At 45.4% G+C, this 70,930-nt stretch overlaps 3 long non-coding RNA genes across 5 annotated transcripts; 1 reads left to right on the top strand and 2 right to left on the bottom strand.

Moving 5' to 3' along the window:
- Positions 1–10,997: 10,997 nt before the first annotated feature.
- Positions 10,998–19,603, bottom strand: LOC136304807 (uncharacterized). The gene is made up of 5 exons (XR_010724822.1): positions 19,460–19,603; positions 18,930–19,035; positions 18,254–18,397; positions 17,510–17,619; positions 10,998–11,121 (listed from the first exon to the last, which is right to left on the bottom strand). It is a non-coding gene; the product is annotated as an uncharacterized lncRNA (long non-coding RNA).
- A 1,694-nt stretch (positions 19,604–21,297) lies between these two features.
- Positions 21,298–29,497, bottom strand: LOC136304808 (uncharacterized). The gene is made up of 3 exons (XR_010724823.1): positions 29,356–29,497; positions 22,088–22,310; positions 21,298–21,920 (listed from the first exon to the last, which is right to left on the bottom strand). It is a non-coding gene; the product is annotated as an uncharacterized lncRNA (long non-coding RNA).
- Positions 29,498–30,789: 1,292 nt separating this feature from the next.
- On the top strand, positions 30,790–62,929 carry LOC136304809 (uncharacterized). Of its 3 annotated transcripts, none has more exons than XR_010724826.1 (3): positions 30,790–30,849; positions 55,308–55,415; positions 62,714–62,929. It is a non-coding gene; the product is annotated as an uncharacterized lncRNA (long non-coding RNA). The 3 variants fall into 3 exon arrangements; XR_010724824.1 differs by lacking the exon at positions 62,714–62,929 and adding an exon at positions 56,452–57,346; XR_010724825.1 differs by lacking the exon at positions 62,714–62,929 and adding an exon at positions 56,387–57,346.
- The last annotated feature ends 8,001 nt before the right edge of the window (positions 62,930–70,930 follow it).

Here is a 70,930-nt window from a genome sequence, read left to right as displayed (position 1 = left end):
GAGAAAGAAGGAACAAACCTAACCCCCAACATTATCCACCCCGAATTTTTTTCCTATACCAACATATTACATTGAGTTTTAACTGTTAAAAATACATATATATATGCAAATATGGATACAGCCACATTGTCATGGGTAGTTCACCTTAAAACAAGGTCTCCTTGAGGTATGCATCGGGTCTCTCCATTCTTTTGCATTACCTAGCAGGTGCAGCCTGGTCTCTGAGCGAAGACAACCCCACGGATGGGATTGTCTTTGCTGGAGGCAGGATTAATCCAAACAGTTTTTTTTAGCATACTTCTCATGTGTACTACTGGAACTTTATCTCCGTCTGTTTTTTGCAAGGGCTCACATTGGGCAGGACTTGCTCGGTTGGTGGAACCTCGAGTGTTCACCAACCAGGTGGCTTTTGCTAAATTAATATCTTAATTTTTGAAGGTTCCCCCACCCAGTGCCTTCAAGGTAGTTTTAAGCAGGCCATTGCACCGTTCAACTTTCCCGGCTGCTGGTGCATGATAAGGAATATGGTACACCTATTCAATGCCATGTTCTTTAGCCCAGGTGCTTATAAGACTATTCTCGAAATGAGTCTCATTGTCCGACTCGATTTTCTCAGGGGTGCCATGTCTCCACAGGACTTGTTTTTCTAGGCCTAGGATGGTGTTCCGGGCAGTAGCATGAGGCACAGGGTAGGTCTCTAGCTATCCAGTGGTGGCTTCCACTATGGTTAGCACATAACGCTTGCCCTGGCGGGTTTGGGGAAGGGTGATGTAGTCAATTTGCCGGGCTTCTCCATATTTATATTTGGACTACTGCTCACTATACCATAAGGGCTTCACTCGCTTGGCTTGCTTGATTGCAGCACATGTCTCACAGTCATGGATAACTTGAGAAATACTGTCTATGGTTAAATCCACTCCTCGGTCTCAGGCCTACTTCTAGGTGGCATTTCTGCCCTGATGACCCGAGGCATCATGGGCCCATTGGGCTAGGAACAACTTTTTCGTGTGTTGCCAATCTAAATCTATTTTTGACACTTCTATCTTGGCAGCCTGATCTACCTGCTTGTTGTTTTGGTGTTCTTCATTAGCCCGATTCTTGGGAACATGGGCATTTACATGGCGGACTTTCACAGGCAGCTTCTCTACACGAGTGGCAACGTCTTTTCATTCATCAGCAGCCCAGATTGGTTTTTCTTTACGCTGCCAGTTGGCTTTTTTCCACCTTTCCAGCCAGCCCCACAGAGCATTGGCTACCATCCACGAATCAGTGTAGAGGTAGAGTTTTGGCCACTTCTTTCTTTTAGCAATGTCAAGGGCTAATTGAACAGCTTTGAGTTCAGCAAGCTGACTTGATCCCCCTTCTCTTTCAGTGGCTTCTGCAACCTGTCGTGTGGGGCTCCATACGGCTGCTTTCTACTTACGGTTCATTCTCACGATGCGACAGGAACCGTCAGTGAAAAGAGCGTAGTGTGTTTCTTCTGCTGGCAGTTGGTTGTACGGAGGAGCTTCTTTAGCTCGTGTCACTTGTTCTTGCTCTTCTTTGTTCGTGAGATCGAAGTTTTCTTTTTCTGGCTAGTTTGTAATTATTTCCAAAATCTCAGGGCGATTTGGGTTTCCAATACGGGCACGCTGTGTGATGAGGGCAGTCCATTTGCTCTATGTGGCATCGGTGGCATGGTGCGTGGAGGGAGCCTTTCCTTTAAACATCCACCCCAGCACTGGTAGTTGGGGTGCCAAGAGGAGTTGTGCTTCTGTGCCAATCACTTCTGAGGCGACTTGAACTCTTTTATAGGCGGCCAAGATCTCCTTCTCTGTGGGAGTGTAGTTGGCTTCAGATCCTTTGTAACTTTGACTCCAGAATCCCAGTGGTCGGCCTCGGGTCTCCCCTGGCATTTTCTGCCAAAGGCTTCAGGACAAACTATTGTCCCCGGCTGCAGAATAAAGCACATTCTTCACATTTGGTCCCGTCCTGACTGGGCTAAGGGCTACTGCATGAGCAATTTCTTGCTTGATCTGGGTAAAGGCTTGTTGCTGTTCTGGGCCTCAGTGGAAATCGTTCTTCTTGCGGGTAACTAGGTAGAGAGGGCTCATGATTTGACTGTACTCAGGAATGTGCATTCTCCAAAAACTTATGGCTCCTAGGAAAGCTTGTGTTTCCTTTTTGCTGGTCGGTGGAGACATTGCTGTGATCTTATCAATGACCTCAGTGGGGATCTGCTGCCGTCTATCTCGCTACTTTACTCTCAGGAACTGGATCTCTCTGGCAGGTCTCTTGACTTTGCTCTTCTTGATGGCAAACTCGGCTTTCAGCAAAATTTGGATGATCTTTTCTCTTTTCTCGAACACTTCAGCTGCAGTCTTTCTTTACACAATGATGTCATCGATGTACTGTAGATGTTTTGGAGCCTCACCCTTCTCCAGTGCAGCCTGGATCAGCCTATGGCAGATGGTGGGGCTGTGTTTTCACCCCTGGGGCAGCCGGTTCCAGGTGTACTGCACGCCCCTCCAGGTGAAAGCAAACTGAGGCCTGCATTCTGCAGCCAGAGGAATGGAGAAAAATGCATTTGCAATGTCAATAGTGGCATATCACCTCGCTGCCTTGGACTCCAGCTCGTACTGAAGTTCTAGCATGTCCGGCACAGCAGCGCTCAGCGGTGGAGTTACTTCATTCAATGCACGATAGTCCACAGTCAGTCTCTATTTTTCATCAGACTTGCGCACAGGCCAGATGGGGCTGTTGAAGGGTGAGTGGGTTTTGCTGACCACCCCTTGGCTCTCTAGCTCACGGATCATCTTGTGGATGGGGATTACGGCGTCTTGATTTGTCTGATACTGCCGACGGTGCACTGTCGAGGTGGCAACAGGTACTTGTTGTTCTTCTACCTTCAGGAGTCTTACTTCAGATGGGTTCTCTGATAGTTTCGGCAAGGTGTTCAACTGCTTAATGTTGTCTGTCTCTACAGCAGCTATTCCAAAAGCTCATCTGAGTCCTTTAGGGTCTTTATAATATTTATTCTTGAGGAAGTCTATGCCTAGAATACATGGAGCCTCTGGGCCGGTCACAATCGGAAGTTTTTGCTACTCCTTCTCGGTCAGGCTCACTTCGGCTTCAACTAGAGTCAATTCCTGTGATTCCTTTGTCACCCCGGCAATGGAAATTGGTTCTGCCTCCACATGTCCCGATGGCATTAGAGTACACTGCGACCCAGTATCTATCAAAGCTTCATATTTTTGTGGCTCTGATGTGCCAGGCCATCGAATCTACACAGTCCAAAAAACTTGATTTTTCCGTGCCTTTTCCTGGCTAGAGGCAGGGCCCCTCTAGCACTGGTTATTATTCTTTTCTTGGACATACATGGTAGAGGTTTTTTCGAGGGAATCTGACACAGCATTCCCACCTTCGTAATACCTGGCAGCTTGCTCATAGGAGGCTGAGGCTACCTTCATTCTAGTGGAACTCTTTCTGTTAGTGTTTCTCTCCTTGAGCTCACGTACTCATGCTGCCAGGACAGAAGTAGGTTTCCCATGCGACGCTCTCATGTCTTCCTCATGGTTCCGCAGATAAAACCACAGGTCAGCTCGAGGGGTGTACTCTCTCTCTCTCGCTGGGGGATGTTGGACTCTGATTCTGGGGCCTGTGACTCGCACCGGTGCTACATGGGAACTGTTCCTTCTTATCTCCTCTCTCATTTCTCTCATCTCCTCTTTGAGTTCTTTCACCACCGCAGAGACATGAGCTTGCATTGGGCCACTGATCATACTTTCATAATTTCTGAGCTTGTTGGCAACAGAACCCACTGTCTCTTGGTTATCTTCGGCATTAATTGTTGCGATGAATGTGGCGTATTGAGATGGTCTATGAGTTGCCAGATTCCATAACATGTGCCCTGTGCATTTAACTTTGTCGGGGTCATTATCATGCTGTCTGGTCCTTCCAAAAAGTACTTCCAATACTGCCACTTCTCTCAACTGTTGGATTCTTTCCTCAAGGGTCTTCCATCGCATTCTATTGTTGTGCTCTTGCATTCTGTCTCTGTGGACAAATTTCTTTCTCACACTTATTAGAAGTCGTTCCCAAAGGGGAAGGGGCCTTTGCTCTCTTACAAATACTTGATTTATACTTGAGTCCTGGGTCAAGGGTCTCAAATTTTTTGCTTCAGCACTATCCAGTTGCACACTTGTACCCATAAGGTCGTAGACCCGAAGTAGCCAGGCTGTATAAGCCTCATGTCCTCGTCGTGCAATATCTTTTTGCAGATTACGTAGACTTTCATATGTTAGGGACTCAGTGATGATCTCAGCCTGTGGCTCTTCTGTGGACTGTGAGGACCCTCCTTTTTTATCTTTAATACCAGGATTTGACGATTTCACTTTACACTTCCTTGTTTCCACAGGGGCGACTGCTGCTGGCTGTGGCTGCTCTTGTGGTTCAGCTGGAACTTGGACAGTTGTGACGTCTGTGGGTTCCACTGCTGCACCATCAGTCTCTGCCTTCTCGGGGCAGGGGGAGGGTTTTTCATGAGCTGGGGAAATGTACTCCTTCAGTATCTGGCCCATCTCATGCATTTCTTTTACCAGAACCTCAACCCAATCCGGGTGGGTCCTTTCTGAGGCAGGCTGTGGGGCAGAGTCAGGCTCTGGGGTATTATCCCTATTCTGTGGGGTAGGTATCAGGGTGGTTATCTAGGTCAATCTTCCCTTATCTCTGAATGCTAAATAGAATATGCATATTAGCAGCACCAGCCATTGTATGATATCATTAGCATTCAGAGAGGATTTAAACCTTTCAAAAACTGGTGGGGCAGACCTAAAGAGATGGGTAAAGGGTTGGGAAAAAAAAACCTCCCCCGGTGTCATTTCTTTACAGTGGGTACTATTGTTAAAGTAACTCCAAAAACACACAGTTAGTGTACAATAGCCCTGAATCCATGTGCCTGCCTTCCAGAGGAAATTAAAAATCCATGAGTTTTTCACCTTATTAAGCCATAAAATAAACTGGATGACAGTCACAGTAGCCTTAGTTATAGGGCTCATGTTTAGATAAGGGCCTCTAAATGGAAGGAATACAGCCACAACCACATGCCACCCAAACCAGGCTAAGTTAGACCACATGATGCAGCCTAATGAGGTTTTTATATTTAACGCACACAAAAGAAAGAACTAGGTTAGTTAAGAACTGTTATTTCTCTTCCCTTTTCTTTTCTCAGTGCCCTCAAGCCGCACGTTGGGCGCCAAAATCTGTCTTGGTTTGGGAAGACAAGTATCTGCTAGGTAAAATTACAATCAGAGGCTCTTTGGCAAAGATTTGGGAAATAGGAATAGCAGTTCTTTACTAGTATGTAATACAAAGCAAACAAACACAAAAAAAAAAAAACACTTCCCCCCCCCCCACCAAACAACTACAGCATTAATGACAAACGACAACAGTACTAAGAACTTTGAGGGCTTTGTTTCACAAGACCCAGGGCAGTTTGGTTTCGGTGTCTCTGCAGGATCTTTAGAGCACCAAGCTGAAACAGTGGAAAAGTCCCGGGCTGGTAGCTGGGATGGCAGAGTGTCCCGGCAGGCAGGGGCAGGATGTCCCGGCAGCGCAGGGGGTGCAGGGTCACGCCGTAGCAAGACAAGCAGCGCCGAAGAAAACCGAAGGAGAGGCAGGGCCTGGACCAGCTCCCCGCGGGTGGCCGGGAAAACTCAGGATTCAGGCCGAACTGGTGATAGTAGATTTTCCAGGACTGGATTTTTTTTGGCCACAGTTAAACTCCTCCAGCCAGAAACAGCCGTTCTCCGCTCGGCGTGCCTTGTGGCCGCTGAGATCCTCAAGGAGCGGCAGACACGCGTCTCCCCGAAGGCCGGAAAAAGAAAAGCCCACAGTTGCCTCAAGCTTTGTCTTTTACCTGCGTTGTCTCCCCCTTCCACCTTTGTCCACCTCTTTGTTTCGGTTAAGTACTCTCAAGTATCCAACACTTGGTCTCCTTGGTAACTTGTGGGGAAAAAATTCTTTAGAGAAAGAAGGAACCAACCTAATCCCCAACACCCTACCCAATCTCAACCCCTACATACAATATACAAAACCCCAATAACACATAACAGAAGTCTGTTAAAAAGCTACTTAAATTAATTCTACCTCAAATATAAACAGACCCATCTACAAAGTTATCTTCACTCAAAAACCAAATTACACATAAAAATTAATACCAAAAAAGCTCCCAACAAAACACTATATATCACCAAAGAATGCAATATTGAATAAAAACCACATATAAATACCACTATTTAATAAAATCCCAAGTGGAGGGGGATTCATCCCAATTTAAACCTCTTTTTTCCTCACAACCCCCATGTTTTTTTCTAGGGGCACCAGGGAGGGGGCTGGCAAGATAAAATTGAAAAGGGAAAGGAGACACCCCCCCCCCAACCTACACTGGCTCACCTACTGCTGTTGCCTGGCACAAATATTTGTCCCTTGCACCTCCTTTAAGCAATGCCCCACATCCAAGTGCATCCAGAGCCAATAATCCCACCATCATTCCATGAGACACCCCCAGTAGCCAACCCTAAGCCCCTCTCCTCCAGCAGCTCCATGCCAAAGTAAACTGAGGGAGACCCCCTCGCAAGAAGCCCTCGGCAGGAGCTGCCCCCTCATCACCCTCACAGCTCGCACCTGGGGTTTCTGCCACTCAGAGTGTGAGGGCAGGGGCAGAAGCGGTTTGCCAGTCATCCCCTGGACACTTCAATGTCTGCACCTCACACACTGGGGCACTGGGCTTTCCTTGCTATAGATAAGGACCCCCCACTTTTCCTGCAGGTGCCCAAGGCTGAGACTGGGATTCCAGTTCCAAAATTCCATATGTGTGAGGTTCATAATTCCTAAGGAAATTCCCCAGCAATCATTACCCTTTATTTACAATTTTTGGAGGGGTGGTAGGTGGAACAGGATGGGAGGGTTCAGTTGTTTGGCTGACACTTTGTCTGTTCACACTGCAGAAGTGACATGATCCCTTCTGCTTTCCCCTGCTCCCACCCCCGGACCGGATAAGGGGGTCCTGAGGAGGAGGCCGGGGCGAACCCCGATCAGAGGAGAGGGCCCAGGGGAAGGGGCTGGGACTGAAGGGGATAAAAAGTCATCCCTCTGTCCCACCCCCCTCCCCCCAAGGGGGCTCACCCAGGGACCCCCTCCTCCGGAGGGAGCCCTTCCTAACCCCCTAGCCCAGGACCCCCTCCTAAGGAGGGGCCCTCCCTAACACTCAGCCCCCCCACCGCGGGACCCCCCTTCTCTAAGGAAGGGGCCCCCCTAACCCCTGCCCCAACTCCCCCAGGGGCACCCCAGTGTGATGTGGGGAAAGTCAGATCCCCGGGTGTGTCAGGCCGTGTTTTTAACTGCATGGGGGGACAGCCGCAGAGCAGGCCGGCCCCGTGTGGGGGCTCCAGCGAGGGCGGGGGGTGCCAGGCTCCAGCCCTCTGGGCTTTAGTCTCCCGTGCCCCGAGACCCACGGATGCGGGAGGAAGCAAGAAAGGGGATGACGGGAAGAGAGGAGGGCTAGCAGGGATGAGAAGGGTTGAGCGGGGGTGTTGTCAGGGTGTGTTGGGAAGCAGGAGGGGAAGGGAAAAGAAGGGTGGGGGGGAAGAAGGCGGGTGGATGGGGGAGAGGGGGAATAGAAGTGGGTAGCGGGGTAGGGACAGGAGAGGAAGAAGTGGGGGGGTCAGGTTTGGGGGGGAGAGGAGGGGAGTGCTTTGGGGACAAAGAACAGGAATACAGGGAGAAGAAAGGAAGGTTAGAAGGGGGGACAGGAGGGCAGGCCAGAATGGGAGGGAAAGGCTTTGGGGAGGAGAGGGAAAGGGGGAAAAGGGAGAGAAAGGAGGGGAATACGGGGAAGAGGAATGAGGGGTAGAGGGGGGGGACAGGAGGGGAAGCCGAATCCCGTCCTGTCCCAGGCTGTGAGCCCGGACAGTGGGCTCCTGTCTCCAACGAGCTCAGAGTGAGCAAAGGGCTGGCAAAGCGATTTCCATAGATTAAATCACTTCGTCCCGGCCCCGTGCACCTGATCCGAGCCCGAGACCCGCCCCTGAAGCTGCGTCCCTGGTACCCCCCTGCCCTGCCCCCGGCCGCCTCCAGGGTGTGCCTCACAGAGCCCCGGCCCTGTCCCAAGCCCGGCCCGGACCCCGCCCTGTCCGGGATGCTGCATTCTGCGGAGCTTGGCTCGGTTCGGCTGCACTCGGTGCCGCTCTATGTGTTCGGCGTGGCTCGGCTCGGTCGGCTGAACTCGGTGCCGCTTGCTGCATTCGGCCAATCTCGGCTCGGCTGCCTGGGGGTGGCGTGGGCCGGGCCGAGGCGCCGCACGGGGAAGCGGAGCTGCCTCACGTTAAACACGCAGAGCTCGGTGTTTTCCGGCTGCCGAGTCCCGCAAGCCGGCGCACGGACACGAACAGGGGCACAGGGTCCAGCAGCACCTCACCATGCAGTGACTGCACTCGCGCTAATTAATGGGCATGAGAGCAGGCAGCTGGGCTCGGCTGAGCTCGGTGCCGCTCAGCTCAGTTCGGCTGCACGCTGCCCAGTTCACTTAAACTTGGCTCGGTTCGGCTGAACTTGGCTAGATTTGGTTAAACTTAGCTAAGCTCAGCTAGATTCGGCTCACAGATTTCCTCATGTCAGCTGCTAGTAATTCTACATGACACAAACTGTAGCTTTTAAAGGGCTTGGGGGTTTTTAAAGAAATGAAAATTTAAACTCAAGTCTTGGTACAGAGCCAATGGCTCCTTTAGGACAAGAATATTTAAATGTAGAAGCAATTCCCTTATTTGCATCTCATTTTTATTTACCCCTTCCCTGGAAATTCAATGCATATCACAAGGAACTTGCAGTTCTGGTTTTCCCCTGTACAGTATTTGTGCAAAGGACCCGGGACAGGACGCAGTCATGAGTCAATTGAATAAATCCTGGTTTACCTTTCACAGGTGCTTGTTCTGGCACTGCATATTTGCAGATGTGGGGTGGCATGTTCAACTACCCTCATGGCCACATTCGAGAACAGCTTATCAGATTTTGCACGTATACTCAATAAGCAGAAAATCCTTTGGGGTTTAGTTCCATCTCTCACCTGTTCCAAGTGGAGGGAAGATGGGCTTTTGTTGCACATCACAGCAGCAGTGATGGATGAGGGCTTTTTTTAATTAAAAAAAAAGGGTAATAAAAAAACCCAGGTCTGATATCAATGTCTTTCCAAGCCAATAAAGTTTTTTTAAACCCAAGAAGACCATCATGATTCCCGAGTTCAGTCTTTTATTCATACTGGTTTTGGTATCATGAAATCAGCCAGATTCTTCGAAATAGTAAATTGTCATGACTAAACCTCTGGCTCCTTGTCATTTGCACTTACAGCCCATTGTGGGAAGCTCTGCAGCCTTTTTTTCCCCATCTTATATTGGAGAGAAGATGGATATTAATAACACACACGTCCACAAACAGTCTCTCTGGTTCTACAAAAAGTTAAAAATGTCAGTAATAAAAATGATATAAGTAATATTCTGTCTCAGACTGTTCAAGAAAAGAGAAATTGAAGCTTTAATGTTCCACTGAGAGATACTGAATAAAATCTTTCCCCTAAGTTTGCACACAGTAATAAAATACTGAGGTTTTTTTACCAAACAAGTCAGGTCTGTATGAGAGCAGCTCAGGAGGCTTCCATGGCACACAGTGATGATGGCAGAGCAGAGAACGTTAAAGATGAAGTGTTAGTTCCCTGAATTAATGCCCTGATGTAGCCAAATTTTTTTTGCAGAGAGACATAATAGCTTCTTTTCCTTGTTTCTGAGTTTCCGAGTCATCCTGTAATTCATAACCTGCACGAGTGCAGACCCATCTGACATGAGTAAGTAACATATCCGGCTCCTGGGCTCCAAGCCACGTGTCTCCGTTGTAAACGGAAGTCAGGAATACAAAAACAGCTGTGGAAGAAAGATGAGAGAAAAATCAGAACAGATATTCTTCTCTTTCCACACAGTAATAAAAAACGGCCAAGCTGTTTACCTCCAGGACTACATTTTAAAATAGTTCCCTAACTAGTTTTCCTAGATGGAAAATCTGGAGTGGCTTTGCCCATGCCAAGCCAATGATCGTGCTCACAAGTGGGAACAAACCAGTTTCCTGTTAAATAAAATAGTTTGAAATCTGACCCGTCAGCTGCTATCATTGACCAGCAACAGGAATCAGCATCCATGCCCACACGGACCTGTTTTTTGCAGACTGTTTTCCCTCTTGGAATTACATTTCTTTTATACCTTTTGTTCCAGTTTAGTCCTTGAAAGGGAAGTTTCTTAGAAGGAGTGTGAGTGTTGTAGTGTCAGAAAACCTCATAGAGTAACCATGCTCCGTGCTACCCACCCCTGCCCCCATCCCAAGAAAGACACTGCTTCTGCTGTGGGAAGCCATGATCCTGGGTGGATATGGGTAAACTGGTTTAAAACTGGATTTAAAAAGCCATGGAATTTCCTAGTTCCTCCCACCACTGCCTCGTAACGAGTGATAAGAACAAGACAAGGCACCTGTCTGGTCCGCATCCTCTTCCGTCGCTGGTGACAGGCACAGGGATTTCACAGGCTTGTGGAAGGTGCTGGACAGGGCCTGCTCCTCCAGTAGCTGCAACATGATGGAACTGAGCACTCCGAGCTCCCTGGAGAGCCCAGCTGAGGCGCTGCTGGCCTGGCTGAGCCGGGTGTAAAGCCTGAAGAGGTCGTTCCTCAGTGTCTCATCCCTGAGCATCACGTGCGCAGCCGGCAGGCATGGTGGGACGTGGTTCCGCAGCCACCTCAGGGCTGGGGACACGTCCTGCTCCCTGAGGAGGCTCTGCCTGGCCAGGGACCTCAGCAGCCCCTCGGTGACCACGTGAGTGGACGCACAGGTGACGGCCACTGCCTCGCCCCCAGGTTCACCAGCTCTGAGGGTCTCCCCTCCCTGTGTGGAGGGTGGTGCTGGGAAAACAGGGGCCCAATGGGCTGCATTTCTTCAGCTCAGACACTTCCACGTCTGCAGCAGTGTCACCTTCTTCCTCGTTTTTTTTCTGAGAGTGATGATTTTTCTGATGAGATGAGGCTTGAGATTTGTTCTTGTCTTTAGTATTTTCTGTAAGAAGAAAACCCCACCAAAACAAACATCAGATACTCCAAAGGATTTTCCTGATACAAACTTGTGCAAGTAAGGTGCTCTCCTGTGTTGATTCAGTTTTTACCATGGTAGGCACCAGCCTCGTTAAGCAGCCAGATGGAGTCTGCGCTGTTCCAATGGGCTCCGGGAGCTCCCAGGGACTCCAGTGTGGAGAGTGTGATTGATAACTGGCTAGCTGCAAAAGGTCACGCAGACATGAGAGAGCTTTGCTGAGCACACAGGCACTCTCATGAAAACCAGCAAGGCAGTAAGCTTCGTATGTCCTTGAGCACAGCTGCTATACGATAACAAGACCTTGTAGCTGAAAGATATGAGGGAGAAGCACGGTAAAACTAAAACTTACTCAAACTATGTAACCACAAAGAAATGTAGAAAGAGGCGTAGCTGACTTTTAGTCTGAGCACCAATCCTGAGCTTAACTTTTGCAATATGTATGAGCTGATTATAGAAGATATAAATGTGTGTATGCTACCTGAAATAAACGAGATTTGCTGACCATGATAGCATGAGGCTCTTCTCCTGCGGCTCCGGTTAACCCAACATCTGGCGCCCGAACAGGCTTCTCCCCTACCCTCTCTAGAGCTGCATTGGGGTCGGGTCCCTTTGGACGGCGGATTTACGCCCGGGGTGGTCACATCGGTGCGCCCTGCCGCTACGCGCTGCCGACGCCTGGGGGTTTGCAACGGTACCGGTGAGTATGGAAAGGCAAGCAGCGTATGATCTCTTTACTGCTTTTCTTAGAAAGCGGGGATTTAAGGGGCTTGACTTAGATAAGGAGCTCCCCCCTCTTTTGAGCCATGCTACCTCTTATGGCTCTTTTGCTAACCCCCATACTGTTCATGAATTAGCCGAATGGCGCAGGTATGGGGATAAGCTTTGGGAATTAGTGCTAGATGATGATAAGCCAGCAAAAAAGATGAGCAAGTTGTGGAGAACTGTGCATAATGAATTGCTTATGTGTCAGGCGGAGAAGAAAGCTGTCGATAATGCTCGTGAAATGCACACTAGGAATAGGGCTTATGGGGATGACCCTTCCGCTCCAAACCCTCCGGTCTTTGCAACCGTTGACCTCCCGTCATCTGACTCTGTAGAGCCGGCCAGTACACCCACCGTTCAGCCCTCGCCACAGCCCTCTGCTCCACTAATGCCTTCACCCCCTACCCCCATGAATGCAGAGGCTAGGAATGCCCCTCCCTGTCCTGTTGCCACGGAGCCGTTCCCCGGAGCCTTATCGGACCTCGCGGAGGCTATGGCACGAGAAAGACGGGAGGTATGGGCGGCACTGGCAAATCAGGGCTGGCGGGAGGGAGATACGGATCTGGCCGCGGCAGCTCAGGAGCAGATGTCGTCCCCCCTCGCCCTCCCAGTTATCTTTCACAACAACCCACAGGGAGGGCAACGGGCGGAGGTTACTAATTTAGACTGGAAACTTTTGTCACAACTACGATCTACCGTAGCGAGCTATGGGGTCACAAGCGAACCCGCTAAACAAATGTTAGAATTCCTTTTTAATATGAATCTCCTGTTGCCCGCAGATGTTAGAGGTCTTTCTCGTTTAATTTATACCCCACATCAAAGGTTACTGTTTGAAGCCCGATGGAGGGAAGAGGCGGCTGCAAGTGCCGCACTCCCTCGACCCCAAGGAGACCCCTTACTCGGCATTACCATTGACGAGCTTATGGGTCAAGGACCGCTTCATAGAGTAGAGGCTCAAGCTACCCTAGGTCCTGATAAATTGAGAGAGGCCATGGCAGTAGCTAAAAGAGCTATGGAGAAAATTAGAGCTCCAGGAGGTGTTCCTCTTTATATGGGGATAAAACAGGGGAGGGAGGAGCCTCTTGGCCCCTTTGTGGACAAGATCATTGATGCTTTAAGTAAAGCAGGCATTGCTGAGCACATGCAAGATGCCCTAGTTAAACAATGTATCTTGCAGAATGGGAATGCTAACACTCGTTCCCTCATAGCTTCAGCCCCTGGGAATTGGAATGTTCAAGATTTGTTAGATAAAGCGGCAGCCATGCCTTCCGGCACTCAGGTATTTGTGGTAGAAGCGCTGCAAAAGATAGGTGAGGGGTTACAACAGCAGGCTCAGGCTTTTAGAGAACAAGCAGTATCAGCTCAGACTCAGGTTTTAGCTGCCCTCGCACCCCTCCAAGCGGCGACAGTGCGTCAAAGCCCCAATACCGGTGGGAGGATGAAGTGTTTCCGCTGCGGAAAGCCGGGACACATCCGCCGCGAATGTGGCGCCACGGGCGTATGGTGCGGCAAGTGCCGATCCAATACCCACAACAGCACCGCTTGCCGATCTGGATCGGGAAACTCCAAGACCAGCGCGAAACTGGGCCGCGCCGGGACACAAATAGTTCCAGCCACACCATCGATGGGCAACTCTTGCCAGCAACCTCCGGCAGCCTCGGATTGGACCTAGCAGCAGCAGTAAAAGTTACCCTATATAACAGCAGTCCACATGTGATTTCTACCGGAATTTTTGGACCTATTCTCATTAATGGACAACCCACAGGAGGACTCATTTTAGGTCGATCGTCTGGGTCTGTTTTGGGCCTAATGGTAGAACCTGGAGTTATCGACGCTGATGCTGAAGGAGAGATTTTTGTTATAGCTCATACACTTTTCCCACCGGTGAACATTCCAAAAGGCCAACGGATCACCCAGTTCATACCTCTACCGCAATTAACTATGAGCATACCACCACGATCTGATGAGCCGCGCGGAAAAAAATGCCTTGGCTCCTCAGGAGGTATCACTCTTCCTGTCATAGACTTATCTACAAGACCCAAAAGGATTTGCTGTTTATGTTACCAAGGACAAACGATCATTTTGCATAAGGCATTGTTGGACACAGGGGCGGATACATGTATTATTGATACGGCCAAATACCCAAAGACATGGCCGCTTTTACCAGCTAATACCACAGTTTCTGGCATTGGTAGCATTAAGCTTGCACAACGATCCCCCATTCTTGCTGTAGAGATCGACGGCAAACAAGCTAAAGCAGTGTTTTCGCTGACACCCCTGCCATCGGAGGTCGATTGCATCCTGGGAAGGGATGTTCTGACACAATTGGGATACGTACTTACCGATCGCCCTTTATTGTGATGGCCATTGCTTGGACATTCCCTCTACCATTGACCTGGACCTCTGATGACCCCGTGGTAGTTAAGCAGTGGCCGTTAAAAAGGGAAAATCTTGAGCAGGCACACCGCTTAGTTGCGGAACAACTACAGCTTAAACACCTTCGCCCATCAACTAGCCCATGGAATACGCCTATTTTTGTTATAAAGAAAAAATCAGGAAGTTATCGTCTGCTACAGGACTTGCGAGCAGTCAATCAGCAGATGGAGCCAATGGGAGCTCTACAACCAGGGCTCCCTAATCCAGCTATGCTACCACAGGATTGGCCTATTCTTGTTATAGATTTGAAGGATTGCTTTTTTACGATACCCCTACATCCAACGGATACTAAGAGGTTTGCATTTACCTTGCCTTCCCTTAATAGGGGTGAACCTGATAAGCGCTTTGAATGGACAGTTTTGCCACAAGAAATGCGCAACTCGCCTACCTTGTGTCAGCTATATGTTGACACAGCTCTGCAACCTGTTAGACAAGCGATGCCTAAAACAATTATTTACCATTACATGGATGATATTTTGTTTGCCCGAAGCTCGCCTTTTACAGTCATACAGGTACAATCCATCATTGCCATGTTGAGAAATTATGGCCTTATGGTTTCTGATGAAAAAATTCAAACCCATGCACCATGGAAGTATTTGGGATGGACAATTACACAGAGACAAATACGCCCGCAAAAACTTACCATCCAGGCTCCACCGTCCACTTTGCATGAAGCACAAAAACTATTGGGAGACCTCCAATGGCTTAAGCCTGTAGTTGGCATTCCTAACACCCTTCTAGAAGCGTTGCGCCCCCTCTTAAAAGGCACGGACCCCTGTGCTCCGGTTATACTTTCTGCAGACCAAATCAGTGCCCTTCAAAGTATTTTGTGGTGTGTTGCCAATGGCTTTGTCACCAGGTACGATCCATCCCTTTCTGTTTCACTGACTATTTGGAATAACAAAGATCACCTTCTAGGAGCTATTACGCAGAAAAAGAAAACGGGGGAGAGGCCAGGAAATATGGAGGACTTGGGGGTCCTGGAATGGATTAGCCCTCCCTTACAGCAAAGAAAAACAATTACACAAAAAATTGAAAAACTTGCCTTGTTAATTATGAAAGGCCGATTACGCACAATAGAGCTAAGTGGCAAGGAACCTAGTGTGATACATCTACCTATGGAAAAAGTGTCTCTGGACTGGTTTCTGCTCAACTCCGCAGAATTGGCAGAGGCATTACTACAAGCACCGAGTTTTGTTACAACAGGCCCTCTTAAACCGAAATTATTGCACTGGCTAGGAGAATGGCAATTAATTACTAAACCTTTGAGAGAAGACCAACCTATTCCACACGCAATTACAGCTTTTACTGATGCAGGAAAGCGCTCCCGCCAAGCAGCAGCTACTTGGAACAAGGCAGGCCAGTGGCATCATCATGTGATTCCAGCAAGCCCACAGGACAATCTCCAGACGTTAGAACTATTGGCAGTTATATGGGCTTTTCAAACCTTCCGAGAACCTGTTAATGTAGTTTCTGACTCACTTTATGTAGTGGGAGTTGTCTCCAGAATTATAACGCAAGTCTCAAAGAAGTTAACAACCCCCGACTGAGTGAACTTTTCATGCAACTTCAGCGCACATTACAGGCTGGTTAAAACATTTGATACAAGTAGTGCTTGTGATTTTGCTTGTAATTGTTGTTTTGCTTTTAGTTTTGCCTTGTGTGTTGCAATGTTTGCAGCGTATGGTATTGTCAATGTTTGATAATTTTAAGATAACAATGATAGCAGTAAAAGAAAACGGGGGAAGTGTGGAGAGTGTGATTGATAACTGGCTAGCTGCAAAAGGTCACGCAGACATGAGAGAGCTTTGCTGAGCACACAGGCACTCTCATGAAAACCAGCAAGGCAGTAAGCTTCGTATGTCCTTGAGCACAGCTGCTATACGATAACAAGACCTTGTAGCTGAAAGATATGAGGGAGAAGCACGGTAAAACTAAAACTTACTCAAACTATGTAACCACAAAGAAATGTAGAAAGAGGCGTAGCTGACTTTTAGTCTGAGCACCAATCCTGAGCTTAACTTTTGCAATATGTATGAGCTGATTATAGAAGATATAAATGTGTGTATGCTACCTGAAATAAACGAGATTTGCTGACCATGATAGCATGAGGCTCTTCTCCTGCGGCTCCGGTTAACCCAACACTCCAGGCTGGAACTCTATTCCAAACTGGATCCCCCGGCCTGGAGGTGAGAGAAGCTCCCGAAGGCTTACTTTATTCCCCATGGATTCAAATAGCTAAATCCTCCTTTCAAAGAAATAACACCCAAATTCACTACTCAAGACACAAATTGAGGGTGAAAAAAGCCATTCATCTACCAGAGATAAAGAAATCCTCCTGGCCTTAATAGAATTCAAACTAAACAGAGGATGAAATGCAAACTGACTAAAACAAAGTACTTATCAAATACGTTTGATTAATGTGGCCAAAACATACAGAAATTCATTTACAAGCTGAATAGGAAGAAATTTCCTCTTCACCTGGGATTGATTCTTGTTTTCTCTCATCTAAATTTGTTAGCCCCAGAGTATGGAGTAAGGAAATCATTTTATTTATCACTTTGTTTTCCAGAAACCTGAAAAAAACCCCAAAACTAACCAAACAACAACAAAACAAAAGAGAAAACCACGTTTGGAAGGCAGATCCTCACCAGCAGCTGGTCCATCACCTACAGGCGACCATATCCTAGTGCACTTGCCTGAAACTGTCAGGGCGCTCTGTGCAGAAGAGATTTTTGGTGGATGTAAATGTATGTGAGGGAGAGGCAAGGGGAGGAGGAATGTTCTAGACAGCTCAAAGCCATTACTGTGCCACTTCCTGTGCAGCAGGTCCTGTGACAGGATGTGAATTGAGGGTGTTCGTATTAGTGTCTTTACCTTTTAAATTCCAAAGTGCCATTTTGCTTTCTCAGTTTTTCAAGGAAGTGGTTTTCAATTCATGAAGCCCCTCCACCATCATCCCTCCTACCACAACCTGAAAGCATCTTGATTCTGTTTTCAAAACCACAAGGGACACTTCAGAGTTCAGCAAGTTGTGCCAGTCCAGCCCTTGGTGCGTCTGGCTCCCTGCCTGTCACTTTTCATACTCAGTCATGCAATTACTCTACCGTGGACAGCCAAATTGTTCCCACTTCTCCTGTATTTCTCTGCTTACCTTTTCTCTAAGCTGTGCAGGACCCATGTGAGGTGGCTGTGATCCTGGATCAGCTCATAGGCAGCTCTGCTGGCATGGGCAGCACTTTGGAATATCTCCAGCATACAACTCTGAAACAGAAAATATAACTTGTTCTTTTACCATCAAGATCTAATTATCTAACTTGGAATTAGCAACTGGATCAACTTCAAGGTGAAATGAACACCACCTGCTCTCAGCAACTCCAGGGAAGGAAAGACATTCTCTGTTCAAAGCTACTCTTACAAGAAGTCTCCAGGTAGCGAGAGGATTTTGTCCTTTTGTCCAAGATTTTGATACCTGAAATACTCAGGGTGGATGCTCCCAAACCTGAGAGCTACTGGCACATGAGTTTCCCTCCTGCTGAAGCGCAGTTCAGGTAACAAATGTGCTGCCTGGGGAATGGAGAGCCCCAAAAAAGAAAAGGCCCTGACTGTAGGCACAAAGGCACGGTGCCCACGTGAGGCTCTGTGATGGCAGCAACCTGTTCCAGTTGATAAGGGTTTTACTGGTTTAGACATAAGCAATATGTCTTAGATATATTGCATAGTTTAGACATAAGCAATTTTTTTCCCCCTCCACACATCCAGAAAATCAACAAGGAACAGGTTTTCAAGAAGACGGAGGCAGAGTCAGCTGCTCCTTTTTACTTTGTGCTTGAGATCTCAAAGCCATGCAAACTTCTGTGCTTTGGGGTGTTTCGGTGCTTTCCTTTTAAATTCTTACCTGGGAGCCCTCATCACACAAAGGACTGTTGAAAAAGCAGAGAATGACCTGGAAAATCCTCTGGCAGTCATGAAGCTCACCGCAATGTTTGTCACGCAGCCCTTCCCCAAGACATCCAAGGATCTGCTCACGCTGTGCTTTGTACTGGAAGCCGCAAAGAAAAATACCACCATCAGACATTTAGGCATTTCCAAAAAATAACTGCCCCTAAGAGCATAAAACCTGGTTCCCTGCCAGTGCCAGCTCAGGGCTTACCACAGCTTGTTCTGAACTTCTACAATTCCATTTCCACTGCATGTTTGGGCTGCAGACTGATTGTTCCTGATGGATGTTAGGGATTAAATTTGGAAGGAGTGGAAATTGGGAAGTTGCTCTTCCTAAAACACTTCAGTGGAACTCAACATTACTAATCTAAACTCAGAGATGAATGGAAGCTAGCTGGGGCAGAATATGCTGTTTATTGCGCTCACAGAGCATACACAGCACAACTCACTGTGTGTTAGTATGAAGAAAACAACAAAGCCACCACAGGAATAGCAGTTTAAATTCCAATATGAAACAAAAGAAAGATGCTTCTAAATAACCACCGAGGGGAGAATGAGATTTCAATGTATTTTTATGGCCTTTTTCCATAAATTTCTGAAGAATTACTGGATACCTAAAACGGTACACTTACCTCAGAATCAAAACTGTAGAAAAGCTGGAAAAAACTGGTACTTTCCTCAGGTCCGAGTACTGATGTGACAGAAGAAATCTGTTTACCTTTATGTACATGTGCTCCTCTGTGAAGAGAAGAAGGTGGCATCATTTCTGCCACTCCAACAAACGGACTTGACTCACTGCCTCAGGTCAATGATAAGCTATTCAAACATTGTTTCAAGAATCCCAGGCTTGGAATTCTCAGCAACTGCTCAGCCTGGCTACTTCAAGGTATTTCCCACCCAGGGAACCCAGCGCACCCAGCCTGAAACACCACATTTGCTACAAAGCCGATCAAAAACTTGCACACACAGAGGACACGAGGCTCTAGCGAGCCCTCTTCGGGCAGCGGCAGCTCCCGGGGGGATGTGAACAGCAGACCCCGCTCCCAGCTGGCTCAGCCCGGACTCCCTGCAGCCCTCAGCCAGAGCTGCGGGAAGCTGAAACTGTCCCCGGGAAGCCCTGCCCGGACAACCGGAGCGTCCCCCCCACAACCCCTCTGCTTACCTCGGCCTCGCTCAGCTTTGCAGCAGAGAGCAGCTGCCTCCTGCTGCTGGCTACAGGACGGGGACGGCTCGGGGCAGCTCCGCCGACGGTTCTGCCAGAATGATTTTGTGTTTTCCTCCATTTCTCCGGGGCTGGAGGGCTGCAGGAAGGGGCGTGTGGGGACGGCGGGGAGCGGCGGGAACGTGGGGAACGGGACGGGCGCCCGGCACAAGGGCCACGCCCAGGCCACAGGCAGTGGCAGGACCTCGGCAGAGAGAGGCGTCCCCGCCGCTGCCTGTCAGCGCCGGCCCGGCTCCCGCCCACCCGTGGCGCCGGTGAGCCCACAGCCCGTGGCCGCGCACCTGGAAATGACGCCGAAAATCGCGACCGGGCGGCGCCGTGGTCGGGGCAGGGCACAAGCAAGTCAGGTAGACGCCCCCGGGGTCCTTGCCTTTTTCCCGCCGTCTTTGGAAGGTCAAGCGCGTCGTGCCGAGCCGCCATCTTGGAAGTGACATCACATGATCTCTGCCCTTCTTTGCTGCTGTCTTGGTTGTGGGTGAAGCCATTTACGGTCGTCCCACCATCTTTTTTATGGCATACCTAAGGCCCCCCGGCGCCTTAAAGAGGCACCTGACTAATTCGACTGCCTGAACACAGCCACAGCACTGCCGAGCCCACATCCTGCGTCCGCACACCTGGAAATGCTGTGTAAAGTTGTGCCCAGGCGGCGCCGTGGTCGGGGTCGCGCACAGGCAGTTGCCTGCCATGCACCCGGGGTTTCTGCATTTTTCCCGCCTATTTTCCCGCAAACTTTGGACGGTCGGGCGGCAGCACTGTCCCCAAGCTCACAGCCCGGGGCTGCCACGGACCTCGGGGACGGGCGACAGCTGCAGTGCCCCTCCCTATCCACAGGACGACAGCACTGCCGCACAGCTCGGCCCGGGGATGCCGGGGGGGATCGCTGCAGTACCACTCTCTGTCCACACGGTGACAGCCCTGCCGCACAGTTCGGCCGGGGACACGCATAGGGGACAGGCAGAGAACAGAGGCAAAAAAGCACGTGGCCAAAAATCCTCTCAAATAAATGCCCCAAAAGACCCTCAACCACAACTTCAAACATCCTGCCTCTAACAAAATTCAACCCAAAAAAGCCTTTAGTTTAAGCTTTGTTCCACAAAAAATAAAATTTTTGTATTTATTTTTTTTATATTTTATCATTACCATTTAACTTTTATATTCATATCTACACCTACTATATATATTATAATATATCTCACATGCAATATTGTAATTAGTTATATAATGGATATTTTTTGTATTTTCTATTTCTATTTTTGTTCCTTATATTTTTCTATTTTTGTATTTATTTTTTAAATTTGTGTTTATTTGTTTATATTTTAAATGATATGAATTCATTTACCTAACACATCAGAACCACCATTATTTATAATAAATGAGCCTGGTTTTCTAAAGGGGTAAAGATTTGATTTTTATTTAAATAATATTGGCATACTTTCTCTTTCTGTGCTCTTTCTTGGGGGGGGTGGTTGTAGGGGCTTTTGTTTCAGATTTTTTTTTCTCTTTGTTTTGTTCTGGATTTCTTTATTAGTAAACAAGGAGGTGCAGAGAGTTACAAAAGATAATGTCAACTTTGTTTTATTGCTACCTCTGAAATACACCTTGACACCAAGTTACGGCTCGTAATACTGTGCATGGGTAGAATTAGCCGTGTTAGGGGGTTGAAAGGAAAAAAATGGCACCATGGTGGTGAATAGTGTGAAATAGCTTCTGATTTACCAACATGCATCTGGTAGATTTCCTTGGAAATGTGCTCTAAGACGTACAAAAATTCTAATCAGGATGGAAATTTGGAAAAAATAAATATTCCCTTACTAGAAGCAGAGAGAAAAAACATCAAATAAAAGGAAGGAATAATCTCTAAATCCCAGCTTGCCTGGAAAACAAGCTCAGGAATTTCTAACACTGAAAACTTTTGGAACAGTCATCAAGTTGGTGGAAGTTCATGGAACAATGGTTTAAAATCTGCCTCCTCTGCTCTGAGTTTAAAGGGAAGGGGGAATTGAACAGGTCTAGTTACTCCTATCCAAAAATTATCTGTGTTTTGTGGGAGTAACAACCCAAAGAAACTCCAGTCTTACTTGTATTTGATATCTGAAACTCTGAGCAGAGTTGGGAAGTTTCAGTGGAACAAAAGAGCCACAATTCCTGCAATAAAAAAATTTGACTCAACAAAAGCCAGAAATTTTATTTACAAATCCATGGAAGAGGAGGAGGATGATACCATGAACACACTCCAGCTGAAAGCAAGGATTTATTGGAAAAGGCAGGAAATCAAACTGAGAGTCTCTGGTTATGGTCAGGCAATTATCCAGGAGTCAGAGAGACCAGTGGGAACCTTGGACTGGGATAAGGCCTTCCAATGGCTTCACTTCCTACTGGCTCTCTCCTTCTTGCCAACAACCTGGAAAAGGAAAAACAGCAGGAATAAAGTTACAAACATAGGCAGGCCATCCTTGGTTCAGGCAAACTGAAGTGCAGCTCCCAGGGAGCAAGTCCATGCTGTGCCTCGGGGAGCTCCGGGAATCTGGGATTGCCTGTGGGATTAAAGGGCTGGAAAAGCACACCCACCTGCCAGGTTTAGTGCTGAGACAGAGCAAGGCCTGGGCTCAGGGGCAGCAGTTAGAGCTGGGACTGCAGGAGAACACCCCAAACCCGGGTTAAATATCTGGCATGACACACAGCATGCTCCAGGAGAAACTCAGGTGGGAGAAGCCCCTGGATCATCCATGTTCTTCGCCCTTGGCAGCTTTGCCAGGGCCTCCCTCAGAATTCTGACCTCACCGTGCAGCTCCTACAAAATAGGAGAACTTACGGAAATCATCCAGCAATCCATCGACTTACACTTATTAAGAACCAAAGCTGCAGCAAAATGTGCTCAAACTCTACTGCAAACCAGCAGGTCTGAAGAGACGCAGAAATTTCTTCCAGAGGGGGCATGTTGGTGTTACTGCTTTAATCTCCTGACACTAGAGCATATTTGTACAAAAAATTCATTGAAGCAACTAAATTTAAATGAGATTCTTTTACAGTAAAGCTGGCCAAAAAGGAGTCTCAAAATTAACATATAAGCCACCGAGTTATTTTTTAAAAAAAGGGTGTCTTTGGTGTGTATAATTTTCCAGCGCCTCATGTGTTCAGTCCTTGCCATTTATGTTTACAAAGTTGATGCTTAAGACCTTGTAGAAAGCTCAAAAAAATATCCAGGACAATCCAGGTGTTTTCACAAGTACCCTCACTATGGAGCAGTGCCAGCCCCAAGTGTTTGCTCCCTCAGCCCAGCCCGGAGCAGGGTCGAGCTGCTGCCCAGGACGGTTGCCAAGGGACCCACTTGTTTGAAACTGTAAATGCAAGGGGCCTGCACTGGAGTGCCAATAAATTTGACATAAGCGACTCTCATCTTTAACGGTGACTGATATTCTCAGGGAATCCACATCACCTTAGATGGGGCATTCCGCCATGGATTTCATCCCTCTGCATCTGAAACAAAGCTAGGACAAAAGTCAAAGGGCTGCAGGATAACTGGACAGCTCCAGACACCTGGTGGCAATCTAGGAATACCCTCTACAGCCCTACTACACCCCACATCACAAATTTCAAGTCCCCAGGACTTGTACTATTACCCATACACCCAGACTGAGCAGCAAGGCAGAGCAGCTCCGGGCCAAACACACACCAACACCCGTGAGACAGGACAGGACAAACAAGGGGACACAACAGGGACACAAATCCTCTGGCAAGAAGAATGACCCTGAAGGAGCAGTGAACTAAGAACGAGATGACCGAGGTAAGACTGAAGGCGAGCTGACCAGGCTCAGAGAACCCTGCAGGAAGAAGATGCCAACGGGATGACTTATCCCAGAAGACACAGAGACAGATGCCCAAGAATCCTACGGTCAGAATCCTCTACCTATCTTGGCATTCTTACAAGACCTAATCCACCGGACCGGATAAGGGCGGTGCACAGCTGGTGATACAGCTCAGAACAAGACTTGAAGAGGCATCAGCCTGCATGCTTGCGAAGAGAGACGGATTCCAACGCGTGTGTCCGAGAACACGAAACAAAGACGCCTGGCCGAGGAAGGCAGAGACCAGATATGCTAAGACGGATGCCAGGATTTTTAATAGGCCCCTCGAAGGGCTAAGGGACAAGACATGAAGCACAAGACACCCAAAAGACACAGAGTGCACAACAGACAAGTGACACAACACACACCAGGACTGCTCTGCCCTGCACACCTCAGCACTTTGATCCAAAATGAGACTTTCTCTTCATGTAGCCTAAGGGGTCACATCTGGGACATCCCTGTCTCTAAACCTGACTCAAAAAATCCCTCCCACTGACCCCTGCCCTGGCACCCCGCTTTCATCCCCTCTGTGGGGCTCCAAGCCCTCCACTTCTCTCTCAGATGTCCAGGGAGGCAAATCCACGCCAGTTGCCAAAGAAGGCTGCCTCTCCCTCAGGGAAATTCCTGCTGTTGCCGGGCGGTTGTCTCCTAAGTCAGCTACAATCAAGAAAACCAAATATCAAAGCATAATCTTAGCAGCACGTCAGCCAAAAACCAGCAATTCTGCTACTCACCATCTCCTAAGAAGGCCCGGGTCCTCGGGCAGCACGCCTCAGCTGCGTCCAGAGGCTGACACTCACAGTGCCAAAGCCTTAGAGGCATTACTGGCACTGAGCCCACCCACCACAGCCTCCATTAGGGGTGTGAGCATCCCCGGTTGGGGCAGGACAGGAACGCACGGTGGACATCCCCAGTGAACCTCAACCCTGTGGACTCTGCCCCACCATGGGAACTTCCTGTCTGGCCCTAGCTTAGGGGTACTGCCTGCACCTCTCAGGACTTCTGGCATTGCCTTGCCATTAGGATTGCTGCCTGCACCTCTCTCAGGGAAACAGTGTTGGCAGCAGTGCTGTGAGGGCTGGTATACCTGTACTCTGACTTGTATCCTAGGCTGTACCCCTGATTTTCACTGTGTGTTCTCTAGTTCTTGACTCCTTTACCTCTCAAGCCCTGCCTCAGCCTCTGTATGTGTCACTATAAGCTCCCCCCTTCTGAACCCTACTTCTTTAGAGCCCTACACCTTCAAGGCGGGGACGCTCTACACCGTTAGTGTCCCAAGAGCTGTCCTGTAAGCAGGGCAGGTACATCCACAGTTGTTCCCTGCCTACCCTAAAAAACGTGGCCCTGAGACAGGGCAGAGGCTGACAGAGCCAAACTCTTTGCACAGACAAAGGCACGAAGCCTTACCAACCGCCGCCCCGAGAGGGAAATCAGGAGCACTTCCACCGGCTGCGGAGAGACGGGGAATCCCAGGGTGGGTGGGGCGGGAAAACCCCCGTTATCCCCAGCCCTGCTGGATCCTGCTCCCCACTATCGCTTCCTGCCTGGCCGTGTCTGCACATGTCAGAGCGTCTGGTACGTTCCCGCACTAGGGCTGCTGCCTGCACCTGCTCTCAGGGAAAGCGTGCTGGTAGCAGCGCTGTGAGGGCCAGTATACCTGTACTCTGACTTGTATCCTAGCCTGTACCCCTGATTTTCACTGTGTGCTCTCTAGCCCTCGAGTCCTTTACCTCTCAAGCCCTCCTTCAGCCTCTGTGTGTCACTGTAAACCCCCCCCTGCTGAACCCTACTACCGTACACCTCGCAATCAGCATTGCCCTATAACAGGATGCTCCTGGGAAAGGGATCCCAGGGTGTGCTGGGCCAGGAATCCCCCGCTGCACCCTAACCCTTTGGACTCTAAAAGGAGACCAACAATGTCAAACTCCCTAGAACATGGAGATGGGTCAGAACTGCCCTGCCAAGGCTCTGGTGCTGCTGAGGAGAAACCCTCACCCTTTAATCCTGAGGGGACCATCCCACTAGGGCCCTCTCCTGTAAGGTAACTTTAAATCACCACCCAAGACTGAAAAGGTTTTCTCCCTTCTCCCGACCGCCAGCCCCAACACTTAGCTTTTGGAACACCAGCAGGTGAAATGCATCCTCGACAGAAACGAACATCTCAGCACCGTGGACGTCCAGAGGTTCTCTGCGTCCACCTCAGGGCCGCTGTACCCAAACTTTGGCTCCACACCTCCTCACACTACCTAGGATCACAAAACAGAAAATGCGACTATCCCCCTCCAGAAGAGTAATCCCCGGGGCTCCTCAGCACCGCTGTCGTGGCTCCCCCTCAGATCTTCATCCCGCTCCAGAGGCTGCCGGGAGCGTACCCAGCAAAAGGAAAAGGTACGTGCTGAGCACGGCGCACACCTGTGGGTCACTCTGCCTAAAGGCCGACTCACCAGCTCCCTCTGTTCCTTGGCACGCCTAGGACAGCAGCAGCACCTGCAAAGCAAAAAATCACGCCGAGTTGCTGTGAAACAGCACCTCCCAGCTCTGACTGAAGCACGCCACAAATATACCTTAATGCTGCACCCATCTGGCCTCTGGCATCCGGGGCCAGTACATCTGGTAGGGGGACACCCGAAAATCAAAAAAAAAAAAAAGAACAGTGAATGCTTAGAGTTGCACCAGCAAATAAGACTTGAGCAATAGTAACTACTACTGCCTACCCATCACTGCTCACCTTGCCCGCTGATATCCGGCCGTACCTCCTAAAAAAAACGACAAAGAACAGCGCTGTAACATAGCCACCATTTACACCTCCACTGCAAACACAAACAGTGACTGACCTTCTCGGGGGAGCCCCCTCACCCAGGATGGGGCATTCCGCCATGGATTTCATCCCTCTGCATCTGAAACAAAGCTGGGACAGAAGTCAAAGGGCTGCAGGATAACTGGACAGCTCCAGACACCTGGTGGCAATCTAGGAATACCCTCTACAGCCCTACTACACCCTACATCACAAATTTCAAGTCCCCAGGACTTGTACTATTACCCATACACCCAGACTGAGCAGCAAGGCAGAGCAGCTCCGGGCCAAACACACACCAACACCCGTGAGACAGGACAGGACAAACAAGGGGACACAACAGGGACACAAATCCTCTGGCAAGAAGAATGACCCTGAAGGAGCAGCGAACTAAGAACGAGATGACCGAGGTAAGACTGAAGGCGAGCTGACCAGGCTCAGAGAACCCTGCAGGAAGAAGATGCCAACGGGATGACTTATCCCAGAAGACGCAGAGACAGATGCCCAAGAATCCTACGGTCAGAATCCTCTACCTATCTTGGCATTCTTACAAGACCTAATCCACCGGAACGGATAAGGGCGGTGCACAGCTGGTGATACAGCTCAGAACAAGACTTGAAGAGGCATCAGCCTGCATGCTTGCGAAGAGAGACGGATTCTACTATGTGTCGAAGCATAAGGTTTAATGGCATCAGCACCTCACCAAGGAATAGGATCTGTTAAGAACAATGCCTAGCATTTCCAAGAGGTTGTTCAAAGGCCTAAGTCAAAAGACACACCATACGAGACACCCAAAAGACACAGAGTGCACAACAGACAAGTGACACAATACACACCAAGACTGCTCTGCCCTGCACACCTCAGCACTTTGATCCAAAATGAGACTTTCTCTTCACGTAGCCTAAGGGGTCACATCTGGGACATCCCTGTCTCTAAACCTGTCTCAAAACCCCTCCCAGTGACTCCTGCCCTGGCACCCTGCTTTCATTCCCTCTGTGTCTCTGAGCTTTCCAATTATCTCTGGGATGTTCAGAGATGAGAATCCATACCGTGTGCTAAAGAAGGCTGCCTCTGCCTCTGGGAATTCTTTGCTGTCACCCAGCTGCTGTCTATCTAGTCAGGTACCATACAGAAAACCAAACATCAATGCATGATCTCAGCAGATCTATGTGCCGGTCAGTGGGAGGGTCTCAGTATACTACCTGTGGACCACCTAATTCACACAAACAGTAATGGATGCTTAGATTTACACCAGAAACACCACTACCCTGACCACACAAATACAGGAGTTTTAGAAAAGAAAAAACAAACAAAAATCCACCAAACAAAAGCCAACTATTATTTCTCCTAATCCAGCTACCAAATACAATAAAAATAACTCCTATGTCTAGTCTCCTGAAAAAACCTCCAAAGTAAATACCCAGGACCCCCCCACCCTAAAACTAAAAGATCCATTCAACTATAAACAGTATCTCCCAAATTATCCATAACTATAGAACACATACTATAGCCAAACAAGCTAAATACACAAATCCCTATAACACAAAAAAACAATAATCTGATTTTAAATATTATTGTACTCCAAGAAATGAACTACTGCCCCTTACCTCAAACCCACCAAAAAAACACTACACACCATGATAAAAGCCACCCCTAAATAAATAAAACCGCCCCCATACCTCACACTACAACCAATTACACCACTGTAAACCTCAGGAAACAAATCCTTGGAAATCATAATACCCCACCAAAATAAAAACCTCCAACAACACAACTCAGTTCAAAAACAACCTAACCCACATGTAAACTAAGAAGCCTAATGTAAAGTAAATAGATCACATTCCTCATCATACACTATTGCCAAGCAAAATAAAGCTACACAATAAGTTATTAAAGGCCGCTTTAAAACCATTAAACAGAAAAAAATTTGGAAAAAAAAAAAAAGCTGCCTCTAACAATACACCTAAACTTCAACCAGCCAGGGTGGCCCTACCCAATCTGAATCCCTGCACACAATGATCAAAACCCCAATAGCACATATCAGAAGCTTATCAAAAAAGCTACTTAATTGTATGTTGTTGGGGGTTAGGTTTGTTCCTTCTTTCTCTAAAGAATTTTTTCCCCACAAGTTACCAAGGAGATCAAGTGTTGGATACTTGAGAGTACTTAACTGAAACAAAGAGGTGGACAAAAGGTGGAAGGGGGAGATAACGCAGGTAAAAGACAAAGCTTGAGGCAGCGGCGTGCTTTTCTGCTTCCGGCATTCGGGGAGACGCGTGTCTGCCGCTCCTGGAGGAGCTCAGCTGCCGAAAAGCACGCCGAGCGGAGAACGGCTGTTGCTGGCTGGAGGAGTTTCACTGTGGCCAAAGGGATCCAGTCCTGGGAAATCTACTATCACCGGTTCGGCCTGAATCCGGAGTTTTCCCAGCCACCCGCGGGGAGCTGGTCCAGGCCCTGCCTCTCCTTCGGCTTTCTTCGGCGCTGCTCCTCTTGCTGCAGCGTGACCCTGCACCCCCTGCCCTGCCGGGACATCCTGCCCCTGCCTGCCGGGACACCCTGCCATCCCAGCTACCTGCCGGGACTTTTCCACAGTTCCAGCTTGGTGCTCTGAGGATCCTGCAGGGACACCGAAACCAAACTGCCCTGGGTTTTGTGAAACAAAGCCCTCAAGGTTCTTGGTACTGTTGTCGTTTGTCATTAATGCTGTAGTTGTTTGGTGGTGGGGGGGAGTTTTTTTTTGTGTTTGTTTGCTTTGTATTACATACTAGTAAAGAACTGCTATTCCTATTTCCCAAATCTTTGCCAAAGAGCCTCTGATTGTAATTTTACCTAGCAGATACCTGTCTTCCTAAACCAAGACATATGTCAAATACAAACCCACCCATAAAGTTATCTTCACTCAAAAACCAAATTACATGTAATAAATAATGCCAAAAAAATCAAACAAAAGACTATATATCATCAAAGAAAGCAACAGTGAAAAAAAACACGTATAAGTACCCCTATTTATAAAATCCCAGGTGGAGAGAAATCCCTCTTACTTTAAACACAAACAAAAACAGAAGAGGAGTTTCATTATTCATTTTGAACTCTTTTTGCCTTCGTAAGCCCTTTTTCTTCTGGGAGCACTTAAAAGAGATTAGCAAAACAAAGCTGAAAAAGAGAAAAATCCCCCCTACAACTCCACACTGGCTTACCTGCTGCTGCTGTCTGCCACAAAGAAACACTCCACATCCATGTACTCCTGCAGGCACTATAAGAGGCTTTCCCACCACTGCAGCAACCCCACATAGAAACTCAACATGAGTTCCTCAACCTCTACAGCTCAATGGAAAAGTGAACCGAGGCTCCTCTGTTAAACCGCCCCTGGCAGGAACCGCCCCATCATCATTGTAACATCTCACACCTGCAGCTGGTCTGCTCCCTCATTATCCTGACAGGTCACACCTGTGGCTGCTCTGTTCTCCCCTCACCGTTTACAGCTCATACCTGGGGCTAGTCTGTCCCCTCAATCATTCTGTGACAGCTCTCACCTTGCGGCTGCTGCCACTCCGAGTGTGAGGGCAGGGGCAGAGCGGACTTGCTGCTTATTCCCCAGAGAGTTCAATGTCTGCACCTGACACGCTGGGGCAGCGGGCTTTCCTTGCTATGGGTAAGGGTCCCTCTTCTGCAGGTGCCCAAGGCTGAAACTGGGATTCCACCTCCAAAAGTCCATATGCCTGAGATCCACAATTCCTTAGGAAATCCCCCAGAAGTCATTACCCTCCATTTAGAATTTTGCCTTGGAATCATTGTTAACTTGTCTTTCTGTGGAAGTGTTTCAAACATTCATTGAGAGTTCAGAAGCCTGGTTGGCTTTTTCATGACTTAGCTGACAATCCCAGGCTAAATCCAAACACCCAGAATTACGAGGAACTACGGAGACCATTTATAAATACTCCCCTTCCTTGCAACTTTATCGCTTATCGCAGATCCCTGGGGCAGATTTACTTTCTTCCCAACAGCACCATTCTGGCAGAGATCCTACTTCTCAGACACAAACCGAACGCAAACCTGCCACGGGGGGGATGGGGCGGGCGGGGGCTGGGCTGGTGTCAGAGCCGGGGTGGAGCCTGGGCTTGCAGCGGGGGAGCGGGGCTGGGGCCGGGGGTGAACGGGGCCGGGGGGGATCAGGGCCGGGGGATCTGGCAGAACCCCGGGCCCTCAGAGCAGGGCCGGGGCCGGGGCCGGGGTGGGGGGGCCAGGGAGGATCGAGGGAGAGGGCGGAGCCACGGGCCCTCAGAGCGGGGCCGGGGCAGAGTCTGGGGCAGAGCACAGGGCGGGGCCAAGGCGGGGCCGGGGCAGGGACGAGGGAGTAGGACCGGGGGCGATTGAGGCCGGGGCCGGTATGGGGGTAGAGCCCAGGCCGGTGCCAAGGGTTATCGGGGGATCGGGGCCGGGGGGCTGGTGCCGGTTCTGAGGGCGGGGCGGAGCCCCCGGGCCCTCAGCGCAGGCTGGGCAGGGCCGGGGCCGGGTGGGTTCCCAGGGCCCGCTGTCCAATCAGCGCTTCCGATGCCTCAGAGAGCCCACGAATCGCGAGCCGGGTGGGGGTCAAAAGGGCCCCGGAAGGGGCTGTGGGGATCTGTGGTTCGGTCTGGAATGCTGAGGTCTGTCTGTGTGGGTATGGAGTTTCTCCAGGCTGTTTTAGTGCGGTGAGAATTTGTTCATTTGTTTCTGTATAAGCTGTGCTGTGTGGGATTGTGTTTATTATGTAGTGGGTGATGGTAGGTAGGGCTGAGGGGCTGTTGTTCTGTGTGTTTGTCAGAGTTTCTCTCTGAATTCCAAGATATTCTGTTATGTGTGGTTAGGAGGCAGACGTTGTTTTAATTTAGCTTGTTTTTGGCCTTTTTTGGTGCTAAATCAGGGATTTTTTTGTGCATTCTGTCTCAGTGTTTTCTCTTGCTTGAGCTTTCCTATGGTTGAGGTAGAGGGAATGTGGGGAGTTTTGTGCTGTGCTATAGAATTTTCTTGGTAAGTTCTCCTATAAATCAAAGCTATGCTAAGCCTTGATGTGTTTGCAGGTGTTGGGGGGGGGGGGGGGGGAGGACGTGTACTCTTGGGGTGTGTTGTTTAGGGAAGGTACCAAAGTTTTCCTGTCTTTTTTTCCCCCCTTTAATCTCCCGTGACATGTGGGCCTGGCTGGTGTCTGGTAGTGAAGGTTTTAATTAGCCTTTCACTAGGAAGAACATGGTAGGAAGAAACAACCTTGTGAGGTTTGCTTTCTTGGCTGGTTTATGGAGTGACTTCAATTATAGAATTTCTGTGGAAAGTGCTATCATGTTTCAAAGGGCTACTTATTGGAAGCAGAGACAGCTTTTGAGTAGTGTGAGTTATTTCTGCTAGTTTAAGTTTTTTGTTCCATAATATTTAGGTTGCCTCAGCCCTGGGCAGGGCAGTGGTGCCTGAGGGGCAGGGAAGCAGGGGCAGAAGAGTTGGAAAAGGTGTGTGAGACCTCCCTTAGGTGTCCCCAGTCTGGGAAGGGGCTGAATGATAAATGGCACTCAGGGCAGCTGGGGTTTGTTTGGGTTGCTTTGTTTGCTTTTGGTTTGGGGGTATGTTTTGGGGACTTTTATCGTGGGGGTAGAGAGTGTTTAACTTGTTTTGTCTGGAGGAGCTTTTTTCCTTGTCTTAGCTTTGTCATGAAGCATGAAGGTTTTGTACTGGAAACTTTGTGTACTAGGTCCAGTGTTCGGGGCTTTTGTCTGGCTTGGGAATACTTCCTGTTGTAAATGGCTATTTGAGTTCTCAGGAGATATGCTTAAAGGCATGCAAGAGTTTCCTTGTCTATGGAATTTTCTTATGGTTATTCTTTCTGTTTGGTTTTATTTACAGAGCAAGATTCATTTTTGTGTTTATGCTCTGTAGCTCAGCATGTACAGAAGGTGTATTGACCCTTCAAACCAAGCACTGCAAGTGCACGGTGGTTAATTGGATTAATTGTCTGAGGAATAATGGATGAAGTCTATTCCAGTTTCTTTTGCCACCCTGTGGGAATGTGGTGTTCCTGTGTGCATGGGGTTTTAGGCGCGCTTGGGGAGAGGTAGAATCAGCACTTGGATTACTCCGGTTACTTGATGGGAAATGTGTGTTTGGAGCAGCCCCGTGAATAAACTGGTCTGGATACATGATGGGAAATGTTTTGTCCTTCAGTATACCCAGGAGCTCAGTGGATCCTCCCACACCGAGCAGTGCCAGTGCCCGGCAGTGAACTGGAGCAGTTGTTGCCTGAATGGGTTGAACCTGTTGGTGCTCTTGGTACACCGTGAGGATTTGATGTTCCTGTGCACCTGGGGGGGACCTTGGCCGTGCTTGGGGAGATGTAAAATAAGCGCTGGGGCTGCTCTGGACCCGTGATGGGAAATGTGTGTTTGGGGCAGCCCCCCGTGGATAAAGTGCTGTTGTGTTGCAGATCTGCAGCAGTGCTGGGTTTGGCAGCGGGACTGAAGGGTTTGTGAGAGCAGAGCGGGGAATGGACCCATCAGCTCCAGCAGGGGGAGGAGTGTCTGCTTCTGCTTTTAACCTGTGCGAAGCTGAAAGCCTGTGGCTGTAAAATTAGCAGCAATACTGGTGCCTTCTTTTATCGCTCAAGGTCACTGGCCAGCATGGAACAAGAAGCAACCCAGGACTTGTTGGTGCCCTGGCAGAGAGAGAAGCAGCAAATGGTGCTGAGAGAATTTCTGGGAGTGCATGTGGGGTCCTGGTTTTCTTGATAGCTTGAGAAAGGATCTGAATGGAAAAATATCTATCTTCTTATGGGAGAATCTGATGTGGAACATGGGACCAGGATGACTTGCTGTGACTTCTTGAAAGCTGGAAAGAAGGCGATGTTAATCTTTTTGGCTAGAGGCAAAGTGTCTGCAAAGCCTTGGAAGAAGCCTATGCCAGGTAAGTGAGGACACGAACAGGAAAACACCTGGAGGCTGTGCTGTGATTTCACGGAGGGTTATGGATTCCTGTCTCAAATGTCCATGTGTCAGTAGGGCTGGATCCAAGTGCCCCGGTGGAGAGGCAGGGTTATCCTGCGTTCCAGCTTTTTAGTGGCTGGAGTTTTGCCCAAGGAAGAGCAGCATCCTGATTTTGCTGCCATGTTGAGCCAGCACAGAGCTGTTGGGTGCCTCCGTCCAGGAGCAGCAGGAGCCTGGATTTCTGTCCCTGGGATTGCCTTGCTGTCCAAGACGGGGGCTGAAGGTAAGGGGCAAGGCAGGCCTGGGAGCTCTGGGAGTCAGGAGTGCCAGGCCTTTCATCTCCTGGTGCTGCTCAGGTGTTCACCAGAGGGTTTTTTGACGGCCTTTGGCTTTCTGGATGGAAGCAAAAGGGTCCTTTCCCCTCCCTGCCTTCTGTCATTCCCAGGTCAGCCCCTGCTCTTTGCTGGCAGGCTAAATAGCCTCAGGAGTGGGCCGAGGAAGTGCTGCCTGATCTGTGAGGTTCCACAGGAGATGGGAGCAGGCTTTGCGCAGAGGTTCAAGCACCTTGGGACTTCCTGAAGGCCTGAGGCCTGAAGCAGAGTCTTGAGGCAAAGCTGACCTCTGGGTGAGCCTTCAACTCAGATGTTGTGTTTGTATCCTGTCGGTAGTGCGGTAGCCAGGATCGTTAGTGTTCTGGGCTAGGTCCGTGCTCATTAGTGAAACATGGCTTGACCTTTCTGTGTTCAGAGGCCGGACAGGGCCCTGAGATGAGTCCTGTGGCCTTGTTGGGAGGAGCGGGGCCAAAGGCAGCTCCTGCATTGCTCCTGAAGCCCTGGCCAGGCTTTGGGGCGACGCAGGAGGAGGCTGAGCCCAGCTGTTCCCACCGTGGGAGTTGTGTGCGCCTGTTTATTGCAGCATTTGCCCGACCTGGGCCCTGTCCCGGCACAGCCGGAGCCTCTTGGCCTGCGGGCGGACGCACCCGCGGGAATTGCCAGTTCTGTGGGGGCTCTCCAGGGCTGGGTTGTGACAGGGGATTCCCAGCTGCTGGGGGTAAGGCTCAGGGTCCCTGGTGCTGGATCTCAGTCCCTGTAGGTCACCTTGGGTAGCAGTGCTGGGGAGCATTGCTGAGCTTCTCCTTGGGAGGTTCTTGGCTGCTCTGAGCTGTCTCCAAAGACCCTGAGCTCCTGAGGTTGGTGTCTGTGTCTTTGGTGCTGACCCTGCCCCCTGGCCAAGCTACTTTGGAGGGTTTGAAGGGTCTAGGGCTGAGTGCCCTTTGGGCAGTTTGCTGCCAGCCTGGTGTGCTCCTGGAAGTGCCGCTGACCTGCCAGGACTGAGGAGCTGCTGGCTGGGTGCTGGTTCTGTTCTGCAGTGGGAGCAGGTAGCCCCTTGGAGGGCTTATAGAGAAACCTGGAGATGGGCTGGGGGAGCCTGAACTGGGTTCTTCTCCCTTGCTGACCCTTGATAATAGGGCATTAGGGAGTTGCACGATTCTAACTCATGCTTGCTTGGGCAAATGAACAGAGCTCGGGAAGGTCCTTGAATGTGTGGGGTTTTTGTTGTAGTCCTGGTTTAGAAGCACCTTCTGTTGTAAAGGAAACAAATGGTGCTTGCTGCCACTGGGAGACCTTAGTTCCTTTCCTTCAAAATGTTTGTAGTGCTCTGTAGCTGATGTGCTGCTATAAACGTGTGTAAGGTTCTTGTCTTTGTAATGTATTTCATCATATTCCACGTTGGATTGAATCTCCACATTCTAAGAGAGACTCCAATCTTCCCTGGCAAATACCTGTCTATCAAAACCAAGACAGTCTCCTAGCCTGGAAGCAAGAAACTGCTTTAGGTGGATCTCAGTGCTCTCGGAGGTTCTTTCTGTAGCTTTGCTTGGACCAGGAGCCCCGCGCGGTTTTTGGGCTCTCCACAAGCAGGGAAGCTACCGCAGCATGGCAACTGCATCTCCTCGTCCAGGAAGCAAGAATTCGCTTTTTCGGCAGATCCTGTGCTCTCTGAGGCTGTTTCTTGTAGCTTTGCTTGGAACAGCAGCCCCGTGTGCTTTCTGGGCTCTGCGCAACCAGAGAAGCTACTGCAGCATTGCAAGAGGGTCTCCTAGCCTGGGAAGCGAGAAATTGCTTTAGGGGAAAAAAATCGAATATCTCAGGTAGAATTGGTTAATCAGTGTTTATTATCTTGGTGCCAAAAAATTCATAATCAAAAGAGCAATTCTTATTTTATGAGCAATATGTTTCTAATACTAATAAGACTTGGCACATTAGATTTTTTTTGAAAGATATAACGATATTTTGTATTGAAAAATTGCAGACTGTTTATAGGCCTGTTATTTAGCTCCTCAAAGTCATGCTAGTGAATATGGTTTTTTTAAGAACTATTAATCTCTCCCAAACTATTTCAGAATTTATTTCAGGGAAGTAGTTGATGATTTTTTTTTTTTGCTTCATCTTTGTTACAAGTATTTTGAGTTTAGGTTTTTGATAAAATCACGGTATGGATTATACAGATACAAGAGTGAGCAAGAAATTGAAAATACAAAGTAGTGTGGTTTGTTTTTTAATTTCTTGTCCTGTTCTACTTCCTCATGTATTTCACAGCACAAAGAGGAATAGAGCAGAGTGAGAACTTTGCCAGAAGGTATGCTTTTTTTCCAGGGAGATTGGAATGGTTCATCTTCTATTTAGTGACAGATAAAAAATTACTTTAGCTACTTTGCAGATTGTTCTTCTTCTCAAAGTAAATGCTATACCATTTCAGACTATAATTAAAAAGGATGTAAAATAATTTCATAAAACCCCATTTTTAATTGTAAAACTTTTTAAATTTTGGCTGTCTGGAAGTATTTTTTTAGAACATGCAACAATTTTAGTCTTATTTTAAAGAGATATGTAAGACACCTTGTATTTATATACTGATATACATATAAGAATATTACATAGTTGAATTCTAGATATTTTTACTCCTGATAATTGCATATACTACTCCAGCTGGAAACATGCAGTAGGTATTGTATCATTGGGTTTTATTGGTCCAACTGTATTTTAGAGCTTTTTCACTTTAGAGTAGGAAACAGGACTAGAAAAAGATTACTTGTCATTGAAGGAGAACATCATCTATTCTAAATCCTGAATGTACAGAAGCTGCAACTCTAAATGGCACGTGTTTTTAGTGCAACAATAAAACAAAGAATTGTATGTGAAGCATGAGTCTGATGTTCTTGTGAATCCCTTGAGATGAGAATACCTATGCACAGACAGATAAATTTAGATGGAATACACACCGAATTCCATGAATTCTGTTAATTGTGATAGAATTTATTCTATTTGAAACCACTTACTGGAATCAAACTGCAAATCTGATTTATTACACTAAGATTCAAGACGTGAGAATTCCTTGCATAATTGAGTGAAAAATGTGACGGGTGGGGTGGAAAACTAAATCCAGCTCTTGCAACTTCTGTTGGACTAAATCTGCAGAGGAATAGTTGTAAACTTCCATTCATTATTCCTTTCTTGCTTGTCCACTTCATTGCAGAAACTCTCAGCTTGTAACAAAGGATTTATGTAACCATTGAAGCTGAAATGTGCTGATATTTGTTTGGTTCCAATTAGATAAATGGTGTCCTTAAAATTAAGTGCCTGGGTAAGGTGTGGCTGTTGAAGTTGTATCACTGTGCAAAGAGCTAAATAACCGTGCTTCTCCATGAGGGAAAATGGTAAAGCAGCATACTTTCTGCCCTCTGTACAGAAAATAAAGAACGAAAATCTATCTGGTTGTTCTTCGGCTTGAGATCTCAATTTTGGCGTGGTGTTCTTCCAAGCTGTGCTGGGTCAAAGCTCACATTCAGGTCTGAAGTGCTGAGTAATAGATCTGCCCATGTGAAAAACTTTGGTATGTGTCCCATCTATCCTAACTTGGTTTTTATCTAAGTTATTAATTTTACCTTAATAGGTCTTTTCCCCCTAGAGTTTCTTCTTTTCAGTAGAAAACATTGACTAGTGTGTGCAAATACAGGTCAAATCTGTAGAAGTGTATCTAATTCTTCTTTTTTGTAGTCAATGCAATGGCCGACTTAGCATGTTTACAGTGTGTCATCTGGCCTGAAGATGGTTATTGAGCAAAAGATAAACATTTAAAGTTGTTTGTGCTAAATTTTACTTGCTGTATTCCTAGCAGACAACTGAACCCTGATATAGGAGAGTAAGTTCCATCCTAATGACTTTGAGTAAATTTGTGATGATTAATTGATGCATTTCTTTGTCAGTGTTTTCCAGTCTCAAGTGAGGATATGCTTGAAGTAGTGTTAAATTGTATTGCTATAGCGGCTGAGGAAAGCAATTTGCAAAGAACAATAAATGCCAAAGATAGAAAAGAAGTGCTCTGGCTATCAGCAAAACAAACCAATAACCTAACAAAGTGTTCATTTAACACCTTTCCAGATGGCAAGAATTTTCCACAAAAGCACATTGTTTGCCATCACTATCGCAAACATAGGCATTTTCTCCTCTAGTGAAGGCAGGCATCAAATTATTCCTATACTGATATGAAGATCTAAACCTTGTTCCTACATACTCCTAGCAAGAATATTTCTCCGTGCATGTAGGTAGATTGAAATCAAAACGTGATAGAAAAGGAATTGTATATCATGATTTGTCACAAAATTGAAAATGAATTGTTGAAAGGAACTTGATCCTCTAGTGCATTGTGCAATCACTCTGCAAAGTAGTTGATTTAATATGCTAATTTTCTACTTTTCCATCTTCGTATTGGATCCTCTGCATGAAAGTGAACCCCAAATTTTTGTACAACAGGGATTCTGTTTCAATGCTTCTAAAATGAAATAAAAAAGTTTTTGAAGCGACTGCAACATTTGATGAAGCATGATGTAACTCAATTATAGTAGCAAGTGAATTTGAACAACTTTTTATGTGGAACGGCACAGGTATATCTAAATATTTAGGTACTGGATTTCAGCGGTATTTGAGGAGGTTTTAAATTTTATTTCAATCTATTTCTTAAAAAAGATAAAAATCTAAAAGCTAGAAGAAAATACCCAAGGAAAGTCATTATTCAGTGACAATTCTATAATTTTGTCTTTGTAGCTACCGAATTCTTTCCTTTTTAATGTGTCTTTTAAAGAACAAAATATTCCTTGAAGTTTGAAATTCAGTACGAACTGTACTGAATTTTTCGGTCAAGTCTTTGCTTTGACAGTTGTCCCACACAAGTTGTGATCATCATTCCATGATGTGATGCTGTGTTGTGCATTTGATGTTGTCTGTTGGGTAATAATTGACTTTTTTTTCCCCCCTATCATAGTAGTAACCTTTTTTGGTATTCAATGGCAAAAATGGCCCCTGGAAGCTTTCTGGTGCACATGCAAGAGCAAAGTCTCAGGGAAAGCATTGCTCAGAGCATTGCATTCTGTGATTTGCAGTCTCAGAACGTGCACTGACTTGAACATACCTCTGCATCACATGGGGAAGTGCCATAACTCTGGAGGGAAGAAATGGAAGCTTAATGTCAAATGAAAAAAATGTGTTAAAGCTTTTAAGAGCAAAGTTAAAGACAAAGATGAAGGAAGGAATGTGTTCAGAATAAATGAATTCATTTTTAATTATAGCACTTTGCTTTATATCAGCTGAGATTATAAGGTGAAGTAATGATAGAAAGAAAGAGTGCCTTCATAGCCTTCAATGGATGCCTGTAATGCAAAGAATTCTGCTCTTACATCCATTCCACTTTTAGACATTTTGCCCCTTATGCTGATTTCTTTCATTCTGATCAGCCAAATACAGACATCTGTCCCTCAGTACCTCTAGCCAGGGAGCTGATCTTAACTGCACTCTCTGTTTCCATTGAGTTCAGCATGTTCTGATTTTTCTCCCGTTTTCCTGCTGTCATTCTCCCTCTTTCTGTTTTGATAATAAAGCCAGTTTAAGGCAGCCTCTGTCAGCGGTATCCAATTGTGATACCCAGGAAAATTCAGTTCTTTTCTAGTCTAGGCAGTGAAAATGCAGTTCTGCTCTCTGCATCCTTGTTAAATTAACCTTTGCTGTGAGGATTCTGACTAATCAATAACAGTGAAGTTACGGGCAGTGCAAAAGAATCAGAAAACTATTTTCTGAATTTTGGTAGGAGAGAAATTTCCACCCCCCCTTGGAATCTAACCATTCAAAACATCCCCCAGATTTTAGGACAGAAGGAATTTTCTTCTAATGAGGGGGAAAAAATTGAAGATTTGGGGAGGAAAAGCCATGAATATAATGAGAAGGAAAAAAAAAGTGGAGAGATTTTAGGTCCCAACAAACCATGAACATGTTGCAGTCACTGTGGCAGTGCAGGAGTTCTGCTAATTTCTAATAGTGAAGAAGTTAGCCAACAGAGATTGCATCTGGTTAGAGATTTCAAGACTAAACAAGTGCCAGGTGTCATGGGCCCTTACTGTCAAATCCATTTTAGCCTTCAAACTCAAGAGCTTAGTCATGGTGTGTATTTTCTTTGATCCAGATACTGTCAAAAAATGAGAAAATACAATTTTGTTGCTAGTGTTTAGTGTTTTTCAGCAAATGTTTTCTATGTAAATGTGCACGTTTATTACCTGAATGTATTTTAATTTGATTCATTATTTATAAATTAGCTCACGTATCATTGGCCTGCAGAAATTGTTGTAGATCTGTATCAAGACGTTAGTAGAGGTGAGCTAGTGGCAAAGTGTTCTGGGTGACACATCCATACCTTTGAATGGAGGAAAAACCAAAGGAGGCATTTTATTCTCCCATCCAGTATTTTGTGCTTTCAGTTGTAACTTGTGCAAGACAAGGCTCTGCAGTCCAGCAGCTGCACTAATCAGATTCAGCTGAAAATTAATTAGTGTCCTAGGAATACTGTCTCTTTTATTCTAGAAATTGGAAAAGAGAGTGAAGTTCTTGAGAGAAGGTGTTTCTGGAAATGACAGTGGAAGTCTGTATAAATACATCTAATATTCTAGGTTTTGTACTTGCACCTCTTTCTATATGTTTCTAACAGTTAATCAGGACAGACATAATCTGGAAGATAAATAGGAAAGTGAATTCCTGTCTTTTTGCACCTATCCTGGTGTAAGACAGTTGTGTGACAATGGGGTTATTTCTTACAGGAGGCCTAGGCCTACAGCCTACCTATTGTGTCTAGCAATGTTAGCAATGCTCTGTTATGTTTATATTATGTCTAGGAATTAGTTAACTTTCTAAAAGGCAATGCTACTGAACTTTGAACTGGACTTGAGGGCTTTTCTGTCAACCAATAGAGTCTCTTCTTTGCTTAAGGCACTTAAGGCATATTTTGACTTTGTCTACAGCTAAAGCCAATCAAGAGCCTGAGTTTAAGAGCAGGGAAGGGCTGTGCACTTTCCTTAGGATTTAGCTGCTTTCTCTTGTCTCTTTCTCAATTTGTCCTAAGCTGGGGCAGCCGAAACTTTTGGCAAGGGGAAGATGCAGTAAAAGGCTTTAGGCTGTGCCTTTATGTTGTATCTGTGTACAGGAAGATGGAAAAGGTAATGGTTAGAGTGAATTAGCTGCTGTTTTGAGCTACTGTAGCTGGGCTTTCAGAAGCCTGCTTCTGGTTAAATGTTTGCAAGGCTAGTCCTGGAGATTCTTTCTGGATGAAGGCTGCTGTGGACTCTTCATTTGGGAGTAAGTCAAATCTTTGAAACCAAACCTAAAAACTCCTATAAAACAGGTATTTCTATTGACAGGCAAGTTTTTAATCCTTGTTTCTTTTTGTTGTTATTGCTGTTTGTTTGGTTTTCTTTAGTCGGTTCTTCAAATCTTGGAATTCTCAGGTGCATAAACTCAGGATTATTGTTTTAAGATCTGTCCCCATTTAGAAGCAGTGCCTTTTTTAGGTGTGGTCAACTTGTGCATCTTGCTTGGTCTAGTTTTCAACGGGTAATAATTTACTCTTTCTCCATTTTTCTTTCCTACTTACCCAGGCACTGCATGATGCTTCAAATGAGTTTGGTATTTCTACTGGTGGCTTCTTTAGAATTGACTGTGAGTTTTTTGTCTGAGGTTTTTAGAATGACCCTAGGAGCTCTAACAGCAGCTTCCTTCCTTGCAAAGAAGACTCATTTCACAGCAGTAATCTCTGAATATCTTGTTGGGGAGACCTTACTTTCCTTGGTACTAGGTAAGGGGTAGGAAAAACTCTTCTCCTCTGCAGCAATCCACAGTTTTTGATGACTTCCAACTGACTCAATTAGCTCAGAACTGGAATTTCTTCCAAAAGTGAATTGAACAACAGGGCTGTTAATTTATGGTACTGCCGCTCTGCCTAATAGTGACTTGCCTAAAAAAGTCTCCCATAGTAGTTTAATCCTGTTTAGTGAAAAACAGACAGTTTTTTGCCGTGTTCTTATTACCTTCTTTGGGTGGTTTGGAGTCTTAGAAGCTTATCGAGCATCTCCCTTAAATTTTCCCTCTTAAATCTAATAAAAAAACCCAAAACCCAAACAATTGCTCTCCAGCTGTTGACTTGACACTGCAGGAATGTTTTGGGATTGGATCACAGTGGAGACTTCAGGACATACATTATGAAATCAAACACTGCATTTTTCTGTGTAGGTTCTTTTCTCCTTTATATTGCAACCAGAGAAGCTCCTGCAGCAGCGCAAGTGCATCTCCTAGCCCGGGAAGCGAGAAATCTCTTTTTCGTCAGATCTAGTGCTCTTGCCGGCTCTTTCTTGTGGCTTGGCGCGGCAGCCGCGTGTGCTGTCTGTGCTCTGCAGAAGCAGAGAAGCTACCACAGCAGCACAAGTGTGTCTCCTAGCCCGGGAAATGAGAAATCACTTTGGAAGAAAGCAATCCTCTGCTTCCGTGTTTCTGGGTGCTGACTGGTGGGGCGAGCCGTGTGATGTCGCATGAGGGCGTGCGGTGTTCGCTGGCGGGAAGGGCGTCATGGAGAGGGGCGCTCCTCTACTCCTCTAGTGCGGTGCTTCCCTCATGAAGGAGAAAGGGCCGTGGGTGTCCTCACAGGCGACTCGAACTGAACGTGCCCGTCAGGTTCTGGGCGTGCAGGTTGCGTTTGTTGCAGAACCCCCCACAGTCTGAGCTTTTGAACTCTAGGAAAAATGGGCGGGTTTAATAGGCTTATGAGTATTACCTTCTTTGTCCAGGGGTTGCCTAAAGCTGGTTCCTGTGCTGCTGAAGTCTCAGTTAAATGGTCAAATCACTGTGCAAAGATTTTGAAAACAATATGAAGAGTATCAGGAAGAGTGAGGTAATGGTCCAAAAATGGAGAAAGTATGTCTGAGAGCATATCTGTGACAGTGACCAGGTTGAAGTTTGGGTTTGTTCTTATTTTTAGTTTTGGCTTAAAAAATTAAGGGGAACTGAATGCATTGTGTACTTGCTTTTACTATGTATTGATAGAAGATGGAAATACAGGTTAAAAATGGAACTGTACTTTAGGAAGGCTGAAAACCTTGACCTAAATTGGACTCTAAATTTGAGATAAATTTGTAATGAAGTTGAATAACGTAATATTTATAGTAGAGATGCAGTAAATGGTTTCCAGGTAAATGTGGATATTATTTAGGGAAATGGTAAAATATTTATATGCAAGTTGTTTGGATTGAAATTGGAAATAAATGGTTTATGAAGTAGATCAGATCTTTGGAGGAAATGTAGATGATTCTCTTAGCTAAATCAGAGAGGGTTGGCAGCAGAATGAAATGGATGGGATTTTGGTTGAATTTTTATCACTGGTAGCAATGGTAGCCTGTGTCGTGGTACTGCTAATAGGGGTAATCATATTCCTGGGTTCTGCATCTGTTTCCCAGGAGACAGCAGTGGTGGGAATGTTTGGGTGCCAGGCTGTTGCTGTGGTCATAATGGGCTGCTGTCCATGGAGTGTTGGGGGTGCCAGGCGGTTGCTGTGGCCCCAGTGGGCTCCTGGTGTGTTTGGGGTCAGTGTGCAGTGCTGGGCACGGCCCTGGGCAGAGCAGCCTCGTGCCTGAGGGCAGGGGGAGGCCTCAGGAGGCTCTGGAGGATCAGCTGCGCCAGGGAAGCCCTTCTGCCACCAGGAAAGCCCTTCTGTCACCAGGCCTGTGATGGTGGGTGAGTTACTCGTACCCTGTGACCCAACCAGAATGCAAAACTTTTAACTTGCAGTCAGGCCTTAAAACAAGGTTTTTTTTCTTTCTAGATGTTGCTGAAACATTGTACAAATGCAGTAAGCCATGTCTGTGTTAGAATATCCTCCTTTCCTCATTGTTTGACCCACGTTATTTTTAGTGCAATAGCATTGTATCTGTCAAAAAGAGTGTTCTAGAAATAAGTTGCTGTCATGGTGCAATGCAGTTTCTAAATGACATAGCAGGTATTTGAGACATGTTCTGGTACTAATGACAGCTTTTTTCCTGAAATGATTTCTTTAGGGTTCTTGTAGGTAGAAATAAGTGTTCTTTCAGCTTTAATGAAATGTTCTCGGAAGATGGTGTTGGGCCTAGACAGGCTTGACTTGTGTCATGAGGTCATTCAGGGCTCGGATGCACTGCAAGTGATTGCATTTGTCATTTTCCTCTTAATTTCTGAGCCACAGAACAGACTCATTTAAAGAGTTTTAAGCAACAATTGTTTAAGAGACTTACAGATTTATTTTGCATTATGGCTGTGATTGTGTGCAATGATCTGGTTCTGTTCCTTAACCCCCAGGGGAAATGTGAATCATTCTGGGCTGAATCCATAATTTGTAATTAACTTTCAGTTGTGAGAAAGATAACATTTACGCTAGAGATGCAGTAAATGGTTTTCCAGGTAGTTGTGGACCTTACAATGAAAGTGCAAGTTACTTATCTGGAAGATATTTGGATTCCAGATAGGAGCAAGTCTTAGTAACGTGCAGTAGAAAGGTCATGGTAATGGATATTTATTTTCTAGCCCAAAGCTCGCATCATCTCTTGTGAGCCTGGCAGCCAGACTGTGTTGTGTAGGTTATCAGGCTTCTGAAGTGATATCCCATTTGATAACTGCAGGGAGGAACTCTGATTTATTATCAGTGTAGTTTCTCAGTGTCTTCATTACAAGAATCTGTGTCTCTGGTTCTGTTTTTGCAGTTGTTCTAATCATAGCAAGAAACTAGTCATAAGTTGTGCCTCCTTTAGCTCTGAGCTGTCACAAATCTTAATTCTAGCCATGTGGAATTGTTGTGGCAATTGTCTCTAGTTACTATTGTTCAGCTAAAGTTACTGGCATTTGGCTTTTTTGCTGCCTTAACCTGCTTTTCTTCTAGCAATGCTTTGCAATTAAATAATGATTCTTTTCTCCCCTTCCCTGTACACTCTGCCCTCTGCATAAATACTGAGTTGGAAAAAATGTGTCATATTTTACTGTGACTTTGCATGGTACAGGTGACTCTCTTAAAAGACTTGCTTCTCTGTAGTGCAGCAGGTAATGTTTTGTACTGCATATGTAAGGTGAAAGGGTTCAAAATTTTCTTTTGGCCAACTTTGTGGATGATTTCTGCCAGTAAATCGTGCGGAGAAGGATTTTGTTGTGTATGCAAGTTCCAAGCTTTATTGTCCTGAAAAAAATGGTGATTCTACCTGTATTAGAGTTCAGGCTGGCTTAGTCCATGATTTCTTAAAATATTCACATCAGTCCTGTATTTTTACTGTATTAGAAATGAGTGTCTGTGTAGTGGGCTGAAAACATTTGTTTAACTTTACTTTAGAATCCCTCAGATCTTTGGTGTGGTTCCTTGAAGTTTGATCATGTTTTTTGTAACAGCAATTTTGTAACCTGGTGTAATTACCAACAGAAAAGCTGGCAGAGTTAAGCTTGGTTTTAGTCTACTTGTTGGTAGAGGGGACTCGATTTCCTCCATCTTCCAGTATGCTTTGTATCTACCATAAAAAACAGGGCGCTGTAGGTCAGGGTGAACAGGACTCCTGAAATAGCAGCAAACAAACACCTTTTCTGTAGGCGGGAGGGAAGCTGCATGCTAGTGCAAGATGACCCTGCAGTTACTGGGTACTTTGTGCTGTCAATAAACGAATTCTAGTGACAGGAGATTGTGTAAATCCAGTTTTCATAGGCATATGGCTGCACTTGAAGTGTCTCTTGAAGTACTGTGTGGAGTCTTCATGTAGGGAAATTTCCTTTCTCCTAATGTATTTTTTATTTCTTTTAACACTAAAAGAAGGTTTTCACATGTGTTTTAAAGCATTTGTCAGAATGGATTTATTTGAGAGTGTGAATTAGAGAAGCCAGTTCCCCAGTAACCTCCTTCATAAGGAAGCTGCAATCTGTCTCTCTATTCACTTAGAGAGAATTCATAAGAAATTCATTTTTCAGCAATAAGCTTTTTAACTGACTTTTCTTTCTTCTCGGTATTATATTAGAACAATAAAACAAGATCACTTAACATTCGGTCCTATTCACATAGTAGTAAAGTGCAATGGGCGTATCAGTGGTGGCATCAAATTTATTCCAAAGGAGAGGCTGTTTTAGATAGTTTTATGTAATATGAGATTGAGGAAATAATAAAACACGGGTACTTCTATTAAAATTTTCTCTGAAGATGCTCCAAAAGTATGAAGAGCCATCCCTCTGTCCCTTAACATAGGAAAAGAAAGGAAAGTTGGTAGAGGAGCTTCCAGAGAGTAATGGAGAGATTGAGAGCAAGTTGGCAGTGAGTGAAATGGATAGGTTTTGGCTGACTCTTCACTTTTGCTGCCAGGGATTTTCTTTAATTTCAGGATGAACCGTGGACAATTCACACTGACAGCTCAAAAGACTGTTGCTGCAGGAGAATGACTGAGCATTCTTGGAAAAATTCTGATCTTAAAAACCAGAATTTGCAATAATATCTAAACTTAAAACATTTTATCTTCCTTTTTGATTCAGTTTGTATTAATTGTTGTCATAAATCCTAGTGTACTCACCAGAGACTATTTGAATGTGTTATCTGGAAAATCCCTCATACCTTCCTGAACAGGCCAACTGTAGAGCCAATGTCTCCTGCTTTTGGTGGCATTTAGGGAATCTAAAAGAAGTTCTGACCAAGGCCAGGGGGAAATGGTGATTTCTCGAAAATATAAACCAAAGGGGTTTTCATGCCAAGCCTTGTATGCTTCTCTTGGAGCAGAATGACAGTCAGCCTCCTCCTTTAAACCAACAGAAAGCAATATTCATGTTAAGCAGTGTATTTTTATTTTTCATGAGTTGCAGTTAATGACAGTAATGTGTTATTATCAGAGTGATAATAATACAAATTACCTTTAAAAGAAATCTTGTCATTAGTGTTATGCTGCAGAGTTGAGCAGGTTATGCTAAATATTTGTTTGCTTAGATGCAGGATAGAGTGATGCTGGACTCTTATAAAAATACTTGTAGATATTTATAACAAACACTTTCAGTTGCTCAGTTCCATCAAATGTCTAATTTTCTACTGCAGCTGGAAATTTCTTCTGTAATTCCAGCATGTTCAGTGCAGCTATTCACATGAAATTTCATGTATGGAGTACTGTTGTGAAGAGCATGTCATTAAAAAAGCTGTGGTCTGATACCTCTTGATGAAAGCAGTGCAGAGCTGGTGGGGGGCTTCTCTGTGGGGTTGTTTGGGAATTTTCTTTGGTTCCTGGCTGTCTTTCTGCTGCATGATTGTACAGTCAGGAATTCTGTTCAGAATGACAGGGAAACTCAGAGGTGTGTGTTGTTCATCACTCAGTAGCATCATCATCTCCTGTGGACTCTTGGCCAACATCAAACGTTGTCATCCTCTCTCTGAAACCACTGTGGTCATCATGAGCTGTAGAATTCAACTTCATGAACCTTAGGAATCTGAAATTTGGCATCCTCCTTTGTTTACTTAGATTTCATTCTGGTCATGGAATATCCTGCAAAGCCCATATAATTTAGGGAGAGTTGTTTCAAAAGATATTTTTTTTCTTCTCTGTCATGTATTTTATCTAAGGAAAGAATGCCTCTCTCAGCTGGGTCATTTAGAAGTCACATTAAATATTCTTATGTAAGAGGGAGAAATTAAGTATTTTCAGTCTGTTCTGTCAGCATGTTATTCCATTCCATTACTGAAAGGAAAATGCTTCATAGTTCACTAACCTGTCTGGATGCCGCTGTGGGAAATTAACCTTGTAAATCAGCGAGCATTCTCTGGAGCCACCTGATTCCTGGATTCTCTCAGTTTCTTGTTACAAATTGCACGGCATGAGATCACCTATAGGAAAAATTGTGTAGGGAAGGTGGTCCTGCAACAGCAGCAGTGTTTGTTTGTTGTGCACCTTGGGCAGGAGCTGTATGTGTGCCCAGCTCTGCCCTCCACACCCTGCTCGAGCGGGTCACACACCCACTGTGTGAATCCAACAAATAAATGCCACTGTATCTTCCTCATATAGGACAGTGAAGCCTGTGGAGATCATGCTGGTTTCTTAGAGGGGTTATAATCAGCTTTTGATGAAAAGAGAAAAAACAGTGCCTATTTTGAGCCATTGCTTTTAGTTTTGTTTGTGTTGTCTTGCGTGCTGGGCATTAAACTGTCTGCTTCAGAGAGTCGTTTTTTCATTTGTTGTTGCTGTGCTTGTTCTGCTTATGTGAATTCTTGATGGATGTTATTTAAATTCGGGTTTGAAAAATGAAAAATACTGAGGAATCTTTTGAAAGATTTATATTAACTTACAGCGATGTGCAAGTGAAAGATTGCATTTCTCAGCAGAAATACTTTGTGCCTAGGCATGAATGTTTGCATGCCTGCTTTGCAAGGTTTGGTATGCATGAAATAATTTGAAATGGATGTAGTTATTTTATTCCCATATGACTCTTAGGAAAAATTTTTGCTCTTTTCTGTTATCCATTTGCAATATAAAGCTTGGTTTCTTAGGTTTTCTTAGTAAGGATAAATGAAGAATTAACAAGGGCTCATTATCTTAGGAAATATGTGATTGTTCTTGCTGTGTTTGAGTCTTGCTAATAAACATGAGATGGAGGTACTCGTAAGCCACAGAGTGAAAATTCCAGAATAATTGTGGACTTGCAGGTCCCCCTTGCTCAGTCAGTTAGGTGAGGTGTGTATGCTCCTGGCTGTAAGCATAGTACTGTTGCTTAAATTAGTAAGCTCATTCAAATGTTAAATGCCTTGATCAGTTTGAACTGAAGCATTTGTTAGGAGGAACATCAGCTCAGAGGAAAAACTCCCATAATTTTTCCTGTTTGGGGGGTGGGAAGTTGCTTAATCCATTTCATAATACAGTGTGCACTGCAAAATAAGGCAACAGCTGTACTGTGCTTACCTCTGCATAATCTAAAATTTATAAGGAAATAGTTTTATTTCTATATTAACTTGCAGGCATACTGAGTAACGTAACAAAATCTGTTGCATTTATCAGTCTAACCAGAAAGTATTAAGACTGTCATACTGATGTATAGTGCCTAATCAAAGGAAGAACACCCAGTTTCAGATTAAGATCATTAACACTTCGATGTTTTGTGCGACAATAAATCTTCAATGCATCCGAAGTTCTTTGATATTCCAGTGCAACAATAATCCCCTAGTGGTTTTACTAGGATAATTTTATTATTCCTTTCTTCTCAAAGATGATTTGAAAAGCAAATTATAATTATTATATAATTCGGCATTACAATTAAAACAAAACTTCTGAAATATAACAACATTTTGATGTTGTAAATTGTTTCACATTAAGATCAAAATAAGAAGAAAGTCAAAACAGTATCTAAGGGCTTGGGCCTTCTTATTTTAATGAATAATTTCCAAGCCCTAGGTTGCAGATACACTTCATATTTTTTCATATAAGCATGCATGAACTTTTCTGTTGTTACATCTTTGTACTCAAAACCTTTAACTTGGCACAAAGTGTACTAGCTTTTGATGTTTCTCTTTAAGGACACACTGCATCCTTGGTGTTTAGGATTTGCCGTTCTAATTTCAACCCTAACATCAGAAATTCTGTGCAATGTAGGGTAACTTGGGCCCAGCAAAAATAGGACTATTGTGCAAAGATGTAAAAATGCCACTCTGCCCCTCCTTTAAAAACAAACGTTATCAAGAGGTTTCTCTGCTTGGCCATACTCCTTACCATATTCTGACTGAGTCAGAAATCCTGTGAGGACTATTCAGGGAAGTCACTGAGATGAGATGCTCCTGACAGCTTATGGTTTGCTGGATTGCAAAACACATCCCGAGGTGAAATATTCACTTCACAGCAACCATCTCTCATTACTTGCATTGGTGAAACGCTCAGTTCAAGTTTGCAGAGACTGTTTTCCTAGTTAAAATCATTTTGCTGTGAGTCAAGACCAAAAAAATTACTATAGTTCCTGATTTAGAGCAACTTAAGATATTCTTAAATAGTTTTTCAAGTTCTTTCTCCTTTTATTTCCCAAGGAAATTTGATTTCTAGAAGAATGTGATACGGTTTCCCTACAAAGCAAATTTCTAAGCCATGAATTTGAATTTAGAAAAAATCTGAAGCTATGAATTTTGTACTAGAAACAATGTTGTATATATATCCTGTACACATCTATAATCTTTGCACCATTTTCATAAGAGTATATGTAGCTTATTCAAGTAAAATACTGAGGAGTGAAAGAAAAATGCCTAAAGAGTTGGTGTATTTTGAGCTGAGTGGATGTGCAGTAGCATCTTTACAGAGGAAAGATCTTCCCAAGTTGCCTTACCTTCAACCTATCCTTGTTTCTTTGCAAGTTTTGTTTTAGGTCAGACAGATGTTTTATGAAATTACTCTTTGGCTGGTGAAGTCAGCACGACTCTGAAGCAGCTGAGGGGGGAAGTGCTAATTTTGGCTTCTTGTGCAGAGCTGAAGGTTGTGCAGGGGGTGTTCTCAACGTGGTGCTGTTGTAGTCAGCTTCTGTGAATCTACAAGTCCCTTGGCACCACACATTCGAGTGTTTTTACTCATATATCAATGTACAGATGGTCAAGTCGTGGAGAGGTGTTACAGAGGGAATTAAAAGAAGGCTTTTTATTAGCCCACATGTAATTTTTTTTTCTTCACATTAAAGCTATTAATGTGCTGTATCATAATACCAGTGAAACCTTTATAGACTGTTTGGTACTTGCTCTTTTCTTCCCTGAAATCTCTTAAAGAATTTTTACTATAAAAGAATCAAAATTAGCAGTAAGTGTGTCCTTTGCTATGTCTCAGGCTACTCCAAGGTGCACAGATGTTGATGAAGCAGCTGGTAAAACAGGATGCAATCTTCAGAGGTCACATTCACTTTTGGAAGTTTTGGGTTGATCTTTCTTGTCTTGTGACTCTGTCTTGCTTGCCAAAATCAAACTGAAGGTGCAGTGCAGATTTAAATGGAAAGAGAACATGCCTTTAAAATGAGTTAATGGTAAAAGCTGACATTTAATGTCCCAACCCCCGTGTTAATGACACTTTCTAGTAAAGGCTAGAAAGCCTTGATGATGGACTGCTTAAACAGCTATGTGCAGAGCAAAATATTGTGTGCTGTGCACTTGAAGAGGGATCAAAAACCTGCATTTTTTAATGCAGTTCAGGTTGCCATTTTTCCTCTGAGAGAATGGACCCGTTCTCCTGAAGGATTAGCCCAGGTTTAAGGCTTTGAGCTCTGTGTTTCTGTGCTCAGGTAGCCATTCTCCCAGCACTGTGGTTCTCATTGCGAAGTTGATCTAGATGACATCAGGTTTTGATTTTTGGTGGGGGAAGAAATAGCAAGGGAAGAGCAAAAGGAACAACTTGATTTTGATGCTAAGACCAGAGAGACTGTAAAGATGGGAGTGAGGAAAGCAAACACGCTTTTCTTTCTTTGCTGTTGGTTACAGAAAAAAGCTGTCTTGATTTTGGGGGTTTTTTTGTTTGTTTGGTTGGGTTTTTTGGTTTTTGGTTTTGGTCTTTATTTTGTTTGGTTTTGTTTTTTTCTCCTGGCTTTCAGTTAATGACTTAGGTAAACCTCAGTCTCAATGTCGTGCCTAGCTAAAATACTTGGAATAACTGTGGGATAACCAGATCTAAAACATGTCTTAAGAGAGCAATGGAAGGCATTAGGAAATAAATAATCTAGAAGTGGGAATGAAAAATGTTAATTCTGGGATGCTGGGGTAATGACAGCAGGCAAGTTATAAAATGAACTGAAAAATCTTTTGTATTTTAGACTTGTTTCATTGAGTACTTGGAATTTGATCACTGGCTGAAGAATGCACTGGTTTCTCTTTTGGGTAGATGATTTGCAGTATAAGACCATGTGTGATGAATGATGGTCAGAGGTGGAGGGAGGACTAGGTCAAAGGATAATCAATGACAGGAATGAAGAAAAGGACAAAACCAACAAGCATAACTATTGAAAGGATATGATGCTATAAGCTTGGATCTAAGGCATTACTTTGCTAAGTTCTATTAATATTTATTTTGTTAAGCACACAATAAACACCATTTGTAGGAACCATTCTCATTATGGTAAAGGATCTATTTTTCATTCCTTAATAAGATTAGTTCTGTTTCCTCTCCTTTTCTCTATTGCTGTGCTTTGATTCTGGCGTTTTTGCACTTGAAACGACTTCAGTTAAAGGGCAACGAAGGATTTTTTAACCTTTCTAAAGATCATGACAGTGTCCCACAATTAATTTTAGTAACTAATAATAATATTGCATGTATCCAGTGGAAATGAAAAGGTTGCATTGTGATTTTTGTGTAGCATGAGGTGATGTTGAAAACAGCAGTTGGAATACAGTTTGCAAAAGCAAAACTGTATCTTAGAACTGTCAAACAATATAGAATTCCTTAAATATCTTTATCCTGTATAAAGTTAAGGTGTGGTATTCAGTGAAGTTAGTGGAAATTGGAGGGATTTGCTACTGTACAATCTCGTGCCTATTGCAATTAGAAGAATAATGAGATTTTAGTAAATCAAAACGTAGTTTTCATTCAGTTTGGACTTGGATATGTAAATTACTCATGTTGAAAAAAAAATGGATTAGAGATTGTAAATGTTTAGAAGCTGAAGTATATTCCCTGCTTTGGCTATAAATAAGGAATATCATACACAAAATGAATTATTCTGAACGCCCGTTGGAGGCCTTCGGAGTTAACCTTACAGGGCTCATGGTATCAAAACTGGGAGGAACTATCCTGTATCTTTTCTCTTAATTATTGTTCGTTAGAACTTTTATTATTATGGATTACTCAAATAATCCACAGGAATAATAGAATAGGCATGATGATAGGATGATATGGCAGTATTTTTTTTGATAATTATTCTATTATGCTCCATGACTTGAGAAAGGAAAATATTTAAATTATCAATCATATTCTTGAACTAAATCTTGATATCAGTACGGAAGGCTACACATGATTTCAAATGTATGACCTTTGACTGTATGTTTAAAATACGTTAATTATAAGTACATAAAAATATTCCAAAGACAATAACCATGGTAATTGTAGTTAATGAATTCAGTCTTTTGGAGTGGATAAATTAAGCAAGCAGAGAAAAACTAATGAGGAAGCATTCACAGAATGCAGAAATTGTGCCTAATGCGATGTAAACAATTATAGGCCCTATCCTTTATCTACTTTATAATGTTAAATAAGGCAAAAAGTTAAACCCAAGCATGTTAATAGAGCACAAAATTCATCTAATTAAATATTCTGAAGATAAATTATAAGGTGGGTTCAGTGGCACTCAAACTGGCACCAAGCAAACTAATAACAAGGCCAAAACCTCTGGGGAGAGTAGTGAAAGGTCCCAAGGTTTTTTGTGGAGAGTTACAATGAAAAGTGTGTTTACAAACTTAAGTCTCATGTTGGCAGCTGCTCTAATTCTCTAGACTCCATCCATTTCCCCAGTGCAGTGTTTTGGTGGACACATGGTTATCATCTAAATAATCTTGGACTTCCTCCTAATTGTTCTGACTTTTTTTTCTGTGTGAGAGAGACAATTCTGGGCCAGGCATTGTTCCCCTTGCTCTGGTTTTCATGGCTCTGCTCTAGTACTTTTATGTGGTGTCCACTATACTCAGAAGATCAGGGAAATGTCTTCTTTTTGGCAGTATTTCCTAAATTGAATGTCTATCATATATTGGTCAGGCAGACCTGGAATTTTTAAGACAGGATAACCCACTTGGTTTGCCTAGTAGCTTGGAAGATAATAAACGTGATGAACAAATCTCCAGTAACTCTAAATGGAGTTACCTGGATATACTAACTCTAAATGGAGTTACCTGGATATACTGAGATGAGAACAAGTCTGAGGAGTTCAAGAAGAGACTGTAAGAAAAGCTCTTGAATGTTGACCTCTTAGATGTTGATGTGAAATGAGGAGACAGGGGAAGGAGGCAGCTCTTAGGAACAGAATTATTCCTTTTTTCCTCTATATGCCTGTTTAAGTACTGCCTTCCCTTAGGGGGATAACTCAAGCAAACACCTGTTGGATGCCATTGTGTTTTCATGGATGATTTAAGGATCGCTGCCCATTTCTAGTGATCCTGTTTGGAAGTGATTTAAAATGTGCAGTAGTGTAGGCGGAAAGTCAAGCTAGAGCTGCTGTGACAGTGCTTCCATCATCTGTCAGCATCCTGAGTGTTGTGAGCTAAACCTGAAATTTGATTTGAACTGCCTGATATCTGCCAAGGGGCAGGATATCATTGCTAGAGAGAAATCCTCTCATCTTCCGTGACTACATCCCCAGTCAGATGTAAGAACAGTTTGGTATCCAGAGGTGAATGGCACTGGACCTTTACAAGGCACAGAAATCATCCATATCCCCATCCTTTTAAGGAAAAGGATTCTGAGCAGAGGGCCCTTTGACTCTGCAGCAGAAACTGTTTGGAAAAACTTGCTTTAATAATAAGATTCTGACTGAAGAGTTTTGCAGAGGATGGTTTGCTTATGGAAATGGTCAAGTGGTTGTTCTGGTATTTGGACAGCAGGTTACAAAAAGAGGAAAACTAATGAAAAGTTCAGAAGCCAAAGCTGGAGAGAGGTTCAGAGTAACCCAAAATTGCCATCCAAGATTCTGGGGAGGAGGGTTGTAATCTTTCTGAAATATTACTCTGCATGTACTCCTTAACTAATACATTGGGTGTGTTAGACCAAACCAGACAATTAATTTTTAACACAGAAGGACTTTGAGGACAACTCTGACACCCAGAGGAAAGAAAAGGCTTTATGGAAAGTTTCCATCTTCGAATCACTGCTAAAGTAGAAGTGCTGTTTTGTTAGTGGAAAATATCAGTGAAATTTAAAATAATGGTGTATTCCTGAGAGGTGTCACTACAGTAAATCCCCTTTGTGGAATAGTTAAGTCACAATTGAAATTTGGTGCTGTGCAGTAGTCCATTGTTCTGGTACTTAAACTCTTTAGGGAACAGTCCCCATGAGGGGTAATGATTTGCTGGTGGCCAAGAAATGTATTTTCTGTATGATCCAGGTGGAGAAGTAAAGGAAGAAATGCTGTGAAATAGACACATTTTTTGTACACCTGAAAAGAGACTTGTATGTGATATGCAGGCAGATATCAGCTTTAAATTCGATGTAGTCAATGTTAATGGTATTAACATACAGATCTTTATCAGCAGAGGTGTTTACAGGCTTCTTCTATTTTCCTGTCCATTTGCTTCAGTGTAGCAGTGTGAGATCAAAGCCCAAGGCTTTGCAGACTGGCTCCTCATTTGTGCCCCTGGGTGTGTGATCATTATTTGATACAGGAAACAGGCAGACCTGAGAAATAGTGAGAATTCCAGCACAGGCGCTCCTGCTGCATGTGCTGATACATCCGTTGTATGGGATGGAGACTGCCCACTTGGTTTGAGGATTTGCTTCCAAGCACCTTATTTCTCTGAGATGGTGTTATTTTCTATGTATATGTGCCTCTATGGCTATAGCTGCAAAGAGTTTAGTCTGAATAGTATTCATAGGTTTGATTGTTTCCTGCTCTCTCTGACTTTGTGGTGCACAAGTCAACCTAAATGTCTCAATAATGAATTATTGCTGGGTAATTAATCAGCTTCCCCTGCTTTAGACAGTTGCCTCCTAGAACTTACCATAATTCACCTCCATCAGCCAAGACATACAGACATTAATTGCCTCATAATATTGTCAGGAAGATGTCAGGTAGTACTGACAGGGTGTGAGTGCATCTCATTGATCTAAGCAAAATTTGTTAGTGTTTTGCCCCTAATCTCATTCTACACATTTATCTTGCCAGTGCCATGAGCTGGACTGAGGACACATCATCAGGGTGCAGTCAGGAGCAGTCTGTCCAAATGAACAGTGATTTCAGATTTGCAATGGGAAGTGAGTAATTCCCCAGCAGGTAAGTCACAAAACCAGTTACTGACAGCTGGGATAGTGGAAATTCTCCTTGCAGTGGCCTTGTTTTAAGCACCAAGATGAAAATATAATGCATGCTTAGAAGGTGCAAACAATGTCTACTCTCATTTCATACAGTGAAATTTGCTCAGCTTCATCTTGGAGCACTGGAGATATTTTAGTATTTCAAAGTGTATCAAACTATTTGCCCAGTATTTGGAAAAGCTACTCAGATTTAATGGAAATGTTTCTATTTCAGACCCAAACCACTTTGATATTTGTTAATTTTATTAGTGTATTGAAGTTCATTGACACTGGAAAAAGTGATCCTGTTCCTTCAATTAATAATACCACAGTAATTGCCTTTTTATTAATCTTTATTTGGATGCCTCCCTGTCCCTATGGAACAATGGGTTTGAAGATGCAGTGAGGTAGAACACTGGAAGGAAAAAGCCAGGCTAAATATTCCTTGAAATAAATAGGCCTCTTTTCCTTGACTTCAAAGAAAAAAAAAAACCTAATTAAATACATTTGAGGGGAAGAGGAAAAAAAATGAGAACCTTTGATTTGAACACACTTTGGAGCAGAGCATGGAGAGATAGGAGAATGATCTCTGTGAGATGAATAAGTTGCCTCTCCTGCTGCATTTGTTTTGGGGGTGGGTGACTCATTTCTTGAGGATTCTGTTTTTAAAAGTTGGATTTGACTTGGTTGATATTCCTTTCAGCATCTAGATTTTCTATTTGGGCATGTATTTTCCACGTTGACTTTAATGATCATAGTGTCAAAAAGTCAATATGCTGTTGTAGAAGTAAGAAGTTTTCCTGAGTACTTGATTCCAGGGAGGAGAAACAGAAGAAAATAAGTAAATACTGTTGCAGTTTGTCTATTTAAAAGCTCTATTTAATATATTTTTTACCGTGTTGATTGCTGAGTTTAATCAGAGTCCGAATAGATTTCAAACCTTCTCTCCAGTTTTAGGAAGCTTGGAGATGGCAATTTCAAGATTACCTTATCTTGTTGGCGTGGTTTCTTTCTAGGAAGGCTAAATGGTACATCAGAATCTACTTTGTTGTTCCAGAAGCATCAGTACTTCATGGTATTGTGGAAAAGTTCAAGTCATTACCGTGCCAACCCGTCACAGTTAATTTTTTGGCAAAATGAATCCATAACGACACATGGCTTCAATCGATTTCTTATGCAGATTCTGCAGTAGATGTGCAGATCTGTTGATTAGCTCAGCCTGTTGGAAGTGTGGGGTCTGCCCCATTTGTTGTCCTTGGGGACAATCATGGCTGGGTTATTTCTGTGGGCCTCTCAGCTCACAAGGAAATGCCCTTCAGCTCTTACCCTGACTCAGATCAGCATGAGGAACATCATGACATTATAGTTATTTTTTTTAAAATGTTTTTCATGTATTTGTCAACTTGTACTGGTGCTGCATAAATTCATTAGGAGTCTTTATGGAGTACTGAGCACGGTTGTGGTAAATGAGTTTTGCAGGTGTGGATTGGTGGAATTGCAGTTTGCCCTGCAGTGTGTTTTAGTCTCCTTTGTGAGTGTTTCCCCACCCCTCACCAGGCTGTAATATGTATAAGTGCCTAAGTGAGCAGTTATTTACCTGTGGCAAGTCTGTTGTACCTAAACTCAGGAAACTGTACACCTCCTGGTCCTATTTACCTTGATCTTATTCCATAAAATATTCCTGCTGATAATCTGTGCAGCTCAGAGGCACTGAAAGATGATCTGCAAAAAGAGGGAATACTTGCTCTGAACTCTATGGAGGCCCTCTGTAGTAGTTTGAAGGCAAAACAAATGAGAGGCTCCAAGTCAGAGATACAATTTAATAGGAAAAAAGAAAAAAGGAAAGAAAGTAAAATAAAATCGATGCAATAATACAAAAGACCACTGACAGAGTCAGAATACAACCTGAGCGTAGTGATGGAAGCAGTCCAGATGAGGTGGTCTTCCTGAAGCAGTGATCCTGTAGAAAGGTCTGGTAGCTCGGGTCCTCTGGGAATCCAGTGGGTAAGCGCCCCTCTGGTGTTCAGAGTCTCAGCTTATATCCAGGCTGGAATGCTTGGTTTCTCCCTCTGGGCGGAGCATCCCACAATGGGATGGTGAGTCATGTGATAAGGCCTGATGGGCCCATTAACAGGAGGTAGTCCAGGAGGGGGTTATCTGTGAGCTGTGTAGCAAAGGTGCTGATGGCCCATTAACAGAAGATAAGCCAGAGTGGAGGAGGCAGGGAGCACTGCCTCACCTGGTTTCAACAGTTCATGAAGATGGTGATAGAATATACTTCAACCCAGGACACCCTCAGGAGTCATTCTGATTGATGTCTAGGGATTTCACAAGGATTTGACATGCTTGATCTTGAGCTTGTAATTAATTGTCAGAGTTGCTATCAGCTTTAGAAATGGGTTTCTACTAACTGGCCAAAAAAAGCAATATTGGGCTTTGAAACTGTTGCCGTTTATGTGTGAAATCAATTGCACCAAGTGCATGTTGTTTTCATGAGTAACAAAAAGGATCCTGTTCTGTAATGTCATCGCATTTGTTAGAAAATGTTAGCACCTCTCATTTCACAAGGCTTTTTTTTTTTTTTTTTTTTTGTATACGGCAAGGATGCATTAAATTTAGTCATGTGCAGAAAGAAATCTGCAACTGGATACTCCTTGTAAAGGCTCTAGATATGTGTGATTTCTCTGTATTTTAACATTTATTTGAATACAATAGATGAAGCTGGTCAGATGATGAAAGGGCTCTTTGGCTATTGAAAGTCCTCTTGCCACCGCATCTCTCCTACTGTCAGTGTATGCCTGCTAGTTAATAATAGCTTGAAACTGGTATAGTTTCAAGCTATTTTTTCGCCATTTCCCTCTTGGTTGCAATAAAAAGAACAGGTTCTATTAGGGGAGCCTTTCTTCCTGCAAGTAAATCGATGTTTAGTGAAGAGAAAATGCATGGCAGTGGTGGAAACTTAGCAGAGCTTCCTGCTCCTGCTGCACTGCTCATCATCCCATTTATCCATGGGGAAGCAGGGCAGTGTCTCTCTTTAGGATATCATGACCTGACTCGGGGAGATTTACCTGGTGGTCCCACCCCAGAATGGTCCATAGGAAGCCTGGCAGGCTGCCAATTTCTTGCTTAGACCGAGGAATCTAAGGGGCTACAACCAGGAGAATATGTTCTGCCTGTGTTACGTGATAGACATGAGCAATGTGTTATCACAGAGATGTGACATGGACCTTGTTAGGCCCAGCAGATGTTTTAGTCCTGGCTCTCCTACTCTGAATGTGAGAGCTGGAAACATGCTGGTAGTGTAGTGCACATCCTCAGAGGATGGAAGGTAATTTGACAGCTCACTTTAACCCTCTTCAATAATGTTGACTCTTCTGGCATCGATTTGTTGAGAATGTGGCTTCTCATGTGGAAAACTGAGACTTTTTGTAGTAAAAATAAGGATTTCTTTTCCTGATTTGGTTTTCTTTTTTTTCCTGGCTTAGGTTAGAAGAGAGAAATATTTGAATGTAGCATTAACGTGTTTAATTTCTAAGCTTTATTTGGAGACTTTGAAATAGTGAAAATACGTAAGCATTATTGAAGGAATAAAGTGTTCTTGTTTGATGCATTCGACTGTTCTTTTCTTTCTGAAAATCTGTGTTTTTAGAGATACCAGGCAGTACTTTTTCCTTTAGCAGTACCAGAGTCCTGCTGTCTGTCTCAAGAGAAGCCAAAAAAGGTCAGATAAGAACTGTTTAGATAAGATAGGTGGCATTTCTGTCAGTTCTCAATAGCCGGTGAATCAGATGAGGAGCTGCACAAAACTGAAAACAAACAAGTAATGTTGCTCTGTCCCTGTCCCCCAAGTCCAAAAAATCCTCTCAATGCCCTCAAGCTGCTGTCTTAGTGAAGGGAATCTTTTCTCTTGAGTGCAAATTTAGAAAATGTTTTGTTGTACTGGTTATGTTAATTAAAGCGATGTTTGTTTTACAAGACAGCGATTCAGAGGGCTGTCCTGCTCTGCATAATTACCTGTCACAGCAAAGAGAATATATTAAGATGGGAAACTGAGATTGGTGTAAAATTCTGTCTTATCTGCAAGGTATATCAGCAGTGTATTTCATAGAGCTTGATTGTATCCAAGATTCCAGGGGGCTCCTGGTGTCAGGTGAGAATCTTTCTTTATGGAAAGCACTTGCTCTTTTCCTATTGTTATTGGTGAGCTAAAAATACTATTTTTTGTTGCTTCTTGTAGCAAACCAAGTGCGAAATGTGAGCTGTAACAGCACTGCCTAAGCCTCTCTGGCAGCCTCATGCAGTAGCCTGCTTTTAATATTGGTTGGTAAGATGACAGCACTTTGCTGCCAGTCTGTGAGGTATCCATGTAACGTGGGTTATCTTTGCTCAGGTGCCTGGAGACTTGTTCTTACAAGAGATACAAACAATGCATTTGAGAATTGGGCACATCTGGGACATTTTATCTTGCTCTTGGAGAAAAAGATCAAATGCTCCACAGCCTGTTTCTCTTAAATAGCAGAAAATCCCAGCATGGATTGAAGATTTGACCCCCATTAAAATACATCAGATCTAACATAGCTGTGTGGTTTTAGCTGTGTACATAAATACATAACTGCAGATGAATATTTAAGCACTCCTAGTGTAAATAGAAATACGCAGATGCACATGCTAGGCATACTCATGCATGCCTACAGCTGCAGAGAAAATGTACAGCAGGCAAAGGACTTTCGGATACAATGAAATGAATGGCTTTATTAAGATCTTAGTTCCTCATTAAAAAATACTGAGAAGTAGAACTTGTATGAAAGACTAAAGCTGGGATTTCAAATTAATGTGTATGATAGTCAATATGAACTCAATTCTGAAATGTAAGAGTGTCTATGGAGATCTGTTGAACTGTGTTCATATATATCACTGTTTCTTCTTGTCCCAAGTTTTTTTTTTTTTAATTTGGGTTTGCCATTGTGCAGTTTTAGGAAGGTTAATATTTAGTGCAATTTAGAAGTCCTAAAGAAAGCAATTGTTTTAATACAAGACATTTCTCCCATTGTTTTAAGAGGAAAAAATGATCGTGTGTCAATGGTATGGACTCTTATTCTCCTGCTTCAGTATTCAATTATTTTGATTCTTCTAAATTTTCAGCATCATGTGCATATGAAATTGGCCTCTTAAGTGATAGATATTTTTTGAAGGTTTGCTCAATTGTGCTTTCAGATTTTTCATTCACCTTCTGTTGGCTTGGCTGGGTCTGCATACACAAGTGCATGAACTGAACTATCATTAGCAAGTGGTGGTTCAGTTTTTCCTCTTCTACTCTTTGTGGCCTCTAAGTTTTTCTTGTCTGCTGTCTTTGCAAACCAGTTTTTCTGCAGGGTCACTTTAAATCACTCGGTGTAACAAACCTGAGTATGACAAATGTGTGCATTAGGGAATGTGTCTTGCTTGTTGTGGCCATCAAAATAGGTTTCACATGGTAGAAATTTGATAGTATATCTACAGTTCTCAAATCTTGCTTTTGCCAGTGTCCTTGAGTTCAGTTTTTTAACAGTCACGATGAGCTACTGACTAGCTGGCATTGAAAAAATTTGACTTTATCCTCAGGGGCCACTGTAGGCTTTGTTCTGATAAATACTTGTCCAAACATCCCCATTATTTTTTCTTCAAGACAGAAAAATGTGACACAGGGTGCTGTGCCTGTTATCTCCCACCTAGACTTGTTTGGTTGTGTTTTTTTGGTTGTTTGTTTTTGTTTTTTTTCTTTGAGAGAAACTTCAACCTTTTTATTCATTGGCCTGGTAAATACTTTATCAATGTATTAAGGTCCTTTAATTAGTGTGGATTTTTTTTAAAGCTTAAAATAAAAATCAGGGAAATATTCTAGTTGTATGATTTACATGGTTGGTTCTACTCCAGAAGAAAGCTTAATTGTTGAAATATTTCTGAGTTCCTGTGTTCTGATTTCTTGAGTAGTCTGTGCTAAGTCTTGAGCAGAAACTTGCAGAAGAGCTGCAGGATTGAAGGAGAGCAGAAGTGCCACAAAGTAAAGTTCTCCTGGGAAATCTTATGGAGGTTAAGCAAGTGCAGCAGGATTTGAGCAATGCTGCTTAGTCCATTTGTTCATGTGTGGATGCCAGGGTGGAGGAGACTGGAACTGGGAGCCAAGATCGCTTAGAGGTGTGTCTGTGAGAGAAGCCAACTGCAATCTGCTGGTTTCTGGTGACTTTAGAGGTACCTGTCCAGTGTTAGTCCTGTCTCGTACTGAAGCAAACTATTGATCACCTGGCCAAAAATGTTGTGGCTTTAAAGAACTTCCCCAAACTTTAGGGAATAGTGAGACTGTCATTAAGAAAGAGATATAATTCCAAGCACTTTCTCTTGGTTTTAAATGCTGACTTCATGGGGTTTTTCCCTAAGAGTAGGAGAGCTTCATGTAAGTCTTGAAACTGCTGGTGGTTGATAGGCTTTTATTTATTTAATCAGGGCAGTGCATGTTACAGAACTGACAGCAAAGGGATCAGGACTGGAAATATTTTTTCTAGACATCAACATGCTGCTGTGCTGTTGGGAGAAAGTGGAGATTGCTTTGCCAGCACCATCTGGGAGCCTCTGCTTGGCTGTATGGTAGGCAGACCTTTTGTGAATCAGAGGAGAATTGCCTTTGGAATAAAGCCTCTTGGTGGCAGGTTTTTTTAATCTGCTGCACTGACAGAATTGCTCCATCTTGTCCTCTTAATGCAAGCGAGTGTGCCAAATCTGACTGAAGGGATCTGTATCCAGGAGAGAAGGAAATGGTGATGCCTCTGAAAGGTGCTTGCCTTCTTTTGCGAGACAAAATAAACTTTTGGTGGCTTTGTGGGGCTGCAGCCGGCGCTCTTGGGTTATATATTCTTCTTATATAAATGTAGTACACACTTTAAATTTATTGTTGGAGGAAAGAATAGAAATGTTGGCTGTGACTTGCAGAGGCAAACAGCGTATGCTGTGTGTATAATTGTCAATTTCCTTAAAAATAATGTTTCAGAGTCTGTTGCTCCTCAAGATGGTGGCAGAGATACCGGGGTGCCCCTGGTGGGCTTCAGGGGTGGAGGGATGGATACAGTGTTTGCCTGTGGAAAAGGTGGGGTGGCGAATATATCGAGTTGTATGAAATAGCATTTACAGAACTTGCAAATAAGAGCTTCAACTGTTCAAGCTTCCTGCCCTGAAGTGTTTGTGATTTAGTCTCTCCTCTCTGAAGAGCACTTACGTAGGTTTTTTTTTTTTCCTGTGTGGGGCAAGGTGGAGAAGAAAGAAGCGGGTATGAAGAGAGCAAATTGAACAGCCAATACTGCCAACAACCAGTAACATCTTCAAAGTTTACCTGCAGCTTGTAAATTAAAAATGCCAAGTCTTCCTTGTGCTGAAGTGAAGCACGCAGCCACCAAACATACACCTGGTGACTGCAAGGAGAGATGGCAGACATTTTAACTGGTACCTTTTTCCAGTGGTCTTGAATTAATATACTTCCTTGAATGATCCAGGAGTATTTGTACACAAGTTCTGATGGCCATCTGCAGTTGCTTAAAGTATTTCCAGTGTTTTTCTTTACTGCAGCTCCAAGTTGGTTGGAACCAGTATTCTATCTGCCTTTGGAAAAAATGTAGTAGATTCCAGCAGAAATTAAATTTCTCTATGGAAATACGAGTGAGGAAATTGAGGCTTGAAAACACTCCCATTCAATTGTGATTGAAGTTCAGTCACAATTTGGGCATTGAGCAACACCCTGGAACGTTCACATCTAAGTAGCATCTGATCTTGTAGGGCTTGGTAACGTGTTAGGGAAGATTTGAGTGGAATCTAGGTATTTTTGGGCAGTGACATTATTCTGAGGGAGTTTTGGATTCTCTTAGGCACCAGTAGTACCCTAGTACAGCTCCTGCAGGCAGTGGTCTTGTTTCAAATACATCAGAACTTCATTTGCTTTACTGAATATGGAGCAATGTGGTATGAGAAGTGGGTGCAGTTTGAAATAGAATTCCCGTATTTGTGGAATTTAGGTGTTACGCTGGGGAAGAGCCACCAAAAGAACTGTTAGACAAACAATGAAAATAGGCAATAAGGTGTGGATTTTTGGTGTAGCTTGTCTCCCTGTTGAGCTAAAGAAATATTTCCAGATAATGTAGAAAGGGGCGATGATCTTGCGGCTGAACTACTCTGCCTGCAACAGCCTTCAGGGCACAGTGCTGAGCCAGATCATCAGTGCCATTTTGTAGCCTTTGTCTGATAATCCAGGTTTCTTCTTTTCAAGGGATTGCTGAAGAAAGCGTGCCTGAATTCCTTTAAATATTTGTGGTGACCAGTAGTTAAACAGGAGAGTGCGCACTTACAGACGTGTCAGTTGGAAAACTCCATATTAAGGAAGCTGAAAATGACTTTAAATACAAATATGGAACTTGGATGTTGACAGAAGTGCTGTAAAAACCATTAAATGTTGGGAGCGTTTAGAAGACATGAAGGCATCAGGGGTAAGTAAGGAGCAGTGGGAAATGTCCCAGTGGCTCGTGAGAGCCTTGTGAATGGGCAGGAGTGTTTAGAGCATGACTGAACATCAAGAATGATGGGAAGACATTGTATCCTGGGTGCTTTGTTTTAATAGCCACAAGAACACTATCAGTACTAAGGAAGTATTCAAGTGAAAGAACTACTGGAATAGTTTCAGAAAGTAATAGAACAGAGGATCTTGTAACCTTTCAAATCCGATTTTGTTGTATGACACTTCTTTGGATGGGAATGTTTTAAAATTGCTCTTAAGTACACAAAAATAACAAAACCTATCCAAACAAGCAAACTCCATGTACGTTTACAAAAAAACCCCCAAAAACCTATGAATAGAAGCCTCCCATCAAAGGGGTGAAAATATTAGGACGAAGAATTCCCCCATGTAGAATAGCATTTCCAGGAACAAGAACTCATTGCTTAGAGCACCAAACAAATAATTTGTTTGTAGACAGAATCCAGAAATGCCGATCTTTATGTGCTATATCTTTGAAACTGAGTGATATTTTCTTCTGATCATTAAAAGCATATACACAAGCTATTTATACAGCTGGTACTAATGACTTAAACTTGTGATCAGTCACACTTTTCCTTGGCAGTGTATCTAGTTTAAGGATAAATGAGTACAGGTGGGTGCAGAGTTAGAGCTGAAGAAGCAGAGCATTAGTAAGTGTTCGGCTGATCTTGATTGAGCCACAGTCAAGAGTAAAAGACCCCTATGAGCAATTACAGACATATTGTTTCATAATTTATAATCACTCAATTGATTCTAATTTGATGGACAGCTACTCTGACAACTTGTGTTTTGCTTTTCTCATTTATTTTCTGGTTTATCTAACTCTGAATTAAAAAAAGAAGCACGATGCCAGGCAGAGGGAGTTGGGCACAAAGGAATGGCCCTTAGAAAAGGGAAACTGAACTCACCTGCCTAGGTGCCTTATGTCAGTTTGTAGGAGGTCTTTGGCCCTCAAAGGGAAGCCAGGCTTCCAGCTTGTGGAAGCTTGCATCTGAAAGGAATCCTGATTCATTCGGGGTTGTAGGTGGCCGAGGCCGAGTGCCCGGCAAAGGGAGTTGGGCACAAAGGATTGCCTGCTTCCAAGGGTAAGTAAAGTAACCTACCTAGGTGACTGATGTCAGTTTGGAGGAGGCCTTTGGCTCTCCAAGAGAAGCCAGCCTTCCAGCTTGTGGCAGCTTGCATCTGGAAGAAATCCTGTTCCGTTCGGGACTGTAGGTGGTCGAGTCCGGGTGCCCGGCAGAGGGTGTTGGGCACAAAGGATGGCCTGCTTCCAGGGGTAAGTAAAGTCAGCTGCCCAGGTGCCTGATGTCAGTTTGTAGGAGGCCTTTGGCCCTCCAAGGGATGCCGGGTTTCCAACTTGTGGCAGCTTGCATCTGGAAGAAATCCTGTTCCGTTCGGGATTGTCCGTGGCCGAGGCCGGGTGCCCGGCAGAGTGAGTTGGGCACAAAGGATGGCCTGTTTCCAGGGGTAAGTAAAGTCAGCTGCCCAGGTGCCTGATGTCAGTTTGTAGGAGGCCTTTGGTCTTCCAAGAGGAGCCAGGCTTCCAGCTTGCGGCAGCTTGCATCTGGAAGAAATCCTGTTCCGTTCGGGATTGTAGGTGGCCGAGGCCGGGTGCCCCGCAGAGTGAGTTGGGCACAAAGGATGGCCTGTTTCCAGGGGTAAGTAAAGTCAGCTGCCCAGGTGCCTGATGTCAGTATGTAGGAGGCCTTTGGCCCTCCAAGGGAAGCCAGCCTTCCAGTTTATGGCAGCTTGCATCTGGAAGAAATCCTGTTCCGTTTGGGATTGTAGGTGGCCGAGGCCTTGTGCCCGGCAGAGGGGGTTAGGCACAAAGGATTGCTTGCTTCCAGGTGTAAGTAAAGTCACATGCCCAGGCGCCTGAAGTCAGTTTGTAGGAGGCCTTTGGCCGACCACTCGAAGCCAGGCTTCCAGATTGTGGCAGCTTGCATCTGGAAGATATCCTGTTCCGTTCGGGATTGTAGCTGGCTGAGGCCGGGTGCCCGGCAGAGGGAGTTGGGCACCAAGGATGGCCTCTTTCCTGGGGTAAGTAAAGTCAGCTTCCCAGGTGCCTGATGTCAGTTTGTAGGAGGCCTTTGGCCCTCCACGGGAATGCAGCCTTGCAGCTTTTGGCAGCTTGCATCTGGAAGAAATCGTGTTCCTTTTAGGATTGTAGGTGGCCGAGGCTGGGTGCCCGGCAGAGGGAGTTGGGCACAAAGGATTGCCTGCTTCCAAGGGTAAGTAAAGTAACCTACCTAGGTGACTGATGTCAGTTTGGAGGAGGCCTTTGGCCCTCCAAGGGAAGCCGGGCTTCCTGTTTGAAGCAGGCTGCATCTGGAAGAAATCCTGTTCCGTTCGGGATTGTAGGTGGCTGAGGCCGCGTGCCTGGCCGCGGGAGTTGGGAACAAAGGATGGCCTGTTTTCAGGGGTTGGTTAAGTCTCCTGCCCAAGTGCCTGATGTCAGTTTGGAGGAGGACTTTGGCCCTCCAAGAGAAGCCAGGCTTCCAGCTTGTGGCAGCTTGCATCTGGAAGAAATCCTGTTCCGTTCGGATTGTAGGTGGCCAAGGCCAGGTGCCCGTCAGAGGGAGTTGGGCACAAAGGATGGCCTGTTTCCAGGGGTAAGTAAAGTCATCTGCCCAGGTGCCTGATGTCAGTTGGTCGGAGGCTATTGGCCCTCCAAGGGAAGCGACACTTCCAGCTTGTGGCAGCTTGCATCTGGAAGAAATCCTGTTCCATTTGGGATTGTAGGTGGCCGAGGCCGGGTGCCCGGCAGAGGGAGTTGGGCACAAAGCATTGCCTGCTTCCAAGGATAAGTAAAGTCAGCTGCCCAGGTGCCTGATGTCAGTTTGTAGGAGGCCTTTGGCCCTCCAAGGGAAGTCAGCCTTCCAACTCGTGGCAGCTTCCATCTGGGAGAAATCCTGTTCCGTTCGCGAGGGTAGGTGGCCGAGGCCAGGTGCCTGGCGGAGGGATTTGGGCACAAAGGATGGCCCCTATCCACGGGTAAGTAAAGTCAGCTGCCCAGGTGCCTGATGTCAGTTTGTAGGAGGCCTTTGTCCCTCCAAGGGAAACCAGGCTTCCAGTTTTTGGCAGCTTCCATCAGGAAGAAATCCTGTTTCGTTCGGGATTGTAGGTGGCCGAGGCCGGGTGCCTGGCCTCGGGAGTTGGGCACAAAGGATGGTTTGTTTCCAGGGACTAGTTAAGTCTCCTGTCCACGGGCCTGACGTCAATTTTTAGGAGTTCTTTGGCACTCCAAGGGAAGTCAGCCTTCCAGCTTGTGGCAGCTTGCATCAGGAAGAATTCCTGCTCCGTTCGGGATTGTAGGTGTCCGTGGCCGGGTGCCCGGAAGAAGGAGTTGGGCACAAAGGATGGCCTGTTTCCAGGGGTAAGTAAAGTCAGCTGCCCAGGTGCCTGATGTCAGTTTTTAGGAGGCCTTTGTCCCTCCAAGGGAAGCCAGGCTTCCTTCTTGTGACAGCTTGCATCTGGAAGAAATCCTGTTCCGTTCGGGATTGTAGGTGGCCGAGGCCTGGTGCACGGCTGAGGGGGTTACGCACAAAGGATTGCTTGCTTCCAGGGGTAAGTAAAGTAACCTACCCTGGTGCCTGATGTCAGTTTGTAGGAGGCCTTTGGCCCTCCACGGGAAGCCAGGCTTCCAGTTTGTGGCAGCTTGCATCTGGAAGAAATCCTGTTCCGTTCGGGATTGTAGGTGGCCGAGGCCAGGTGCCTGGCAGAGGGAGTTTGGAACAAAGGATTGCCTGCTTCCAGGGGTAAGTAAAGTCACCTAGCCAGATACCTGATGTCAGTTTGTAGGAGGCCTTTGGCCCTTCAAGGGAAGCCACGCTTCCAGCTTGTGACAGCTTGCATCTGGAAAAAATCCCTTTCCGTTCAGGATTGTAGGTGGCCGAGGCCTGGTGCCCGGCAGAGGGAGTTGGGCACAGAGGATGGCCTGTTTCCAGGGGTAAGTAAAGTCAGCTGCCCAGCTGCCTGATGTCAGTTTGTAGCAGGCCTTTGGCCCTCTAGAGGAAGCTAGTCTTCCAGTTTGTGGCAGCTTGCATCTGGAAGAAATCCTGTTCCGTTTGGGATTGTAGGTGGCGGAGGCCAGGTGCCCGGCAGAGGGAGTTGGGCACAAAGGATGGCCTGTTTCCAGGGGTAAGTAAAGTCAGCTGCCCAGGTGCCTGATGTCAGTTTGTAGGAGGCATTTGGCCCTCCATGGGAAGCCAGGCTTCCTGCTTGTGGCAGCTTGCATCTGGAAGATATCCTGTTCCGTTCGGGATTGTAGGTGGCCGAGGCAAGGTGCCCGGCAGAGGGAGTTGGGCACAAAGGATGGCCTGTTTCTAGGAGTAAGTATAGTCAGATGCCCAGGTGCCAGATCTCAGTTTGTAGCAGGCATTTGGCCCTCTAAAGGAAGCTAGTCTTCCAGTTTGTAGCAGCTTGCATCTGGAAAAAATCCTGTTCCGTTCGGGATTGTAGGTGCACGGAGCCGGGTGCCCGGCAGAGGGAGTTGGGAACAAAGGATAGCCTGTTTTTAGGGGCAAGTAAAGTCAGCTTCCCAGGTGCCTGATGTCAGTTTATAGGAGGCCTTTGGCCCTCCATGGGAAGCCAGGCTTCCTGCTTGTGGCAGCTTGCATCTGGGAGAAATCCTGTTCCGTTCGGGATTGTACGTGGCCGAGGCCTGGTGCCCGGCTAAGGGAGTTGGGCACAAAGGGTGGGCTGTTTCCAGGGGTAAGTAAAGTCAGATTCCCAGGTGCCTGATGTCAGTTTGTAGGAGGCCTTTGGCCCTCCAAGGGAAGCCAGGCTTCCTGCTTGTGGCAGCTTGCATCTGGAAGAAATCCTGTTCCGTTCGGGATTGTAGGTGGCCGGAGCCGGGTGGCCTGCTGAGAGAGTTGGGCACAAATAATGGCCTGTTTCCAAGGGTAAGTAAAGTCAGCTGCCCAGGTGCCTGATGTCAGTTTGTAGGAGGCCTTTGGCCCTCCAAGGGAAGCTAGTCTACCAGTTTGTGGCAGCTTGCATCTGGAAGGAATCCTGTTGCGTTCGGGATTGTAGGTGGCCGAGGCCAGGTGCCCGGCAGAGCGAGTTGGGTGCAAAGGATGGCATGTTTTTAGGAATAAGTAAAGTCAGCTGCCCAGGTGCCTGATGTCAGTTTGTAGGAGGCTTTTGGCACTCCAAGGGAAGCCAGGCTTCCAGTTTGTGGCAGCTTGCATCTGGAAGAAATCCTGTTCCGTTCGGGATTGAAGGTGGCCGGAGCCGGGTGCCCTGCTGAGGTAGATGGGAACAAAGGATGGCCTGTTTCCAGGGGTAAGTAAAGTCAGCTGCCCAGGTGCCTGATGTCAGTTTGTAGGAGGCTTTTGGCCCTCCAAGGGAAGCCAGGCTTCCAGCTTGTGGCAGCTTGCATCTGGAAGGAATCCTGTTCCGTTCGGGATTGTAGGTGGCTGAGGCCAGGTGCCCGGCAGAGGGAGTTGGGCACAAAGGATGGCTTCTTTCCAGGGGTAAGTAAAGTCAGCTGCCCAGGTGCCTGATGTCAGTTTGTAGGAGGCCTTTGGCCCTCCAAGGGAAGCTAGTCTTTATGTTCAAGGCAGCTTGCATCTGGAAGAAATCCTGTTCCGTTCGGGATTGTAGGTGGCCGGAGCTGGGTGCCCAGCTGAGGGAGTTGGGCACAAATGATGGCCTGTTTCCAGGGGTAAGTAAAGTCGGCTACCCAGGTGCCTGATGTCAGTTTGTAGGTGGCCTTTGGCCCTCCATGGGAAGCCAGGCTTCCAGTTTGTGGCAGCTTGCATCTGGAAGAAATCCTGTTCCGTTCGGGATTGTAGGTGGCCGAGGCCAGTAGCCGGGCTGAGGGAGTTGGGCACAAAGGATGTCCTGTTTCCAGGGGTAAGTAAAGTCAGCTGCCCAGGTGCCTGATATCAGTTTGTAGGAGGCCTTTGGCCCTCCATGGGAAACCAGGCTTCCTCCTTGTCGCAGTTTGCATCTGGAAGAAATCCTGTTCCGTTCGGGATTGTAGGTGGCCGAGGCCAGGTGCCCGTCTGAGGGAGTTAGGCACAAATGATGGCCTGTTTCATGAGGAAAGTAAAGTCAGCTGCCCAGGTGCCTGATGTCAGTTTGTAGGAGGCCTTTGGCCCTCCATGGGAAGCCAGGTTTCCAGCTTGTGGTAGCTTGCATCTGGAAGAACTCCTGTTCCGTTCCGGATTGTAGGTGGCCAAAGCTGTGGGCCCGACAGAGGGAGTTGGGCACAAAGGATGGCCTGTTTCCAGGGGTAAGTAAAGTCAGCTGCCCAGGTGTCTGATGTCAGTTTGTAGGAGGCCTTTGGCCCTCCAAGGGAAGCTAGTCTTCCAGTTTGTGGCAGCTTGCATCTGGAAGAAATCCTGTTCCGTTCGGGATTGTAGGTGGCCGAGGCCAGGTGCCCGGCAGAGGGAGTTGGGCACAAACGATGGCCAGTTTCCAGGGGTAAGTAAAGTCAGCTGCCCAGGTGCCTGATGTCAGTTTGTAGGAGGTCTTTGGTCCTCCATGGAAAGCCACGCTTCCAGCTTGTGGCAGCATGCATCTGGAAGAAATCCTGTTCCGTTCGGGATTGTAGGTGGCCGAGGCCTGGTGCCCGGCAGAGGGAGTTGGGCACAAACGATGGCCTGTTTCCAGGGGTAAGTAAAGTCAGCTGCCCTGGTGCCTGATGTCAGTTTGTAGGAGGCCTTTGGCCCTCCAAGTGAAGCCACGTTTCCAGCTTGTGGCAGCTTGCACCTGGAAGAACTCCTGTTCCGTTCGGGATTGTAGGTGGCCGAAGCTGTGGGACCGGCAGAGGGAGTTGGGTACAAAGGATGGCCTGTTTCCAGAGGTAAGGAAAGTCAGCTGCCCAGGTGCCTGATGTCAGTTTGTAGGAGGCCTTTGGCCCTCCAAGGGAAGCCAGGCTTCCAGTTTGTGGCAGCTTGCATCTGGAAGAAATCCTGTTCCGTTCGGGATTGTAG

The sequence above is a fragment of the Chamaea fasciata genome, unplaced genomic scaffold (assembly GCF_029207755.1).
Source record: "Chamaea fasciata isolate MVZ Bird 193981 ecotype frontalis unplaced genomic scaffold, bChaFas1.0.hap1 SCAF_183, whole genome shotgun sequence".
Taxonomy (NCBI): domain Eukaryota; kingdom Metazoa; phylum Chordata; class Aves; order Passeriformes; family Sylviidae; genus Chamaea; species Chamaea fasciata.
This window is presented reverse-complemented; position numbering and strand designations above follow the sequence as displayed.